Source organism: Lepisosteus platostomus, chromosome 15 (assembly GCF_059453375.1).
Source record: "Lepisosteus platostomus isolate fLepPlt1 chromosome 15, fLepPlt1.hap1, whole genome shotgun sequence".
Taxonomy (NCBI): domain Eukaryota; kingdom Metazoa; phylum Chordata; class Actinopteri; order Semionotiformes; family Lepisosteidae; genus Lepisosteus; species Lepisosteus platostomus.
In genome coordinates, this window is record NC_142625.1 from 24188837 (window position 1) to 24253819 (window position 64983).

General features: G+C 41.8%; 1 long non-coding RNA gene and 1 other non-coding gene across 2 annotated transcripts; one reads left to right on the top strand and one right to left on the bottom strand.

Annotated features, from left to right (window-relative positions):
- Positions 1-10168: 10168 nt before the first annotated feature.
- Positions 10169-10255, bottom strand: trnay-gua (transfer RNA tyrosine (anticodon GUA)). Its single transcript is given in 2 exon segments — positions 10169-10204; positions 10219-10255. It is a non-coding gene; the product is annotated as a tRNA-Tyr (tRNA).
- A 10202-nt stretch (positions 10256-20457) lies between these two features.
- Positions 20458-38116, top strand: LOC148648303 (uncharacterized). Its single transcript, XR_015926727.1, has 2 exons — positions 20458-21578; positions 37439-38116. It is a non-coding gene; the product is annotated as an uncharacterized LOC148648303 (long non-coding RNA).
- Positions 38117-64983: the final 26867 nt, after the last annotated feature.

Consider the following 64983-nt stretch of genomic DNA (forward strand, 5'->3'; position numbering starts at 1 on the left):
AAACACATTTCAAACATAGCTTATTTTTAACTCAAGCAACTTTAATATCTAAATATCTAAAATATTGACTTAAGTGAGGTGCAGAAACGTTTTCTGTTAAAGGCATCGATGTTCAGTTTGGGCTGTGATCGTAACCTGTTTAATGTGAAGTTCATTTCTGATGAGAACGAGAAGTAAAAAAAAGTAGACGTTTTGGTGATGTTAATTATTAAGTAGATGTCTGACTGGTACAGTGGCTGTATTTGGTCTTTGATAGAAAGGTCAGCATTTTTGTTGTTTTTCTTATGAGAGCAGATTTATGTTATTCATAATACATTATATTAATATGCCAAACATATTTTTAAGTCATCTTTTAAGAAAGCCCAATCATTTTCTTTTTTATGAAAGCACTGTGCAAGCTCACATCAAGCATTGCGATATATAGTATTTTTAATGGTACAGTATGTATTATTCATGGTGTGTATTTCAGCTGTAAATATCCTTAGTGAAATACTTTGACATGCATATGTGTAAGTCCTTTTTTCACTTTGAAGCCTCTCTTATAGCATGTAAATCTAGGACAAACCCACAAGCACATTTTTAAGTGCCAGTATCCCTCTAGGTTCATTTTTGTGCCTTATTGCCTTAAACATTTTCAATCATTTGTGCATGCAGTGTAAAAGGATAATAACTGCATTTACAATCAAAACCTTGCACTGAGGCCTGATGATTTTCAAGAGAATGAATTTAAAAAGCTACACATATCCAAGGTCAGTTTAACACTGTTTTTACGAGCCAATAATGACATTAAAATAGAATATACAATACAAAATACTAAGTAATATGATAATATATAGAACAACACATTCTTTTTATCTCCCAGAAGATCCACAATTCTAGTCAGTTACTGTAGTTTGCGTAGAGGTACAGACATACCATAATGGCTGCATTTAAAACATGTAATTACATACATTGAAAAAACATCTTAAGCTTCACACTTGAACCTTCATATGTATTTACATATGATTTGTGGTGTTTTTGAAACCAGTCGTCATGCATATTGTATTCTGTTTTAGCACTTAAAATAAGTACTTTATAACAAAGCAAGGAGCTGAACTTTGACAAATGCACCTTCTGTCCTCTTAAGAGAAATGAAATGAAACTGAAATGCAATGTATGAAGCATTGTGGCAAAAGGTATAAAGAATAATCATCATAGCACTGTTTGTCTCAAGGCACTTTACACATAGGAAACAGCCCTCTATTGAAGTGCTGAACCCATCTGTGTCACAGCAGAGCAGGCCAGGACGGGAGACAGTGCTTCAGCAGCTGAATTTAATGGAAACCTTTAGGGGGGCCAGGTTATACAAGACCAGAGCTGAATTTAGCAAAGACCCTCGCGATAACATCCCTCCTCCCTCCCCTTACTCTTACTTTTGATTTAACATCTCAACTGTTAAGTTGAATCTTGCAATGAATCTTACAGCTCAGCGTCCCCATTTACCACACCTGAGCTCCGATGAGGAAATTCTGATAAAAGCACCACCTCATGGGCCGCAACAACCTGTAGCCTAACCTGGCTGTCCTTTGAGGCCTCTCATTGCATTGCTGACCTGGTCCAGACCTCTTCTTTCCTGAGGTCTGACAAGATCAGGCTACAGGGGAGCAATGGTGCCCAATTCCACTTGACATCAGAACCATCAAGGTAGTCCCAGCAAGAGTGTCTTGAAGAAAAGTCAAGGAGGTCACAGCAAAGGGCCAATGTTCACTTCACAGAAAGGACCCCTTCCCCCCCCCCCCCCCAAACGCAAGCTGTTAAAATTATCCCCCAATTGGATCTACAGCCTATTCTATTTTGGTGAACCTGCCCTGACACCCAGCTCTCTGAATTATGACAGGATATACATCGTCTTTGCCCACTGCCTCTCATAACCTGACAATGAAAAATGAATGCTTTGGCACCAGGGGAGTCGTTTGTTACCTCTGCTTTCGCTCCTAATTAATGAAAACATGAAGTGCTTGAAACAATAACTGGGCTTCAACACTCCAAGCCTGATATCCATTGCTGAGCAAAGAACACTGCATCTCTGGTGCGGTATGTTTGTTGCTAGAAAAAGAAAAAGGCTTGGTCAGTAGAAGATAAACTTTTAAACCTATGAAATACTGTGCAATTCTGCCTGTTTAATACCACAGAAAAGTGGAAAATACATTGTTTAAATGAAAACATCTGAAACACTGCCATTCTATTTGTCTACTGGAGTATTCTTCAACCTAGACATCAACATCTTCCTGGAGTATCTTCCTATTTGTCTACGGTATTTCATGTTACTCAGGGCGCAAGTTAGATCTAGTGTTCCATTTTGCTGCAATGGGATTCCCAATCTTGTTATCCTGTGATAACAGGACACTGCACAGAATCAATACTCCCTGAATTGTGGGCTATAGACAGCTCAAAAAAGCCCTCAGCCTAACACACAAGGAGTAAAAATGAAACACTGACAGATAGGCGCACTTCCAATCAACCTTAAAGGACAATTTATATTTGTTCTAAAGACTCAAATAAAATACATCAATGAGTAATTTAATTAACACTGTCTGAATAAAATGTCAACATCTAAAAGAATGCTTGCCATCCAATTTAATTTGCTTGCATCTTTTTGATGTTTGAGATTGGCATGTTTTTACACTTACAGAAACGAGTCTCCTACATTATTCCACAGAACAGAAATTACTTCTATCTGTAAAAGAAAAGAAATAGAACCTAAATTAATAAATACCAACAACCTGGAGAGTGAGAGAATCATGTTTGGGTGTGTAACGATAAATCATATTGCTGGAACAGTTACTTGCTTCCTGCAGTTATTGTGTTTCTGGTGAGTTTCGCCATTTTTCTCTTTGCACTCTGCCCAAAACTTGGGACAGAAATCAATAGCCCTCGCCCAGGTCCCATCCATCTTCAAGCAGTAGGTGAAATGGGAAGAGCAATTCGCAAGTTATACTCCATGGCTGCTGGTTCCCACTGTAAATAACCCACTCGGAGGAGATTGCTGTTTGCTGGATTGAATCTGCTGCTCCAGGACCAGATTTGTCCAGTAAAACACTTTTTTTTTCCCCTAGCGTACAGATAAGCATCAGTGCCTCGCCACCCTTTCTCATACTGTTTTTATTTTTAAATGTATACATGTTTAAGCTTGAAATGCAGGTTCCAGTTTGAGTTTAATACATCGGCTTTCCACAAAATGTCAGTAAATAACAGGGCTACTCAACCTGTGGCTCCCCCTTCCACTCCATTCCGCAATTTGTCACATCCTGTTCCTTAACTATTCAACTGATAATTAACCGGATCAATACAGGAGCTAAGCTGTTGGGGGTGACATCCTGGAATGGATTGTAAGGGCCGCAAATTGAGTAGCTCTGTTTCAGAACATGGGAGAATACACCCACCCCAGGCTGTGACAAGGAAGCATTCTGTCTGACTTGAAAGTTGAATACATCATTTAAATAGAAATAAAATCGCCAGGAGAGGACAGGTGTTTCCTTGCAAAACATCACAACAACACAAAGTCTTTTAAATGATAAAGCAATAGTAACATCTCAGTGAAGGTACTGTACTTTGCCTTATTCTTCCGTAGATATTCCTACACATTAAATCATTTTCACTTGCGTGGCACATTCTGCACAATTTTCAATTCTCCAGAAAAAGAAATAAAGGTCAGTCACTTACCACGTATATCTCAATTCATGTGTGTGTATTATCATTGATTATGTCACACAAGTAGCCACACATTAACATACTCAACGATCTTCAGAAATCTAAGAGAATGAGTAGGGATCTTCACCCACATCAGTAAGAGTTTGCCGTGTTCTGGAGACATCCGTTATAAATCTTGCAAATGGTCCCTGTATTTGTATCCCTGAGGGACAACGCTTGCTGCATATATACAGTGTGTATCACATATCTGTGCATCATGGGGAGGAAATGATCATAAAAAGAGCAACTTCACAGGCTATGTTCAGAAAGTATTTTCTGCCAATGATTTGAAATTCCTCTTTTTGCAGTCAAGTGTCTCCATTGCTTATGACACATAAAAGAGTGAAAAATGAAATCACAGGACACGTAGAGCTAAAAAAAGATTGCCCACAGACTACCCAGAATCTGCAAGTCTCCAAACCTACCTAGTTTTTTTTTTCCTTCCTGTACCCGCATTTCACTAATTTCTAGACCTTGAATAAAATGTTAGTTATAAATCAAACCTGTCACACAAAAACACACACAGATCCATCACTGGATTAGCAAACGTTTTATTCATTTTTCTTACCCCTTCGTCCCGTTTTAACCAGTTCGTAGACTTCGCAGGCTGTCCTTTCTGAAAGCAGGGCAGCGGCGGGGGGGGTTGGGGGGGGGGGGGGATTTGTCCTTCAGACGGGGGCTTGTCATGCAGTGGTTGCCATTAGCTCGCAAGTCACAGTTAGCGGCACGCTGACTCCTCAGGCATTATCTGATGTCTTTCACAGTTTCTAATGTAAATTTGCAGAAGTGTCTCAAAAGGTCCCCAAGTCCATTTATATATTTCAGAAACCGTTATCCGCTAAAAGCCCCTCGATGCTCCCACTTGTTCCCCGTGACACTCGCATTTACCATCCAGGCTCGCTGTAATTGCTGCACTCCCCCCCCACTGCATGTGAAATTAAGAGATAAACAAATGGAAAAGAGCTGTGGCTGCCAGCCCCCTACGTCCACAACGCTTGGGTTCTGGGGGGAGTCTGGGAGAAATCAGCTCCCAGCAGCCTCGGGCCGCCACCATGTTGCCACCCGCCAGACTCTTGGTTCAAACCTCCGGAGCAGAAGAAATGGAAACTCTCGCAAGAAGGGTTTATTTAAAACACTACAGAAGTCATCAGCGCTACATTCTGGGGTTCTTACGGTATAACACGGATTCACCACCCCACACTGTGAGACACAAGGCCTACTGTCACTTTGTTATACAAAGAATAATAATTACATGTATCGCCGTTGTATACTAAATCAATTCAAAGCTATAGATGAGGAGGACACATGGCTCAGCAAGCCAGTTTGGTACAATGTTTCCATAATCCCATATTTTGTACTCCTGGGTATGAAATTCCTTTAACCTGTTAGAGGAGCCAATTAAACATACTGTCTGCTTTGTGGCTTTAGGAGGAGGGAGCAACAGAGCACACAGGAAAAAAAAAGGATCTCCACTCCCTAAGCTGGAATTTGGATCCAGGATCTTGACGGGTATGCCGCCCATCACAAATTCTTCAGACAAAGGACTGGTGGTTTGTTTTTGGTAAAAGGAAGATGATCGCAGATCAAAAAAGAAATGCCTAACTAACGGAAAAGGAAATCAGTTTAGCGTCTCTGTATTGAGTTCAGACAGGACAGTCACTTGAAGATGAGTGGCGTGAAACCATGAGTAGGTTATTGGGATTGAGGGGGTGACCACACTGATATCCATAGCTCCCCAGTCCTTCCCGTGTAACAGGCGTTGTGTAACAGCGTGGCAAGAGCAGGAAGCATAGTTTACAACCAAAACATCCCAGAAGAGCCCAGGTAAAAGGCAGGAGTATTGAAGACATAAATTCACAGAACAAAGGCATGGGTATTGCCCACAGCTGGCCTACTGAATCCTCTGCGGTTACTATTTAAAAAAAACAAAAACAATGGATGGTTTCATTCATTGTATAAAAACAACACAAGGACATTTGGGCGACTTTCAGAATAAATGGGTAAACATCCAGCCCGAACATTTAATTGTTATTGGAAATTTCATGTATGACTGCATATCTGCGAAAATAAAATGTCACCGGCTGAAAGATATTTGGATTTATTGTTACTGTTAATTGCAACTGCTGAAATCAATCTAAAAATATCTCAATGAATTTCTGAGTCCTCAATGCTACATTAGGGAAAATTGAAAGTGAAGTGGCCTCTTTTTTTGGGTGCTGACAGCACTCTGACTCTACACATCCCCCTGCTTACCAAGCGAGTGAACTGGAGGGGACCGACCATCAATTCAGAATCAACAGACAATCAAACTCTGAAGATTAGCTCACTGTTTTTGACTCCCCAACACGGCAGACATTTCTAGTGCAGTGCTGGTTTCCTCTGTTATAGCTCTTTAATACCACTGAGCTGCTGCTGGATCCTAACCGTTCTAGACTGAGATCCTACTCTGCTGCTGGGTACCCTTTCCGAACAAGAAGACGATATCCTCCCTCATTTCTTTTCCCTCTCATGTCCTCAGCGGCTATGAAAATGATCATGGTAGTGAGCAAAAAAATCCATCAAAGTGTCATTTTCATGTTACTTCACCCTCGAATAAATAATTCCCCTTAGGCCAATAATACAACATTTGCTTATAAAAAAAAACATTGGTGTTCAAAAGTCGTGCTTTGGGGAACTACATTTTTAAAGAGAGGAGCTTTTGAAAACTGAAGGCTTTTAGGGCTGAACTGATTTGTATTCAAATTGGCTTTTTTAAATTGGTTGGAAAAGTCTCCGTCCTGATTTTGGATGTACGGATCTAAATTCTGTCTTCTTGAATTAATGCCTTGAATCAAATGTCATACGTTTTAACTCTCTACGGCAGGAAACCATGAAGAAAACATTCTTTGCAAATCTGACTTGTAAGTGAGGCAGAAAAATAATGATGATGAGTGGGACCAGTTGTGCAACGAGGATATAATTTCCTTTAGCTATTTGTTTCCACTATGAGATGAAACATCAGAGAACTCCTAACTGCAAATCGGTTTCACATTTGTGCTATCGAAATATGTTTATCTTGCTCTCGTTCCTGTGCTTCACACATCACTGAAACCTGCTTATTTGGTATAACGTTTTTTCATTGTTGTGGAAAGCAGTACATACATAAAGTAAGAATAAATGCTTACTAAGGCATCTCAGTCCTTTATCCAGATTGCAGGAAGTTTACTTCCTGTTTAGATGAGGTTACAGCTGATGCTAATGAATAAGAACTACATATTTATTACTACAAACTTGCGTCTCACTTTGAAGAAAGATGTCATCATAAATGTGGCGATGATGGAAGGGTACAACAGACCAGCGAGGATGAATCCAGAGAGAGTTTGTTTTTTAAACGATTTCTTTGGCAGCGAGCACTGCAATGCCATTCTTGCAAATCAAACTGGAACCTCCTGATGTCAGGCTTTACAAAAATACTTTCCAGGAGAGACAGCAACATTGTGCCCTGTGCTACAAATTATTTCGCAGGCTGGCACCTAGACATCCTCTGCTGCCTCCAGGATAATAGGATAGGGCAGGGTTACACGCGTGGTATTAGAATGTAATCTGAGAAGAGAAATGCTTGCAACAGCTTCAAGGCCGAAGCAAGTCACGGAGTATTTAATATACACTGCTGTCTGCAGTCACAGCTGTCAGATCCCCCAGCAAACTGGAGACTGTAGCAATTGCTGGTTAGAGCACTGGTTCACCAGTATTTCTCTTGTCCCATAGGTCAGTGGTTCTCCTTCCTGATCCTGGTTTGCTGGTTTTAGGTCCAACTGAGCCCTTAATCAGTAGCACTAATTTGTGCCTGTAACAGATCTGTTTGCTGGTTTGGACTTTTCTTGCATTCAATCTTTGGTCTCAAACCTACCTCAGATAAAGTGCATTTTTTCCAACAATGTCAGCACATAGAGCATCATGCAGTCTCTCCTCTACTTGCTAATTAGGAATTTGCTCCTTTATTTCCGACTGAACAGCTCTTAATGGGTAATCAGCTGATGCCGGACAGACACAGGTGGGAATGACACCATCAGACACACCCACTGTAAGTCCATGTTTTTCTTCCTGTTCAAGTCCAGTCGGTTTCATTTGAGGCTGCAGTCCTGAAACTCACTTATTAATGCAGCAAGCATTCATACCCACTGCCAATCTCATTTAGCTTTTTTAGAGCTAAAAGCAACATTTTTAAAAGGATCTTAAAAGGAAAATTGAAATAAATTCGCAAAGACAAGAACTTGCCAATTCGAATGTAGTTTAGCTGATAATTTGTGTATCAGGATTTCACATCCTGTTGCCCTCTCTATTCAGTGGAATGCTTTAGCCCTAGAACCCAAGAGTCTGTGCTAATCCTCCTTTCCCTCTTTCTAACCAGATGCCTTCCTGTGATTAAATAGAGGGAGCTCAGTTGCTGTACCCCTAGATGACATGATCAGACTACAGCTGGCCTTGTGAGATGCCAGCTCAGTTGGGGTGACTGGCACTTTTTTGTGAGCTGAATTTTCTTTTGGCCAACCAGCTGATTTTCTGACCAATATAAGCCACAAAAGCAATGACATCCTGCTGAAACCCAGGCTATCAACAAAACAGTCTAGCCAGGCAGCCAGAAAGTGGCAACGCCCTCTATTCCACCTTGCTGTAGTTGAGTGACTCCACACTCCCTCTCCGAGACCTTCCTGATAGATTTGAATTTCTATCTGAGGATACAGACAATAATTAGATAGAAAATTAAATAGAAAATAAACCCTTATGCCATCCCGGAAAAGGAAATTGAAACATTGCATTTATTTATATATAAGTTATATGAATGTGTTCCTCTCTGTAAACACTGCATTAACTATGACCTAAAAAAATGTAGAAAAAGCATTTTGCTCTGCACCTCTGATCCTCACGCGCACATGAAGCGATGCCACAGCGGGGAGACATTTGCTTTCATGTGATCAGCGAATCTGGACAGATCATTAGGATAATCAAGCCCAGCTCCTTCTGTGTGGGAATGAGAGGCCAAGCATATCAAGAGATCGTTTCTGTACCTCGGATTTCTGCTGAACATCACAGAGGAAGATTAGCACATTGGGAAGAACACCTAGGCTGAGAAGGATTCTGTTTTCTTCCCGTGAAATATGAACCCGGGCCGAGGCTTAGCAATTGTCACAAGAAAAATAGCTTTTGCACAAATGTCTTCTTGAGTCAAGCTGCTGCAGGATACACTGGGTACTAATGCACAATGGGGAGTTTTTTTCTGAAGTCACCTTCAAAAATGACCTTGCAATTTTTTAAAAAAAATATATTAATTCAATTAATCTGGTTATCCTCCTGTTATCGTGTTAATAACTTGACTTTTGGGTGCTTACTAAATTCATCACCTTAACAACATACATCTGTGCACAGTGATGTTTGTGACAGATGTCCCTGGTGACAATTGTGAGAATCAGGTTTAAATTCCTCCAGCAATTTACACACCCTTCACTGTTCCTGGCTAGGCAATGCAGTCGTACAACTTAATACAATCTGCTAGTAGCTGCTTTACAGGTTTATATATTGCTATCATGCAAACATGACCTGTGTACAGAGCTGCAAAGCTCTGTCAAAGATTAATAGGGTAATAAACAATATTACCCGGCAAAGGGCAGAAGGGGGAAATGTTTTGGTATGTGTTCTGGTAATGGATGAAGAACATGGAAAGCAATATTTATATGGAATGATTAATTGTAGGTTTGTAAATGATATAATAACCCCCACACTTCAAGCCATTTACAAAAGGTTGGACGTTCCCAGTGCTGCTTAAACTTTAATGCAAAGTCTCCGGCTCTCTGCAGAGCAGCCAGACCATCCAGAGACATGGATCACTGCAGTGTCCCGACTGCACATCAAGCTACCTCGCACTCACAGATGAGCTCCTGCTGGCCATGCTCTGGGTAACAACTCTCACTGTTAGACAAGGAACTAGCCCCAACAACTGCTCTTGGAAGTCAAAGTGTCACTGGTCTTCACTGAAGGCTTGGCTCAAAGTTGGTCTTTTCAGTGGAAAAGCTGGGTTTTGAGATTAGCAATTGGGTCCAGTCCAAACGCTTTGCCCTTTTGGCTGTGCTGTGCAGGCCTTCTGTGTTGCAGTTTATTTCAATTTTCTTTCTGTGGCACTCTGCCGATCTCCCTGTGTTTGGTTCATGTTTTTTTAAGAAAATAAATTACCCATGTCTTCAGGCAATCAGGAAATCAAAGGAATGTTTTAAAAAGAACGTTCTGTACGGGGTTTTATTTTACATTGTTCTACACCAACAATAGCTGGATGTAACAAAGTTAGTCCTTTTGGGAATACAAAAGCAAGAATGGCACTCTCTGGGAATTCTTTGGTAAAATAAAAGCAGTAGATAGATAGATAATACTTTATTAATCCCATAGGGAAACTGATGAAAGAAATCCCTCCTTCGAGCCGGATTCGAACCAGCGACCTAAGGATGCCTGATATAAGCGCTACAGTCCCCTGCTCTACCAACTGAGCTATCGAAGGCAGGAGACATGGTTCTCCTGCATCCATATCTGAGACCGGACAGCCTTCCCTAGATCACGTGAGTGCCGAAAGGGACAAGCGTCTTTAGGAAAAGATTAGCTATGCCTAGGAAAAAACCTAACATGCACATCTCAAGTTAAGCAGAATAAAAATCACCCTTGCTTTTAATTCATGATAAAACCTGGTGATCTGCAATTTATTAACTCAAGACACCACAGCCTGTATCACATTTCCACTATAAGGACAGAATATCTTACCACCATAGAATAATCTATTCAGTATGTAATGCTGAATAAATATATTTATACTGCAGTGATGTGCACATTCATCACTAGAAGAGGTGCATTTTTCTTTGTAATATGTATAATTACTGGGTAATAATAGCATATCTAATTTGTCCTTGTATGATCTGTCCAGATCTGAGACAGTGGCTTCCCAATCTTTCGCTTTGAATAAAGCAAATGTGGTCTTAAGCAATGCAATTAGGTAGAGGTTTCAATAAAACAACAAACATGCCTTTCTGTCTCTCATCAATTATGACTGAGACACCATTTACATTTCGACAATTTTCTGCCTAATGCGATTTCACCAAAACCAGGGCTTCTGCCCAGCCAATCTGCTACAGCAATCAAGAATTTCACTCTGAGACAGCCTTATTGGACTGCAATGCATAGAAACGAATTTTCGCCACACGATACCTACTTAATTTTAGGTTTCTTATTGATTCAAAACAGAAATAATGTGATCACTATCTGGGTGCAATAATTCAGATTCATTTTTGGAGATTGCCTAAATTGATATTGGCATTAAATCATTACTCAGACATTAACAAATAACACTGGGGTTAATATAGTATAGAATGCTTAATGATCATTGCCTGCGTTTTTAAGAAACGAGTAAAAATGTTTTCAAGTGCAACTATGTACCGGAGACTTTATTAATTATAGAGGAAGTGATCTCATGATGGTTGAAAAAAAGGAAGGTGTTTCACTGATTTTTGTTTTGTTTGAGGGGAGTATGATTCTTTACAAGAATCCTAGAATATTGACGTTTGCTGTTGAATCGTGAATACTAGTTGCAGACATACAGTACATGTAACTTGTAACATACATACATGTAACTATTTGTTTAATTTCTCTAAAAGTGAGTAGCTAACTCTGTTCATAAGTTTCTTGATTTAAAAAAAAACAGACATTAGACCAACCACTCTGACAGAAAAGGAGTATCAGCACCTTTAAATCACTTGTAAATGAAATCCCCACTCAGGTTATACAAAACCCATACTGAGAAAGTTCTGTGCCCTTAAGTATGAATATACTTCTTATGAAGATTGCAAGTACTTGATGGAAATGGATGATGCCAATAGTGACAGCAGAGCTGATCTGCAGTTTGGAAAAGAAGTTGAGTACCAGGCTCCTCCTGAAATTCCACTGATAAATGACACACTAAAGTGGCAATTTTGCGATGCAGGATACTATGAAACAGGGGGGCAAACTGGACTATTCCCAATTTTAATGGGGTAGATTTCATACAGAGGTAAAGAACTGGAAAATGAGTGCTAGTGTATTAGTCCCCTTATCCTGCTGTACTGGACCAAGCTCTCTAGAGAAGCTATCTGGTTTTCAATTATTTTGTGCCAACTGTAATCCAATATCTGACAAGCTGTAGTTAAAGTGAGCGTTTAATTAAATACTTGCAAAATGCATAAAATGCTTTGGCCTGCAAGAAGCCTTTAAGTGCTGCTAAAGTTGTATGTCTGCAACTTACTAATAATGCACAGTAAAATATTCTGTCATGAAATTATTGATTTGGACTTTACTTCTCGAAGATGTTTTTGCTCAGAAAGAGTCTTTCTGGTAAACCATGGGAATAAGGTAGTAACTCATTTTCAGATTGCAAAGGCATAAGGTCAGCTTTCGCAGTTTACATTCTGCTTTCTTTTTCACGATGCATAGAGACGATTTCTTTTTTTGGAGTAACGTTCCACAAAAAAAACTGCATCCTCCGCACGAAGCGCTTTTTCCTGCTCTCGGGGAACAGGCGGTGTGTCCCCAAGCTGCATTCCAGCTGCGGCAGCACTAAACCTGCGACGGCCTGAACAAGCTGTTTACAGCCGAACTTGTCTGTAAAGAGGCCACCCCTGGGAACAGGGCTAGCCGGCCTTTCAGACAGGTGGGAGCGTTTATTCACGGCAGATGAATCCCATTGTTAAAACAAGGCAGAGCCCATTTAGACAACAGACAGTTAGTGCTGCAGAGCTGTCCGATGTTCCAAACCAAGCACAGTATGCACTGCTTATACATCCACCCAAAGTCACCAGGCTGCAGGAACAAAAGAACTGTGCTGCAGCACAAGAAGGAAGGTCCTCTTAGTTGACCTCACAATTGCCATAGTCACTTGTGACCCGTGTTCAAGTGCTTTTGTAGTGTGAAGTGCATCAAGGACTCATCAAGGAGTGATGTGTTGCCGAGGGTAAATCAGGTGACACGCGGTTTGAAGTGATGCCTGTCACCTGTGAGAATACAGTAAAAAAGAGTGGCCAGGCGTTAGAGGGGACCCCAGGCGTGGTGTGACCGAGCCAGGGCAGCTGGCCAGAACTCCTGCTTTCCCTTATTTGGGGGTTCCTTGCTGTTTGAGGTTCCAGGGAGAACCTTGCACTGCGAGAAGGTCCACTGCTCCAGGACAGGAGACTGTGAGCCGAGCATGTCGCAAGGACTGAAGGAGGAAGCTGGGAAAGGGACAGCGTCTCTTCTGAGCCCCATATCGCGGCGCATGGCACTCTTGAGACACTTAAGAGTAAAATCAATACTCATGTTAGCTCACTTGCATAGAGAGGATCAGTCTTTGGGCCAAACGGATACCTATATAATTTTCTACATACAAGCCTTACTCTCTTGCCTGAAATGAGTCTCGAGGAAAGGGTAGGTTTTACCTCTCCCTGGGAGGTGTCTGTCTCCAGTATCTGGTCACATATCAGCTTTGACCCTGTCTGTTCTTCATCTCCCTACACCCCCCTCCGTGTCCCATGAGACCTGCACGGCTCCTCCAGTGAGTCCTTCAGTAGATTAGTGTTCAATGGAGCAGGGCTAAGGAACCTGATGGGAGCATACTGTGTGCACTGCTTCAGCCTGTCTCCCTGACACTACGCTGTAATTGACCACAATTATAACAAGTGCTTTCTTTATTGTTTGTCACTGCACAGTGGGATATTATTAGCTGTTAGGAGGTGGCTCAGTCACCCACTCAGATAAGGATTCACACTTGTATTTGTCAACCTGCAGTCTCCATTGAAGAGTTCCTTTTTTTCCCCACTTAGCCAAATGTAAATATATGCATTGCAGAAGGAACAGAAAGAGAAACAGGACTACTTTTCTGTTAAATCAATGACAGCAATCCCAGCTGCATATTTGTTACTAAAAACCTTGATTCATTTTTTTCAGATCTCCCTGGTACTGAGCTGCTTACTCTCTTAAAAAGACATAAAAAATAATTTGAAGAAGAAAAATGTCTATTCTTCCATAAAAGCAGTTTTACCACCAGGTGATGAAACTCATTAAGGTTACTCAAACGTACGTGCTTGTAAGGCATATCTGCCTTAATAAAGTTTGAAAGATTGAGAAATAAGGCTTTTCTCATTTTCAGCTCCTTTCTATGGACCAAGACTATCACTGGGAAAATATATTCTAATGACACCGGCAAAATTCATTTCCAAAGTTCAGAAGTTTTACTCACAAATAGTGTGTAAAACTACAATTGCATTGCAATGAAAACATGCAATTTGGTAAAAAATAAAACTCACAACACAGCAATATTCATAGCCATGCTCACAAAGACATGCACACACACTCAGTCATATACTCTAGGGATGCACACTGCTGAAAAGGCACATACATTGTGGAAATTTAATACACTGCTCATAAGGCGTAACATACAAGAGAGGAAGGAAGAGGCTGATTGTAAACTGTGATTCTGTCTGTATAGCCAGTGTGACGTCTTCCTTCAGCAACCAGATGTGCACCTTCTTTAAGTCTTCAGACACCTGGCATGATACCGAAACGTCTTGACGACCATCTCTGCAATAATAATTCCCCCTCAAGCGGTCTGTTTTCAGGTCATGTTTAAAGTATGTGCCTCCCCCGTTTTCATTCCTTCCGTTTCCACAAACCCCCCCCGACCTGAAGAACTGCACCAGCACTCTGAGGATGCAGGTTTATCAGCACATACATGTCCCCTTTAAAAAAACATATCTGTTCGTAAATCTGAATTTCAAGGCATGTACTGTGCATGGTGTTCAGAAAACAGAACAGAACTTCTATTATTATTTAACAGAAAATGATCTCACATTTCCGCTCCATCTAACCGTTTTCTAAGCCCTTTATCCATTTCAGGGCTGAGGGGACCCTATCCCTGCAAGAGGTGTACACCCTGGACAGGACGCCCGTCCATCGCCGTGCACACACACAGACATGCAGACACTCACACCAGGGCCAGTTTCCCCAGGAGCCAATTAATCTACCAGCATTGGATTGTGGGAGAAAACTGGAGCACCCAGAAGAAATCCACATGAACACAGGATGAACATATAAACTCTGTGCAGACAGCACCCCAGGAACTGAACCCAGGGCTCCAGCGCTGTAAGGTAGAAATCGCACAATCGCTAAACACCGCGACACCTTGCTGCCCCACTTCTGCTTTCCAACGTATAAGCACTCCCTGGTTGCCCACAACTCTGCATGAAGCTCTTCCAGCTCCCCTCCCTACACCCCAACTGCACCCTTGCAACTGCCTCCCTGACTCATTCCTCTTCTGTGAGAAGGGCTGTAACAGCACTGATATTCCACTGATATGCCACAGTATTAAGCGCTCTGTCCTTTTTATATCCATTGGCTCATTTTGTCGTTATTATAATCTGACTGAACTACTAAAATGTTTCTTGTGGGCGAGGTGGTCATTAGCAAATTGCACACTTTACAGTCCAATAAATTAGAAAGGAAGTGTAGACGTTTGGGAAAGAAAAAAAAAAGGAAATGCCCTGACCAAGTTTTCATTGACCAAAATAACATAAAATAATCAAGTACCCCTGAACCATCCTCAAGAAGTTACCCTTCCTTCTCCCCTTTACAACTTCTGCCTCTGGGTAGTTGTCACACAGAATGTCAGCCTGATAGAACCTGCTTGCTTTACAGACTCTTGCAATAGAGAGATCAGCATCAAGAAAATACAGGGCCCAATTACGCCAGGACACGAAATAAGGAGGCCATCTTTTATCAGCAGTAATGCCAGCTAGCACTAGCGAGGAATATTATTCCCTAGAAGAATAAATAATATTGAAGTATCCTACTCCTAGACTCCTAGACTACAGTCTTCTGAACACTCATGCATCGCGTGATAAAAGGAAATAACTCAGAGTAGTCAAGTAAGTTCTGGGGATAAAATCAAAAGGAGTCATCTGACGGTCGGGGTTTTCAGAGGACAACTTCAGATTATTCCACACAGTATTCCAGGAAAACCCACTGAGAAGTGCGTCTCTGTCCCAGATAGCACTGGTGGTTCACATGAGGATTTCAACAGGTGACGACAGAGCAGAGAGACCAGTCATGTTGCTCTGCCTATAACTTTCAGTGTTTTATACAAGGTATGAAAAAGCAGCTCTGTGCCCCAGGGAACTCCATAAGCATGCATTGCTCAACAAAGAGATAGTTAAGAACCGAGCACTGCACCCGGTAAGCTACACATGGACATTCCTGAATTCCTGGGTCTCTCGTGTTATCTGTCACAGTGTGCTACTTGTATATTTTTCACATAAAAATTATCTTCTGACCTAGGCTCTTTCCATTGTTATAAATTCTTGATTTCTGAATATTGGAATTAAATAGAGATTTCGGAATTAAGGCTTTAAAATTGGAAATGAGGCTCAAAGTCAGAAATACATGACTCGAAAACACCAAACGTGTTACCAACACATTAAAATAAAAAATGAGTAACTGGTGGCTTATACGAAACCTGTTACATTTCCTATTATTGTTTATTCAGTATGTTAATATTTGTTTTTAATTTGAGGCTGCACGTGCATTCAAGTTACAAATTTAATTTTAATCAGCGGAACACAAAAAATGGTCAAGGGTCAAGTAAAAAATCTTAACTGTGATTTTAAATCAAACTCATTCTCTTTGTTTCTGTTGCTCCCTGTAAAAAAATGCTCCGCAGTTATTTTAGTTTCGACGCAATCAGTTCTTGTCCTCCGTAGAATTCCTAAAGACAGGGTATTCCAAACCTTTAAGAAACAGTCCAGGCACCTACAACTTCTGCATTTACCAAACACCTCTTGGAAACAGATACACAAACTCAGCAGCCTCAGAGGAGACTGGAGCCTAGAGAGAGCTGGGAAAGATGTTACTGAGATACAGTATTTAAAGGGTTTTAATGGCTGTTCCGCCGCTATTAAATGATACAGTGCTCTTGTGCTATGTGACCCCACCGTGGAAAAGGTCCTTGCGTCAGAGACAGACGGTCCAGCTGTTGGGAAAGAAAAGTTACCCTGCTCATCATTATGACAACCTTGCGGAGATTGCCTCTTTAAGGTAAAAATCAATATTTCTTTTCCCTCAACTCCCCCCACTTCTCTTTCAAGATACGTTCCCTCTGTGAAAAGGTTTCCACCAGATCACAGCAGATATTGCTGCCTGCTTCCCAGCATCCGAGTGGACTCTTACCATACATAGCCGGGGCCTGCCTGACACTGTATCTGCGCTGCAGTAGCAGGGGGGTAAGACGGGACACCTCTTTATTTGGATTTGCTAAAAATAGCCGGGAGTGAAGTGGGTGGTGGATGGGTGGGGGGGCAGGGGTCATTGTCAGGACCTTGCAGAACAGAGTAGTCAATGGACTGAAACAGTGATCTGAACTCTACGTACTCTCTGCTCGGCAATCTACAGTTGACAGGCTATTTTTTGCCACGGTTGACTAAATATGGTCAGTGAGGGATCAGCTGGGGCGGGGGGGTGGAGGGGGGGCCTGTGGGGGTTGAGAGGGGAGTGTATTTGGTGGGGGTGGCCCACTGGCAGCTCGCAAGCATGGGAGTACATGCTTCTCATGCTTGGCTGGGTATATAAGCACTGGGAAGGTGGGCTTTTATTCCGATTAACAGTGCAAAGTTTGTTTGGGGTTTTTTTATTCACGTTGTTTTTCCATCCTCCTTTCTTCCTCGGCAAAAAAAAAACAAAAAAAGAGAAAAAGATCCGTCTTCTGCGTGCACATTTGAAAACGCTGGTCTCTCCCTCACAGAATGGTCTCTCGGTCTTTTTTTTCAGTCTTTTCTCTGTGCGTGTGGTTGACCTTTACCTTGACGTGACCTCTGAATGGAGTCGGGGTGGTGGAGGAGGGGGGGGCGCTGGGGTGTGAGCTCAGGGGGATTCGGGGATGGAGCCCGTGTGTTGCTCCGGCGTGCTCCCAGGCACTAAGGCGCGTGGCTTCCCCAGAGCGCGAGACAGCCAGCCTTTCCTCTCTCCGGGAGCTTTGTCCTTCAGCGCCACACACCTTCCCTGCATATTCTCCCCTTCGATTTTTAGGTAGAGCTTTATTGCAAGCAGCAGTAAAAGGCTGCCCTGCTTTAATGCGTTTAAAACGCACGTGTTTTTGTGCTAGTTTTAATGTGGGGTTTCGTCTTTTTTTTTTTCTTTTGTGGACTACTAAGACCCCCTTTTGGGAAAAAAAAATTTTTTGAGGGCCTTTTCCTTCTTTTTCTTCTCCCCTCTTTCTACCTCCCCGCATAAGAGATTGGTTAAGGGAGATGTCTGACGGCAGCAGTCTGAAGCGCGTTACTACCTTGTGATTCGGTGACCCTCCTCTCTGCATCCCTAACTCTCAAAAGCTGATTCAGCTTCCAGTGAGCGCTCGGGTAACTGTTCCACTGCTGCTGCCTCTGGATTCTCTGCACTGGTACGTCTCTCTGTGTCTCCTTGTGCGTGCATGTGTGTATGTGTGTGTGTGCGTGTGGGAACGCGTGAGGCTCCATGTGAACCTCTTGCTTTTCCCTGTCTTTCTTTCTCATCTTTAACTAGCTCTGCTCAATTCTGACACTTTACAAGACAGGAACACAGAAGGTCTGCAGCCTGATATTCCTTTCTGTTAAAGTTGCTGTAGCTAAAAAGCCAGGGCAGATGAGCCACACTGTACTGTACAGAATTGTATAGGGTAAGGCAGCATTATTGTGTTTTGGGAGAGGTGGGGGTGGGAGAGGTTGGGGGGGGGTGGGGGGGGGTGGTGGCTTTTGTGTACATGGATATACATATGCCGATTGCCAATTCCTTTTATCGTTTTTAAAATATGTGGGTGCCTATGCATGCAAGAGGTTTTGTTCATTTCTGCCTCACTACGCATTTAAGAGAAAAAAAATGCAGCGCTAGCAGTCCACTGGAATGATCTACATTGAAACATTAGACCTTTGACACGCGATCACTTTGCAGGGTTAGAAAGCCTCTTAATGGCTCGTGCTGAAACTATGGGCTAGTTAATGGCTGCTGACTAAATAATGAGCTTTGCCAAAAAAACTCATAAAGTGGCCTGTTCTTGTTAGGGCATTACTGGAGCCTGAAATTGGGAGGAAGTTAGTCCAAGTTATTGATGTTGCCTTCACTTGACATTAACCATTCAAAATCCATCATTGATTTTCATCCTGTACAGATGTTTAAAAAATTTCACCCAGGAATGAAGTGCTGGGTTAAAAAAAATGTTTACGGTGTTATTTTGCGTAATTGTCGTTATGACAATAATGCAGAGCATTTGTCGCATAAATAGGTTTGTGACAAACCAAAATGTTTAAGGCTTGCACCAACTATACATTGCAAGTTTTTTTTTAAAGTAAAATTCAAAATCTTGAAACATCTCTCATTTGAGCAGGATAACCTGTGTATTACACCACCGCTCCCACTGAGGAATTAAGTGACTATTGAAAAGGAGAGATCGGCAGGGATTGTTTTATAGATGTCAGTTCTGAAATGATTTTGCGTCTGCTGCTTTTGAACGAAGGAGGCGTCTGTTGCTTTTAACTGCCTTGCTAAAGTTTAGTCCCAGGAGCTATGTCTATCTATAGATTGCTGAAATGCATGCACTCCATGTAAAATGTAAAGACATTCTAAGAGAAGGCAAGAGAGGGTTACAGAGGCTTGTGAAGATGGGGTGATGGTTACCGGCTGTGAATATGTTCTGTCCTTCATCACCTGAATTTGGAGAAAGCAGCATTCTCAGATGATCAGTCTGTCTCTCTACAATAATATGGCTCCCTCATTTGTCAGGCAGCTCTAGATTTTTAAGGATTCCTCCTTAACCAGATCTTTGAAAATTGATGGGAGAGAGTAGCTTGTTAATAAATTTAGGTTTCTTTAGGGTGTGGACTGAGGTGCATTTGAATGACTTTATAGATCAGAGGGATGGACGTTGGTAGCAATGCTCAGTGAAAAAATGACCCTCTTTTATCCTCGAGTAGAAAATGTATTTATATTACAAGGTATAAAATAAAGCAAGACAACAACCAGAATCCTAGGAAGACCAGATGAAGACTGTTTTAATTTCACACATTTTTTATTTTAATTACTGCATACTTGGGGCATGGGGGGGTGAAGGTGTATTGCGAGTTATCATTTTCTTCATGATTTATACGAATGGGCTTTCATAAGAGGGACAAAGAAGGAATGAAATAAGTTAGATTTATGAGCTAGACTTTTAGTTTAATTACTCTCAAGTCAAGAGTATTTTTTCCAGCTCAATGTACTTTGCAACATGCACTGAATGATATATGTACAGTAGCATTTGGTTGCTTAGTTTGAAGGGCAGATACTTCTCTAGAAAACACATGAAGGTTTTTGCTTTCGTTATTTTATAAAATGTGCTTTCTGCAGTTATGTTGTTTGTGCAGCTCGTGTTCACAGCTTATTACACGTTCTGGGAAGGATGGACAGTATATCTTGGCAAAACAAAAATGTCCATTTTGTTCATATTTTCAGCTACTTTAAATTCTATGCTCAATGCACTAAACTTTTGTATTTGAACAAATTGGTAAAATCGTTCAAAATTCAGGCTTTGAACGATATTAATTTTGAAACAAATAATTTTCCTTCTTTCAAGAAATTTGTAAAAGAAAGATGACAAGTGTTTTGTCACATTCCTGCTCAATTCTGTTTTAAGAAGCGAAAAGTGATTTTATAACCACGATAATGTATCTCAATTTCTTCTAGAATACTGTTAGGATATAGTGCTTAAATGCACACATTATATACAGTACAGTAGTAATATAAAATGATGCAATATTATGACTGCAGTTGCACATTTCTACAGTTATATTCAGCTTGAGTACACATGTATATAGTTGTATAGTGTACTCTGCACAGTGAAGGCTGGAGCTTTAATCCACTTTAATTGTATTAGAAACAGACTATCAGAAGAACACTTCATCTAGGAAACTGCTATAAATTCAGACAAGTGCAGCTGGCAGAGTTGACCTTAAAATGTGTTGAGCTACCATTATTCTTGAGCACTTGTTTTCCACTTGTTAGGTTTACTTAAACCTCCTCTAACGTATTCATTAAAGGAATGTGAGAAATGGTAAAATTCATTAACACCAGCAGCAGCCATTCTACATTAGCCTGCAAATTGGTATTGATCTATTGGTGGAGAGGAAGTTGAGGAAGGGGAGGTGGTAGGAGCTGGAGGGGGGGGGGGGGGCGAGATGACAGCGACCAAACCGGAGTTCAGGTGAGCGGACCAGAGAAGCGCCGGTCGTTACAGTGCTGAACGAGCACAAAGCGCACTGGGTGACCCCAAGTGTGCACCCGATTGCTAAATCTGCCCATTATAGCCTCCCATTCAGTACAATCATCAGTTTCTGCAGTGCCGCCTGGTCCACATTGTTACCAGAGCTTTAAAGCTCAGAGGGGGGAGAGAGAGAGACAGAGAGAGAGAGGGAGGGAGGCAACGAAAGAAAGAGAGAGTATGAGAGAGAAAGTGACAGAAGCAGAGCAAGATACAGAGACAGAGACTGGAGGGGAGGAGAGGTAGACTCTGGTGGGAGCAAATTATCCTGAGTCTCGCATCTCCAGCCCAATCTATCTATCAGCGGCAACCTTCAAATTTCTCTGAAGGCCTGCGGCACATGAGGCGAATGCGTCTTCTCTGGACTACATCTTGGCCAAAGTTTTTGGAGGGAGACACTGAAAGACAGCATCTGATAACCGAACCGAAAAATGGGGGTTTCCTTTTCCATGATGCTTCTTCTCTCTGGCTGGGGGAGTGAGTTAACTTGATAGCCTTGGACTCACTTAGCCAGTAGGTAAGCTCCTACCTTCCCTTCTCCTGCTTTTACCTTTGGCATTGTATTCAAGGTGAAGTCTTTTTCATGCTGCGTAGGTTGCACAGAAATGTTCTTATCACTATGACATATGGATTAATGTTATTTTTTTTAGCTGTAAACTGTGGTATATAGCAAAAAAAAAATACTTGGAAAATTGCTTAGTTTTGAAAACTGCAGTGTGTGGAGCAGAATAGGGCCCAGAACTGAGGTAATGCGCACAACGGACAGTAAATACCCTCTTACTCTTTTTAAAAAAAGAGTTTTAATTAGCGCTGTTTCAGCAGCGGTTCTAGCACTAAATTGTAAAAAGAATTAGTTATCTGAAAACATAAATCTAACTGTTCTATAGGAAAATGACATTACAGTGGAAGGATTTGATGGGATGTAGTGAAATACCACAATAACATAAAATCCCTTAAATGTGACCATTTGCTAAATTATTACTCGTTTATGACTCTGGCCGTGCAAAAATTCTTTGATTAATCTGAGCACCCCAATAATGAGGTAAAGCTCTGAAGTAATTGCTGTTACGCTAAATATAGATTAATCAATGAAGAACGGAGCAGAGGAGGGGAAAAAGGGGACATTACAGGCTTCGACAGATCTCCAGCTCTCTTGGGGGCTGAAATCCTGAATCAGCACTTATTTCAAGCATGATTATATGCGCATATTGAAACTACCTGCTTGGGGGACATACTTCTTTATATGCCCATATGAACAAGACCAGCTATGGAATGTAAAGAAGTATGTATCTCAGGTGGGAGACTCCCCGCGCATGGAGGAAGACAGACAGACAGACAGGTAGCCAGCTGTAAAGAACAGGTGAGCTTTGCAGAGATGTGGCAAACCCGAAAGACCAGAAAAAGAGAGGCGAGTAAGGACGTGACAGATGGGCTTGCACCTGCCCAGTCAAGCAGCAAAAAGTTATTTTGAAAATGAAAACCCAGCACACCGTATGCGAGTGTCAGGATTCTCAGTGCCGTTGGTGAAAACTGTTCCCGTAGAGTAAATACACAAGAGTCGCAAGCCAACAAAACTGTCTCATACTGCGAACCTGTACTCTCTCTTTTGTAACTAGCACAATGTTAGGAACACTGAAATATAAGACAAAGACTACAGTTTCCAGCTAATTTTTTAATTTATAATAGCCTATAATTCTGGGCATCCTCTGCCTTAAAATTATTGTATGATAGACAATAAGATCCCCTCATTATTTGACAATATCGCAAAAGTGGCAGGGAAGATGTTCTGAGGAACTGACTCATTTAAGACACAGGGTGTCTTAATTTAAATATGAGTGGTGGCCACTATATCCCAACACACGCAAAACACAAAGGACAGATGCCAGGGCTACAAAACACATTCCATTGTCTGCGTGCATTTACCAGGAGCAGAAGCACATAGCAGGAGATGGCCGAGATGTTAACAAATGTGAGTGGATGTATATATATAAAAAATAGGTATTAAGAGAGGCTTCACTGTTGTGCGCATAATGCACACAAATCAAATTGTTGTTGCAAATAGGGTTCATATATGTTGTGTAGATGTGAGCTATATGCAACATGCATTTCCATGCAGAGCTGTTGCAGTTCCATTTGCATGCAGAACGGTATTTATAGCCCGTAGAGTGCACGTGGTGTCTGCGAGCGTGTCCGACGCACAATCTGGAACCCGAGGCTCTGTGAGCCCTGTCCTGCCCCCTTCCCTTGCTGCTGAAGAGCACGAGTGCGGAGTCGATTGATGATCTTGTTCCAGAGGGGTGTATTGTTCTGTCACTTTGCCTGTGTCAGCAGGTGGAAGTGCTCATCAGGACATTAAATATGCAATAATGCTGACTGCGGCAGGGGCTTTGAAAGGCAATGCCACAAGACAAGATCTGGCTGGGTCCACTTTGTGTAGCCTGATGAGTGCTGGCTGTGCATGAGCAGCTCAGAGCAGATGGGGAGACTTCTCTCTTTTATCTCCTACCAGGACATGAGGTGGCTTTGGGTGTCAAGAGTATTTTTGTATTACTGAATCAGACAATATCTGACGCCTTTATAACATCCGCTTATTGGTTATAAGAAAACCGCTCTTCCTCGTTTCTGTATCCTGGAAACATAGGGCGCAAGGCACCACTAATATCATGTGACAGCTCTCGCCCTGAACAGGATGCCATTCCATAACACAGGTACAGAGAAAGAGACGATGTAGAACAGCCCCAGTCAAACCTACTCTGCTTGTCTTTTGGCAAAGGGAGGTAACCGCAGCACCTGGGGGAAACCCATTTCACTTTGGGAAGTACATGCGAACTCCACCCCAAAGGGTGCTCCAGCCCAGAACTGAACCCCAGACCCAGGAGCTGTGAGACAACAGTGTTAACAGTCACCCGGTTGTGCCAGTCCCTTTGTAACATTACACTTTAAGACTTCGGGTGTAATTTTCATTCTTAAGCTTTAGAATTTAAACAGTAGCGGTCAATAATTGGAAGAAAAAATAATTAGTAGCGGAATAATTGCCATTTATAAAACAGAATAACAAAAAATCACTTCAGTGGCGTTTGCCCTTACCATATTTAAAGCTCCCTTATTTGGCATGCGTATTTTCAAGCAGGAGCTGTATTGAGCATTCAGACGCAGTGCTATCGACATCATGACGCAAGCCTTACAATGGGAGAATGGTGGATATATTATTACCGACAGACAACGAGCCCAGAAACTCCACTTAACAGTCAAGAAGGGTAACTCTGATCTACATAATGATATTTATGTTTCAAAGGATATCTGCTGGAGTATAATGCCAGATAACATGCCACTAGCTTCCACTCTGAAAACATGCAGGCCGAAGTTTAGAATTATTTTCCTTTAAAGATGTATGACCACGAAATGTAAATGGACCAGATTTTGTTTACAGTGAAAATAGCGTGGGCTCCATTAATCTTTGAATTTTCTGAAATCAAAACCAACATCTTGCCTAGAATTTAAGGTATTGTAGTATTTTTGGAAAAGTACTGTTATTTAAAATAAAAAGATTTCACATATAGGTCTACAAAGGCTCATTCCTTCCTATATCTTTCTGGCAGCCTGTAAAACAAGGATTTAAAGGCATAATACGCAATTTCACCTTCTTTATTTCTGATAAGAAGCCTTAAGAAGTCAGGACATTCAGAAAGAAAAAAAATTGACAAACTTGAATCTTAAAATTAAGGCTTAACCTCAAAAAGTTCAGTTTTGAAGGAGGAGATCTCAAACAATAAATTGAAGAGGGCTCCACTTGGCAGCACTCATTAAAAGAAGTAGTCTTATAAGCTGTTTCATGATCTGAATTAGTCCTCAGATAATGTAAGGAGAATGGAATCTGCTCATCTCTGCCGCTGCAGTCTTCGATACACAGAGGCAACAGACACGATTTTCTCACCCATTTGCTGTATGTCTGTTATCACCGAAAATCATTTAATTACACGTCCGACCAGCAGTGACAGTAAAATCGGAGACAAAATGGAAATCTTTAATTTCAAACACGTATACGCTTCTGAACGCCCAAAAAGTGGGTTTTACTCACGTTAGGATCTACACACCACCATTCACCTGTGACCCAAAGGCCTGCACTGCCACTTTACAGCAAAACACACGGGAGGAATTGTGTTCCTGTGCTCTGTTCAGAGAACACAAATCCTCCGGTCCTCGTCTTAACCTCATACAACACGTCTAAACATTCAAACTGTTAAAATAAAAACAAGAGCGGTAGTAGTATTATCCACCTCTGCACTGAGAAAAATCATTAAATGAATAAATATTACAGCAGGGAGCCATGTGAAGAGGTACTGAATCCAGAAACAAGTCATTTCTTATCTGTAAGTAGCCCTGCTGCAGATCCAGCTTAGGCTCTGGTCCAGTCTGGGGGGTTTATTTGGACAAAACTGGTCCTCTAGTTCAGAGCTGGGCTAAAGGAGGAACCAGGCCAGAGCCCTCAGCTGCAATGCAGCTCTTACAGGGACCAGGGGCTGAAACTAGCACAGCCCCTCCAGTGGGGGTGTCAGGCCCGATACCATCAGCGGGCGGGTAGGCCGAGGGAGGGACACGAGAGGCTGGGCCCGGGAGAGGCACAGATCCATGCCGTCGGCACGGCCTCCAAGTGTGCCGTCCGCCTCTCTCAGAGGAGGAAAAAAAATAAATCCGGGATCAATTTGTTCAATCAGTGGAAGAAATGTCTGTTTGGGTTTCAATCCAATAATCGTGCAGCAGCAGCAACAAGTACAGCAATAGGGGAACAGGGAAAGAAAATGAGAACCATAAACATGGAGGATTTACTACCGAACTGAGGTGCAGAGTCCATCCCCAGGACTTGATCGCTGGTGCCCATTGATTAGATACTGGTGGATAACTTGCAAGAGGGAGAGTGTCAAGGATTTATATCACACATGGGCCTCAGACTGACCCGGCCTTTTCCGAAGCAAAACCACAGTCTCGTTTGTTTCTCAACTGGGGGTATTTCTTCCAGTGTTGCCAAAATGATTAATCTTTTCAGTAGTGAAAGCACAGCTGAATTTTTTATTATTCACACCACATCAATAAAGCACGGGTTTATCCATTAAATAAATCTGCTTTCAATTTTACTACTGAGTTGCTCAAAAAATGGACATACTAAAACAAAAAAAAAGAAGTGAGATCTTAATCTATTGGAAATTATTGCATTCATTCAAGAGTCTGCATTGCGCTAAAAAGGGCAAATAATATTTAACATTCTTAGAGTTTTAGCAAACTGCTTTGTGTGCTCTATTATTAAGTTCTGAATTGCTTTCCTTGAACTCCTAACTAAAACAGAATTTGAATCTCCAAGCCTACATTTCCAGTGCAATAATGAAATGAAACATGTGTATTTAATATCCTTATCATCATATATCATATCATCATCTGTTCTCTCACAAAGGTCATACCATTAAGCTATGTAAAAAACATTTTAAAAAGGTTACCAAGGAAAAGGGATTTTCTATTGCTTACAATGTATTTATAGATCATAGTAAGCGTTTAACTTAATTACCATTTGAAGTTCTTTGAATCTAGTTCTATAAAGTAGGAAACTTCAGGGTTATGGTGTATTAGCTTCACCTCTCTGATGAGTCCTACTAAACAAAACAGCTGTCTGTGCCTGCTAACCTTATATTTATATGAGTGAAGCTTATATAAATTATGGAAGGCTTTACATAAAGTCTCAAAAGTATGTTTAGACAGGTCTGCTTTTCAGCACTGAGAAATGGCCAGGGCCGATTAATATTAACATTACTATAATTCATATTCTTCTATTACTCAGACACGGGCAAAAATCTCATAACGTATGTACACTATGGGTCAAAAGGCCAGTTTTCGAAACTTGCTTATAAAATAACACAAGATGCTCTTTTTCATCTTTTCCTTGTGGATTCAAAGTCTACCAGCTGGGGATGTCAGGGACTATGAGTTTGTAGGTGTCTGTAATCTGTGCAGAAAGACAGACGTGTGTTTGGGTTTGAGAGATGAGAGGACAGTTAGGGTTCGTGGATTAATCTAGGGAACGTGCGACTTCTGGAATAAATTTAATTCTAGAATACTTAAATTATCCTCTAATTTAAGTGGATGGGAACCTAAAATTAATCATCCAACATTTTAAAATTCAGGGGAACTGTCAGCCATTAGGAGGTAATTAAAATGAAAAAAGCCACCCAGTCACTTTTTAGCTAACATTTGCAAAATGACAGACCACTGAATGAAGATATTTGAATTAAAATGATTTGTATTATTATTATTTTGAAAATACAAAGTTCACCCCATTAACAAGTCCAGTTACTCAGAGCCTAGAACAGAACAAATTTTTTTTTAAAAAACTTTTAACAGGAAAAAAAGATCATATAGTGGTCAGAATTCTTTGAAGCACAATAATGCCACATACTTTGTATCCAGAGAGTGTTTTATGGCATATACTCATATAGTGCAATACTGTAAGCCGAGTTTAATTGAAAATTGTATTGTTATGTAGATTGATGTCTTAACAGTTCACTAAGTAGGAAGATGATGCCCTGGACTGCATCACCAATCAGATATCTTCCTTAAAGTGCATATTTCAAGAATGCAGTGACAGTGAGCACCTAGTTAGCATTCTACAACGGCGGAGAATTCAGCTAAAAGCCAGAGAGAGCTATAAGAAAACATTATTTGAACCAGTTATTGAAGAAAGAAACAATCACTCAAATGCATTTGAAGAAAGATGCGTCTAAACGTCCTCTTGAGGCTATTGCCCATTTTCTTCTCTATTCATTATTACTCTTATTATAACAGAGTTTAAACGCCATTAGCCTAGCTTGCTTATTTTCAAGTGACATACCAGCAGAAAAGCAGCGTACATATTAGAAAAGGCTGTTAAAATGTCCTTGGAACTGTGTCGCTTTAACGTTCTTTCCACCTTGTAGTTTTTAAAATAAAAAGGCATAAATGCCACTGTCTATAAATACAGACCAAACGCCGTGATGAATGCATTGCACCATAAATGCAGATACGGTATTTAAGATTATGTCAGGAATCACAGCAGCACATTTGCAGAGCAGATGACACTTGAAATGGTTCTGATGTTGCAAAACAAGGGAGGTTTCTTGAGGTACAAGGAAGACAGATAGCCAGACAACTGGCATTGCTGGTGTATTTTCTCATCAATAGAGGCTTCTACTCGTGATCAATGGAATCTCTCCTGGGGCAGAGCAAAACTATGGAGGCTGTGCCGTTGAAACTGTGCACTGCACTGTGACCGAGGTACTGCTTTTTTCGGGTATGTTTCTAATGGAGCGGAGTCCACCATGCAGTTCGCAATGTTAGGAAACAAACCTACACTGTATGAATTTCTCAGACAAGGGTGCACAGTTCAACGAGTCAGATGCCTAAAGCTGTGAGCCAACCTACTAAACTGTCCCTACTCTTCAGCAGGAGAGGATATTCCACTGTTAAAAAAGTGGAATTTCTAGTTGTGAAAAATCAGACAATCACTGGCTGCTTAGAAATTAGTGGGTGTTTTTAAGATTGAGAAAAACGTAGTGCAAAAGATGTATTCAAACCATTTCTTGGTTCATATGCTATAATTTGAATAAGGTGGGGAAATGAACTTGGCTTTTAAAATGAGTGTCAATTCAACTGCTGCAAAAGTGTTGCTTCATAGTTTCGTATTCAGTAGAGAGGATGGCTGTTGCTGGTGAATTTTGGCCGTGTTCACTTTGCAAAGATCGTCTTTTTTTTCTCCTAAATTACGAGAATACCAAATCAAGAAAAGATGAGAGAGACTGCAGAAAGGCACTCAAACTGGAGAGAAAAAGGAACACAAAACAAATGGAACTAAAGGCTGCATGTTGTGTAGCTTGCTGTTCTGTTAAAGATAGTCAGACAGTGTATGAGCAACCAGGCAGTGCAGTGAGTGGAGCTGTCCAGACTCCTGTCACAGGCTGGAGCAGAAAGCCTTCGCTAGAGACACCGGGACTTGCCGACGCTGACAGGAGACAGGCCTCTGGTGTGAGACAGACTGAAAGCGGGAATGTCGGACTGGGGACAGGAATGCCCTTCGGTGTGAGCGACAGCCCCGATAATGTATCAGCAAACGCCACTTCAAACAGATAAGCAAGACGTCTGGGCCTGTCACCCGGTCAGGAAATTTAGCCACTGGTTGAAAAATGGCTGCCAAGTTTACAGCAGCTTCTCTCTATGAGGACACAGCAAGCTGATTAAGCTCTTGACAGTATGAAGTCTAGTAGATGCTTCTCCCCCCAAGTTTCAGCAACAACCGCGTTGTTTTCCATTCTTTCCTGATCAAATGTTTCAAGTTGGCCAGATCGTACAGAACGGATGAGAACTGGGGCATCCACACACCAGCCACATCACCGCCAGTGCCGTAACATGACAGATAAGTGCTCGAGTGATTTCACTCTGTGCAGTATTATATTTTCATGCCAACTTTAAAATACATTTTTAGTTGTAAAGTACATCAAAACACTGCACATATCTGGTCTATGTATAAATGCATAATTAAGAGAGATTTATTGACTTTTTCCAGAGTAAATCTACAATATTTGCTAGAAGATAACCCTTGTGTAACCTAAGAACGGGATGCTAATTCTCTGTCTGAAGGTGCTTGAGAATGGCTTTGGCCCCACAGTGTTTATGATAATGAAGACATGGTTAAAATACCAATAAAAGTTAACTAGGACTCACTGAGCTGGACTGCGGCAGCACACGCGAAGTTTGAAAACCGTCCAAGGCAGAGAATGAAACGAATGACTTCTGAGAAACAATTTTTATTGGGGGGGGGGGGATAGTTAAAATAACATCAGGGCTTTTCTTAATTAATAAATAAGGGAAACTCTCTGCTTTTCTTGCTCTCCTGTCTGTCTTCACTGCAGTAGAGGCTACCTGTGAAACCCTTTGCAGTACAACCTCCTGTGTACAGTAATTACACCTTCCTCCTCATTTTGAAGCTTTGCCGTGAACGTTAACTGTAAAATTAATTAAGCCTAGTCCAATGGCGAAAAAGCAGTCCAGTAAATCTGGGTGTCCAGAAAGAAACTGATGGGGATGGTTAGCGATCCAAATTTAATAGAGCTCTCATCTGGAGCTGTAGAGCATTTTATTGCACAAGTATTTAAAAGCATAGGCTGTCCCTGGTAAAAGCATTAGTGAAGGAGCGCATCAGCAATCTCATTTGAAACTGTCGTCCTAACAAGAAAAATGTGGTGTTGAAGAGTAAACCGCTATTAAGCAAGATTACATTGACCCACAGGACAGATATTTTAGCTGCTGCAGAAGCAGCTGGTCGATCAAAAAAACCTGCTTTGGCGATGAAGTTTGTTTCAAAGAAAGAAGAATTAAAAAGTGATACGAAGAAACCGAGGCGGAGTGCAAACCACAGTGCTGTTGAGGGTAAAGGTGATGGGAAAAGTGGAACGGAAAAAAGGAGGGTGGACCGTACCGAAAACGTTAAAAAAGTACATTTTCAAAAATGAGCACGGCTAGGAATGTAATGGGCGGTCCTGACAAAACACTTAAAAAAATCTCAATTACTGTTACCGTTAGGGGAGGCTGACGTTGTCTCTCCTTTAGCATAAATTGCAAGTATCCTGCTCGGATCAACCAATCAAAAGAGGAATTGTGCTGACTCAGGCTGGGGTGCTGCGCACGTCCGATTGCAGGGGATGAGAAAGCAGCACTGCACTGCAGTAGCTCTCCCTTCCCTGACACTGGCCTGGGCCAGGGACAGGTGCTGGGCTGCGAATCCCAGGCCTCTTGGCACAGGCCTCACCAAAGAGTCTCTCCCCGGCCAGCCTGGGTTACCACGACTATTTCAACAACAACAACAACAAAAACAACAAAAGAAAAAACGTTCAGTGAATCCTGGGCTTGGCAAGGAAACGTCATTAAACTTTATAGTCGGATCAAAGGTCAACTTGCTATTGCACCGAGTCTAAAACAACCTAATTAGCTGGCTAATTAAAATTTATAGAGGCCTGTACCATAATATTGCATCTGCCGCTGAGAGTCACTGTTTATTTGAAGGCAAGGCCAAGTAATTCTTACAACAACATGGCATAAAATAATAAAAGCTCTTAAAACAGGGCCATTCTTCTGTAGGAGTTCACTAGCTCAATCTGTTGTTGTGCAATGCTGTGCTAAATGTATTTATAATGTAATTTTACCCATGTTGAGACAAACGTCTGTCTGTCTGCTACAGTAGATGCACTGCTGCTAATGTTCTCTGGCAAACGCAAAATTATTTTACACTAACTCTTCACTCATCTTATTACATATTGAATTCTAAAATATCTAATTATCGTACAAATTTAAGAATTAGTGAATTCTCCGAAGCATCAGTAATACCTTAAAAATCCTATTTTTGAGCAGAGTGGTTAACTGCATGCCTTCAAGACACTGAAGACAAATGCTTTACTTTGAACACTGGTCTTACAGAAACTGAACACGTCGCTTTCAATTCATTCACAGTAGCCAGTAAAGCTTCGAACGCATTTGCACGTCCAATCTGAAGTCGTCCCGTGATTTTCCTGTTATCGGGATCACGTTAGTGGGGTGGGGAGGTACGCAACACGACTTGACTGATGCCAGAGAACAGATGTCCCTTTTTTTAGACATGGCTCTTAAAAAGCTGGATATCTGGGCCTTGAGAGCATGTGCTGCTGTGCCCAGATAAGGCAAAGGCCTGAGTGCACCCTGCTTGTTATAAAGGCCACTGGTGAGGGCCAACGAGGAGCAGGTTTTTTTGGTGGTGGGGGGGGTCACAACTGTCTGACAGGCAGGATGACTCTCCAGAACAGCTGATATTAATAGCTGCCATTCCCAGCTGCCATTGCCACTGAAAAACCAGCCTTAAAATGGCACCTTTAGCTCTGTGGGGCACAGTCTTTGCCCTCCTCTTATCCAAAAGCAATGACACTTGTGAAAGAGGACCAGAACCCAGCTGTCCCCATGCAGACAGACACTCAAGTCACCATCTAAGACTAACGCACAGACGTGCGAGGTGGAAAATATACTTTATATACAATATGTATCCATAACAACCGCCTACACTTACAACAGCAGAGAGCAATGCTAGGATAATTGAATATTCATCTCAATCTTCATATCTTAAAAAACACAACAGGCTTACATCAATCATACTGTATATTTTGATTTACCTAAGGATGTGATCATTTTTTCCCCAAGCACCAATCAGGATTTAGAGACCGAAAAAAAAAGATAGTAGCTGTGCTTCCCAAAACAAACTACACCCAGAAAAACATCAGACCGTTCCAGTGAGCTTTAGTGGGTTAATGAAAAGTCTGTACTGGTTTAACACAAAGAGGTTCGGAGTTCACAGCTCATTGGGCCATTTCAGAGCTCAACTATTAAAGAACGTGAGAGCGAATGAACCGGAGGGTTAAGGAAAATGGCACTGAGAGGTCAGTCACATGGCGACTACAAGAGCACAACTTCAGACACAAGTTATCAAGACACTCATCTGTTTCCACGTAGAAGAGAAGCATTCTGAATCCTACAGACTGCTTTCAGGACAATATATTCTCTTATCAGGGTCTGGAATTAAAAAAATCACATGGAAATTGGATTTACTGCAAAGGACATAACCTCTCCCACTACAGATTCAGTTCCAGTCTTTTATTAGTGCTGTTATTATCATTTTAACTCTATAATTAAACTAGTTTTTGTTACATACCGGCCTTGTCTGTGCTGTAATAAGACACAAAAATCTATTTTGCAGTTTTGCAAAGGACAGCAAAAAACAGGCAGGCAGCCTCTGTCTTCTCCTCTGCATTCATTTAGTCCACTCGAAATTGAATTTATGTCTTTGGAAGACCCTCATCAATTTGTTATTGCTCTTTGATGACAAGTTTATTAAAAAAAAGAGAAAGGGGGTGAAAAAAAGCGGGGGTTTTTTGTTTAAAAAAAATCTACTTTTTGAATGGCGCCAAGCGTTACCACGAGATAACAAAAATGCTTTCCCTTTACCGGCTGCGCTGTCCTGCTGAGCTGTCCAAACGGCAGAGCTTGAATTTGGCTGTTGCTCGTGTTTTTGCATTGAGACAATCAGATACCGTACTGGAGAACCGCTGGTTAAAGATAAAACAAAACGGTAAAATTGTAATCCTGGAATACGACTGTGCAGATCATACTAAAGCCGAAAGTGTATGGATAATTACAGCAAATGCTAAGTTTGCAGGGTGTGTGAATTTAGCTTGGGAGAAGTGCTCAGATGTCTTTTACAGGATCCATGTACTGTATGTCTCTGGCAGGTTCAGTGGCTCTGCTCGGGCTGCTTAGGGGCTTCAGGGCTGCAGGGCTGGTGTTAGACTTGTGTCAGAAGCAAATGTTAAACACTGGCAAAATAAGTAGAATTGTAGGCGCCTTAGAAATAATATGAAAATAAAATGGATTTTCATTTTCATTTAAATGCGAATGAATTCAGTGAATGATCAATGCAACTATTTTTTAACGATGTGAAAGTGTAGATAAGCAGGGGTCCATTTGAACTAAAACTGGAGTATTGGAGTTGGCAACATTAACCCCCGGAGCCGATAGTATATCTGTTTCTTACACACTTTCTAGAATGCAACAGCATTGTAACAATAACCATCCGAGACCCACGCACACTCGCAGAGTTTATACACAGTTACATTATATCGCAAGTTAAGAATAATCAAGAAATCAAAGACAGCTCAGGTCAGCTCGGCAGTAGTACAGTGAATTAAAATCTAAGCCAAATTGACCACTATCTAGTGTGGGTCTCCAGGAATGCGAGTATCTCACTTCGGTCTAAAAATGTGTGTCGGTGCTAAATTTTCCTTTTTTTTTATTGAGCAGCTTAAATTAACGTCATTTGCTTCATTCATTCCTGTTTCTCAGCAATTGTCAAGTGCTACAATTAGCAGATTTCCACTCTAGCTGAAGTAAAAAAAAAAAACATCCTGCTCTGCAAGACCCGATAGCCAACTTCACGGAATGTTCTATTTTAATAAAATTTTAATAAGTAAAAAGCAATGATCAATAATTTCAGTAGTATTTAAGACGCCCCAACTCATTCCTGATGTGTGAATATTATGGTGCATTTCATTTGAAATAAATAGATATGCCACTAAGCATTTATGAATTAATGGAGTATTATCCTTCTGCAGCAGCCCTAATGCCTCTGGAATGCAAAGTGTAGGGTGTTTCTCCTTCCACTAGGAACAGGCTCCGCTGTCAGCTGCAGTGTCTTCAGTTCGCAGGGCTTTAGTTTACATGAAATATTTCGTAAAGAAAAGTTCAAAACAAAAAGGTGAGAGAAAAAAAGATCTACCATTTCTAAGGGAACGGGTGGCTACAACCGCCCCACTCTCTCCTCATTTTGAAGATGTGCCGAAATGAACTCTGCAAAAGTGTATTTATCTGTGAGAGCGTGTGAGAAAGAAAGCAAGAGAAAAAAAAAACATTACTAGGTCATTAGCCAGGCGAGCGTTCACTTCATTAAGATAACGCCAGAAAAGACGAATCAATGGTCTCAATTGTTTTGTTCCACAGTTTAATGTTTCGTTCGCTGACAAATTGCTCGCGCGGTTAATTCGAAATCTGATTTGCGTATTTTGAGGAGAAAGGATCGCCTCGTAGCACCTGGGGGTTGAAGGTTGATACACCTGCTGCGTGCGACGGGGGCACCGACGCTCGGAGCTCCTGCTTGCCAAGCGTCCCACAACACTGCGCGCTGCGGGCTCAGCGAGCGAGGGGCGAGGGGCGAGGGGCGGAGGGCGGAGGGCGGAGGGCGGAGGCCGAGGGAGAAGTGAGAAGCGAGGCAGAGGGAGACGGAGAGAGAATGAGAATGAGGAATAGCGAAGGAGCAAGAACGACAGAGGGGTCAATTTAAGTTTATTTTCTGCTGTGTGCTGGATCTTGCTGCTTCATTAGCAATATTGACATGCCCATGATAAATTCTTTGTTTTTAGAAGCCAGTCCTGCGCGATCATTTATTAGAAGAGCCTATTAGCAGTTAGAAACCCCCCTAAGTGCAATTCATTGAGATAAAGTTTATGGAGCACCCTGTGGTGACAGCTGTACCCTGGCTCTGAAGAGCGACTGACACAGCACACTGACCTGCCCTGCTTCATAGCCCAAAACACACTTTTCACCACTGACATGACTGGGAAGAAATCTATGGCAGAAAGGCTGTATGCACAACTCATGTATTTACTGGAGATTCACTGCGCCCTACTCCACTTCGTTTCACGCTTTAAAGGGAAACTGGCACTTAGCTTCCCACATTTTCTACACTTCACCTACAGTACTGTATCTCCAGGTGCGCTTGACATTGATAACCCAGTGGTCACTGGCGTTAGCCTTACCTCCTGACCACTTCCGTCTTTGTCTCCCTTTTCTGTTTCTCTAGACATCAGCAGCAAGCCGTTTTGATAAAAGCACATCAGGAAATCGTTCTATTATCAGGTCGGCTGTTTGTGTCAAGACTGTTAAAAGGGCCATGCGACAAGCAGTTTGCCCAAGCTGCTCAGTTTCCACAGCTCTCTGCCGGGGGCTCACACAGGCCCCACTCTAATCGGACAGGCACTGGGGCTCTCAGCAGAGACCGGCTGGCTTGCTGGTGACCTGGTGCTGGTTACACCTTCCGCATGAGCACGGAAGTGGACAGGCATGTCTTACCCCACATACTGCAGGACTACTTCATTATCTCTACCTGCAGCAAAGACAATGACTTTGACCATCTACCTCTTGCAGTGGCTTGCTTTGTTAAGCGCCTTGGGGCAACCTTGTTCTGAAAGGCGCTATATAAAAATAAACGGAATTGAATTGAGAGCACCATGCTTCTACCTCTAAATTCTTTAGAGTACTTTCTTTTTCTTCAGTCATTATATTCACAAATAAAGACAAATGCCATTCTGTTAAGGTACTGTAGTAGTAGAAAAAAACTTTTTTGTTAAATGATGTTTTATGATTGATTTTTGCACTTTTCACACAGTACTGTAGCTCGCCTGTCTTTACTGTGTAAAAGCAATAGTGCAGCAAATTTTCAGGAATCTTACTTGTCCTCCTATCCTGTCCACATGGCGATTTGCTATCCGTCAGTAGATGTACAGAACCGTTCCATAAAAATCAAACGCTCATTAACATGCCATTATAAATTACTGCAATTTTTAACTGTTCTCGGAATAAATGGAAACCTTTTATGTACAGCTTCTGTCCTCTACTATAAATACTTTGTCAAGATGTGACATCTTTTTTATGGTTATGTGGTTGCTGGTGACAGTCTGGCAGTGTATTTTGTACAAAGCACATTGAAAATGTTGCTTTTGGTATTTAATTGTACTCGATATACAGCAGGGCCGGTGCATGGGTGAGTTAATATTGGAATGGGCTGAATGTCTGCTAACTGATCTTGCTGACAGCAGTTCAGATGAAGAGCAATTTGCAGTCCTGGCAATTATCAATGATAAGGAAGAAAAAGATTGGATGGCTGTCATTTTTCATGTGGCTTTTCGAACTGCCAGGATCCAACCCGAGTAAATAAACGAAATCACGGCGCAGCTACAGTATGTCAGTTCAGCAGTTGTTTTCAGTGCTGGGAGAGTTGGTGCGATTTTTAAGTAATACCTGCTGCTCTTCACCGTGCACGACCATCTGCTGCACAAACACATCCGCGGCCTCCCTTCTGAGCCGCTGAGTGAGCGTGCGCGCTGCTCTAGTCGTTACAGTTTGCCCTCTGAGAGCCGGCGAACTTCGTCGGCTCTCCTTGGGGACTCAGTCACTGTCAAGCCCGAGTCTAGACAGAGAGAGACTCTGCTCTACGGCCACAACGCCACTACTTACTCAAGTATTATCAATCAGACGACACCACCAGAACATATTTTATGTTGCCGTTGTTGTTCTGGCTGTCGGCAACATCTCTTTTAATGTGTCTTAAACACATAAAACACCTTTAAAAGGTTTATTAAATCAGATGCCCACCCATACACAACTCACTGAGACGATCATCTTTACCAAAAATATATATAGTGCATCACACACATGGGGTACAGTTTGTGTATTTAAAGAATTCTAATCCAGTACCTCAAAACAATCATTTATTTTTACTGCAATTCCTCCACTACACCAAATATAAAGTCGGAACCCCTGAAGATAAGATACCATCCGCAGCCTGCTGGTGAATAAGTTTGGGTGTACCATTACCAGTGATAAATACTGCTGTATATATTTCACTCTTGATTTATAACCTCCGATGTGTTTTTTGTCACAGTGTGGGATTATTGCTGTTCTTGCGCTGTTGTGTTGGTAGAAAGAGTTGATGAGGTTTCTCTCCTTTCCCAGGGCCTGCTCACCCCCTTCCCTGCAACAACCAGCACCGATCCCCCAAAATGCTTTGCTAAAGCTGGTAAAATGGAACCAAATCAACTGTTCAATGGATTTGGTCCCCTTCAACCAGCTGTAGCTGTGCATTGATCGCCCCCACACCCAGCGGCCAGCAGGGCTCCCGGGACGCAGGGCCGCGCAGCTCTGCCCCGACCAGACGGCAGGCTGAAGACAAACAGCCTGCGAGACGCTGTCGATGGGGAAATGATGATGGCTGATCTCCACAGATCCATCACGCCTGCACTGAACTGGTGGGCTGAGCCCGAGCCATTACGTGCTCTAGCCCCGGTCAATGCCGTGAAAAAGCGATAGCGGTAATCTTCATCTCGCTACTTGACCGCTCCCGAGTCTCCATACGGCGTTGTGTACCCTAACAGGAGGATCAGCAGCTGTGCATATGCAAACACATACAGTAGGTGCGTGTCTGGTGAGCGTTCACACGCATGCACACGTGATCAAGGTGGGTATTTATATTACGAGGCATTTTACATATTTTCATTTGCCTTCATCGATTTTGTGGAGATGCATGTAAGAGGTGGGGGGTGGGGGAAGACTGCCTTTGTATAAACAAACTGTCATTCCTTTCTTGATTTTCATGTGCAGGTTTAAATCAATAAATTTAATTCAATTCATAAACTGCTGAAGTCTGCTCCGCTTTATTTGCTGTGATCTGGAAGGTTAATGCGAACCAGGGGCTTACAGCTTGCACGCTGACTGTGGATCACAGTAAGTAGTGTGTAACCCTCTTATTGAATTGTTAAACCCACATTTAACGTTCACTGGGATGATCCTTTATGTCTCCAAAAGCGCCGGCATAAACAAAAATTGAGTTTTTGCTGTAGGGGCTCATCACTTCAAGCCACAAGTAGGTCGCTCCGTATCTTTATCATTACTTGTCCCTGGCCAGAGAGGCGCTGGAGTCGCGCCACCTGGGCAGCGAATGAGGAGCAGCGAGCAGGTCAGATCCTTTCCTCACCAGATCCAGACAGCGAGGGAAAGCCAGACCGACTTTATCAGAACACTGGTCAAACCTCCTGACCCTATCGCCTCCTGTAGCACGATGAGGAAAGATGAAGGTCTATCCACTAGGACACACGAGAGTACAGGACAGCCTCAGAATTTCTAAATCAGCCCAGGCATGGATTAAAGTCCATTTTCTCACCTGGTTTCAGCAAGTCCCATGACTTCCATGAAAAATAAGGCTAGGTGCAAAAAAACACAACACAGCTTTCTGCAGAGTCGACGATGAAGGGTCTTAGCAGCGAATTAAAGGGGGAAGAGGATGTAGCTGCTCCCTGCCTCCGAGTCCAGCTGAGTCCTGCTCTCTGCCTATGACAGGCACCTGAGCTGTTGATCATTTATGCTCTTTTATTTGCTTTCGTAAAGAGGATGGGGGCTTGGATTTGTCAGTGCCATATAACGGGACACGGGGCACTCACCCCTTTCAGAAGACAGTCTCAGCCCTTGCGATGCTGGAGGTCCCCAATTCATCCGGCTCAACCTCGTTTTCCACATCACCTGTGCAGCAGCACCCAAGTGAGCATCAGTACTCTGTGTGCTTGCAAGAGAAACTTCCAAACCACTGTCTACGTACAAATACCCCACCGGATTTACCAACAACAAAACATTAATACGGAGCTGACAGCTTTCACATGGAGTAGCCCGGGGTGTCTGGTGCTACAGCTGCCGCTGTTGTTTTGTGTGTTTTTTATTTTGTCGGACAAGACGTACTTGTAGTAACCACTGGTGCTGTGCATTTTAGGGGTCAGGAGTGGGCACGAGGTTTTGCAATGCAGTCTGGGATTTGGCAGGCTGTAAAGATAAACACACAGCTGCTTACTACAGGCTGGTATGGAAAATAGCAAACGTGCAGTGACAATCAGGATGTGTTGTATGTAAAAGTTTCAAATTCATAAGTGGAAGGACAAAAAAAAAAAAAGTAAAACTAAGACCTGCCAGTGTCCAATTCAGTAGATCTCCTGAGCTGGATAGGACACCTGTCCTGAAAAAATGATCCCTGGTTATATACCAGTTAGTTCCTATTAAAGCTAGGAGCCTCAGCTGCTCTGCTCTTGACACAAGGGTACAGGATATAAACGCTCACCTTTTACAACCATTGAGAAACTGACACTTGTGCAGCCGTTAACTGGCATCTGACTTTGTACTGCAGAGAACATCCAACAACTGAAATAAAGATAATAATTTCAATATTTCAACGATGGTATCAGTTTATAACTTAGTGTTTTTTTTTGTTTTTTTTTGGTGGAATCAAAAAAGCTGAATTCTTGAGAATGAGTGTGCTGCATTAGAATGCGTCCCACCCTCCTTTCTGGTCCAGTGCTGTTGAAATGATAATACCTAAACGCATAATTCTCAGAGAGTCTGCGGCGAACAGGCTCTGATGCATAACAAAATACATTGTCTGACCATCAAAATGTGAGAACAATCCACGCTCGGGGGTTTCATCACTCGGCATCAATTCACTCATTACTTGGCCAGGCCAAGATTAGCTACTGTAAAATACTGCATTGGGCTATAAGGCCAAATGGAACTGGCTTAGCCTTCAAGACTGTTTTATCTTGACCTACCATCTACATTTCAAAATTCTATCGCACCTATGGGGCCTTCTTAAAAGCAGGTAAGTTCAAAGCAAACACAAGTTAAGCAGCTTCACAATGCACTGTATGCATTTGCACTGTACTTCCAAGTTCTTAACAGGCTGCGTTTTAACGAGCAATATAAAACCCAACAGAAACGTCCCCACCCCCAGAGGCTCTTCCACTCTGGAACGATGGCTGGGCAACCTGCTGATTAGCAGTTCAATTAAAAAGAAATTCAACAGTTGCTGCGCGTTAAATATTGCTGCTTCCACACAACGTTCCCTCTGTAAAACAGGCCCTTTAATTACGGCACGGGTTTCGCGCAATTCCAAAGGAAGACATTAACCATGCAAATTAAAACTCGATGAAATGACTTGTAATCTGGAGCGATCTCTTTAAGTAGGCGGGACAGATGTCTGCTCTTTGAAAAGGAGGGAGGCCTGTGACACCCAGGTTGGAACGGATAGTGATAAACACACATGAAGGGAGGGAACTACTGAACAGCTTAAGGGAGGCAGATTGTGTTTCCCAATTCGTACAAGGCTGCAGCATTGTCCACTACACTGTCCAAGGCACATCAGGCAGTGTATAGTATATGCTCAGTATACAGTATATATAGTCAATATAGTAGTCAATACAAAGTCAATAATAGGCTCCTTGGAGCTTATTCTTAACTCCCCTTATTCTGAACTCACAAAGCAGTCCAACTGCCAGCCTCAGCTTCATGATTACTAAAGTGTCCCCAAACAAAGATATAGTATCATACTCTCAGAATGTATTAGTTGTTCATGAGCAATCCAGGCCACAGGTCGTGTATATGATCATCTGTATCAAAGGTGATCAAAACCAAAAAAAAAAAAAACGTGGTAGAGTGTTGCAAAAGGTCAAATGACTATGTACAGTGAGTATGTTAACAAAAATAACTGAATACACCTGTAATACAGTATCATCTCGAAACAAATTAAGTTCTCGCATGTCATTGCAGAAGGAAGAGCTCAAGGTGGCTGAACCTTTAATTGGCAGCTAGAGCCGCCTTTGTGAGTGGTTGGCAAATGAAAGTTTTCCACTCCTTCCTCGTGCAAGATAGATGAATACAAAGGCAGAGTTGCCCGTTGGCTCATGCGATTCCCCGAGTCTTCCAGTAATGAGAATTGATGCAGCAGTAATGAGTTAAAGGAAATCACTGGGGTTTTTCCATGTACCAATGATTAGTTTAAAAGTAAACCTGGTGTCATCTTCTTATAACTTTACATCAGATCTATAGACAAGCAAACATGAACACTACACGTTCTCGCATTGGAGATGCACACTGTGGAACCACTGGGTCCATTTCTAAATGATCTCTTTCGGATAAACCTATTAACTGGAGGGACAGATTATAGAACCTCAGCAAACGAACAAGAATGCAGATTTTCTCCAAAACCCGTGTTTTAATATTTCAGCATGCTCTGGATTAAGTTAAGTTACAGTTAGATTCAAAACACGCTCGTCTTGATCTTATTATCATATTATAATCTTATTATTTTTTTCCAAGAAGCATTTTTGAAAAACAATAGCATATTATTATTAACAAGACATATCCAGTACCATAGAAATTAGTGACTGCAGAACTGACATTTCTGTCAAAAGCTCACACTTCCCATGTGAAACAGTGTCGGTGCTGTTAAGGCTGTTTCACAATCACTGTCATTGAGATATTCCTTTCAGCTAAATATTAAACATTTTTTACTTGGTTTTTCCAGAACACAGGGCAAAAGGTCTTCCATTCATTCTTTTGTTTGCCTTAATAATTTTTCTTTGTGTCAATATCAAACCAGGAGCGCGCTGTGCTGGAGACTGGTGTGTGGTAATACATGCCGACCTAAGCAAAAATCTATGGAGAAAAAAAACGACTGTGTTGGAGAGGCTTTGTTCAAAAGCAGTGCATACTCTGGTGATAGCAGTGTGAGAATCTAATTGCAGTGCAGGACAGTGATTATACACTGCTGAGGATGTCATTACTCAGCTCTTGGCAATCATAAACCAAAGTCACAAATGCAATAAATTTTTCTGTAGGGGTCTTAAAAAGGATTGTTATAATGCCAGTTCACAGTAAGAAGCAAAACAGTTGGATCTCTCAACAGAAATATTGAGATTATTATTAATAAAAAAAATGTTTGAGGGCCATTCATTTTTCTTGTAGTCTGAAAGCTACACAAGCTGCATATTTTACTTTCTACCAAATTTTTTCAGTAGATGGACAAAAAAGGTTTTTGTCAAAGAGCCAACTGGCTCACAGCAAAACACAACCTGTTATTCAGCAGCAGTCACCACCTGAAAACGGCTCTGCTTAATTCAAACTGTTCTCCTTGTTTCTACCTTACTGGCGAGAGAGCAGAGGGAAACTACTGAAGGATTCAGTCCAATTTAATGTAACAAAAGAAGTGGAAAAACTTAATTACTTGACATCAAGGTCTCCTATAATTAAATAAATCAATTAGTTAGTGCCTAGTCTCCGGCACCAATGAGCAGGAAAAGTTTTTAATATCAAAATGCCTAATGGCTGTACATAAACTAATTGATTCTTCATGAGCTCAGCTTAGCGAGAATCAAAGACAAAGACCTCATACTATTTCTCTGTAATAGTTCCTGCTTGTTTCAAATATAAAATGTTTTCTTTACAGTACAGACACATCCCATTTGTGAAGGAAACTAGGTCATTTGGCTTTTGAAACCATGCAAATGAATATATTATTGTCAGGCGTCATCACACCAGTCATTAAACCCCTGTACTGCTGTGAACTGGAAATAAAAAACAGAGTAATTAATCTGACACACAGGGTACATTTTTCGGAAAACGCACTGAAAACCGTCAAGCATTTAATCGTCACAGGTGCCACTTTATTTCACGGTGTGGAGCCACGTTTGCACAGCAGCTCAAACAAAATTCTAAACATACACCATATATTTTTAAAGAGGGTCACATTTCTCTCATCTTCAAAGTTCGAATCCCTCCCTTTCCTGCCTTATTTCCCTTTTCTTTACAGCTACCATTTTTGTTTCTCCCTGAAGTATTTTGTTCTTCGTCTTGTTCTGCTTTTAACAAAACGTGCAGAGCAGTTAAGGGAGGACCCCACACCAGAAGACACGCGAACCGTGCCTGTGACACGCTCGTGAGACAGACTTCCTGCTGGCAGGTCATATTATTTTGCCAAGTTTCGGTTTTCTAGTGTTTCCCCAGCCTATCAAAACCGGCATAGAAATACATTTTTCAAGGTAAATCCTCTAGTCCCTTATGCAGCAGACACATTATTTTAGAAAAAGACAAAAATGAATTATGTGAACTGCTGCCTTCCACCTCCTCTAAAGATCTTAACCCCCTGAGGCCAAAGGATTCAAAGACCTCCGTCTCTATTCCTACATTAACACATTTTAAAGATAAATGAAATCATAGGGAACACAGATCCCTCTTTCTTACTGGGTTCCACTGACATCCCCTTGATAAAAATTACCAATAAATATAATGGGCTGGCTGCATCTTTCTTTTCCTGTGAAATATGGCCCCAGAGGGCAAATCTGTCATTGAGCTCGATGATTTCGCCGATCATACAAGTGATATGTTTCCTTGCGCCGCGCTGTGCTGCGCTGCGCTCCTCCTGCCTGGCAGCCTGCCACTGTAGGCCCTCTGCCACCGAAACCATTATAACGCCACTCCTGCTCTGTAGCCGGTGCCACTCGGGGGCAGAATTAACCCTCCAGAGAACCCTCCACAGAATACAGCCCAGCCAACTCCACTTATTCCTTCTGCATCCCCTTAAACATGTCAAAACCAGTGAAACCAACCCAAATGACAGCTCATTTTGAATAAAACTTGAATCTGTAGATAGCCCTTTCTAAAACGCCTCAGAAAGCTGGTGGCTCTTATCTATATTGTACACTGCAGGCCCAAGTAATTTACAAATGCTGATTATTTTTCAGAGGGTTTCTTCAATTCATACATAAATCATCTTTTTGAAAGAATTTGAAAGTCACTTGTTCTGTTTTTTCCCCGCCCTCATAAAGATCCAATTTAGAATCTGCAGTTGTTAATCATCTCAGTACCGGTGGCAGCACAACAGAGGGGAGACTGGGGAGGTGAGGACAGCGCACACTCTCACCCTGAAACATGCAACGTGCAGAGCCCTTCTCCGTTTTACGCGCTGCGAGACACCAGCTGGGCAAATGAAGACCCCAGTGCGTCGGAGCAGGTGTAGTTGTGTGGAATCCCATTTGAATACCATTTTGTTCTTAAGACAAAGATCTCCCACATGCAGAGCTCTTGACCTGTCAGCAACAGTTTTGTGGCTCTTGACTTCTTAATGCTCTTCCAAAATATCCACTGGATTCCACCCAGCACATGGGTGGAATCTACAGTAGGTGCATTTAAAACTGAGAACAAGAGGCACTTCTCTACTCTAAGGGTTGTGAGACTGGAACAAGCTACCCAGGCATGCTGTTGTAGCCGATACCCTAGCTTCTTTCAGGAAAGAGCTGGGTGAGATCCCAGGATCAAGTAACTGTTAACAAAACAGGCTATATGGGCTAAACAGCTTCCTCTTGATTGTGCAAGAACTTTTCTTATGTTCTTACCTGATTTAGAGATGTCATGCAATATTGTCACTCTGAAAAATATTTTATATTATTATTATTCCTTTAAAGGGATGTTTGCATTGTAATAGATATAGAAGGGAGTGCACATGCATTAAATTAATAGCATATCATTTTAAGATGCACAGATATCACCAGTACACTTTTAGTTCAAACCAAGGTGTTTATCCTAAACACAAAATATATTTTGCAATGCTACATACAGTATGATCCACCAAATGAGAGCACCATTACTCATTAACTAATATATTTTTACGGACTCCTCATACTATAGGAAAACTGGTCCTTCTGTGCAAGTCACTGACAAAAATAAAGCTTGCAATGATAGAGGGGCTTCTGAGATTGAGTTTACAGCAACATAATTATTATCTCCCTAAATAATAGGTTTTAATTAATATCTCTAATGCATTTTACTTTAAGTTATATTAATTATTAATTAACCTCAATTAGCCCTCTGCAGCTTTCACATGTGGAAGTGTATGATTGTGAAGCATACTTATTGCAATGCTGAAGTTTAGATGTGAGGCTGTAATTGACTGTTAATTTAATTTCATAACAATTAATTAAGCATTAGTGAACTAAAAATAATTTGATGATAACATAAAATATCACAGCAGCGCTAAGGTAACTTTCCAATGACACTTGAGGGAAGTGTTGTGCAATTCAGAGCATTTTGGAGTAAAGGTGATCTTATGCTCTGATGTAGGTTATGAGACCAGTTTTGGATGCACAGTTATTTCTTAAAATTTGAACTAGATTTCTGATGTGTGTTTTACAAACTGGTCACTGAATAGAGACGCGACTGATATATTGGCAGTCAGTCCTTATTTTTTCATTGGTCTCTGCAACATAACTGTCCATCTGAATTCTGGGAGAATTATTTGAGAAAACTGTTGTATTGCGGTCAAGCTGAAGAAAGCGGCTCTCTATGCTGTGGTGATGCATTTTTCAAAGTGAAAATGAAATCGGGAAGAATGTAGATGGAGTGTGGAAGGGGTAAAATGTGTCTTCTTTTGTTTTGGAGGTTGAAATTTAAGACATTGTTGTCGAGTTTATGGCACAGCATAATACACAACTGCATGCTGGCCGCAGAGACAGGCTGTATATAATCTGCTTCTAATAATACCAGATGTCTCCTGAAGCGACGTCAGCTGGGCTCAAAATAGAATACGCCAATGACAAAAAATTAAAACTACACCACAAAAAAAGCAAAACAAATATTTCGTTTGCCGTACATGGTTATGTATCTAGACGTTTTTTTAGATCCAGAAGAAGAGGCAGGTAAAACACTTTTTCTTCTGTCTTGCTAAATATAAACATACTTCCTCCAAACCCAGGATTAGCAAGTCATATTTTAAACTTCCAGTAAATCCCTCTAGATTTCCGATAATAAATTGCATTATCCAGCAGCAGGACTGTATGAAAACCCTATTCACAGCATGAAAGTTGAGTCTCAGGTTATTTCTTGAAGTTTAGATATCCAGAAATAAAAGCCCAAACATTTGACTTGCAAAACTATTTAAACGTTACTATTTTTTACCCATATTGTACCCATGGCTCTCTAAGACCAAGATTGCAGATCCCAGCTTTGATTTATTAAAAAAAACAGCAACAATAACACTCATTAATTCAACCTTATTTGTTCCATAATGATTCAGTGTACCTTCAAATTTGAGAAAAGCATTAACTTTCTATCAGGATTGCAAAAGACTGAGATTAGGCTATTTTGGGGGAAAAGAACCAAAAACTATCATTAATTAAATACATTTTTGAGATTTAAGTCCACTCATAGTGGGCTGGTGGTTCGTTAGAACCGCCCCAGACAAAAATTAAACCACTGGATCCACACAGATGCACTGTGTATATGGTTCAGTCACCCAGAAGCATGGTTAGAGACTGACGGACATCTAGTCCGACAGACAAAACAGACTTGGAGGACAGGCACAGAGAAATATAGGCCGACCCAGAACTGTAAACTACCAAGAGAGTACTAATCTAGCATCACCCTAACATTCATAAACGGGCTGTTAATGGAACTTCACACAGTCCAACCAGGCTGAAACCTCAATTCAACTCCCGCAATTTGAGTCTGAAAGGCCGCCGTGTGCTTCTCAACCCCCTCAGACAGATGCACACAGGCAGATCCTGAGTGTTTGGCTTGTCCTTGAGCTGCTCGAGGTAACCTCTCTCTAGAGAAATGTGACCGGGAATGATATGAATAGCACAAAGAGAGACGCTTTTACACATTCTATATTCCACTCCGATGACCTGCAGCGCCGTGAATAAAATTAGACCTCAACAAGCTGCCCTTAAATGTCAGGTAGGCCAATCAAACAGAAAGGAAGGGGTCAGTATGCTTTTATTAAGAAACTCCTTGTTCTATACCATATCGGTTTTGAGAAGGCAGGGATGGCTTGTTAATATACAACATCACAAATGTTTCTTTGGTGTATATAATTATACACAGCACACCTATGAAGCAGTTCATTGGTCATATCTTTAGCAGATCAAAGGGATCAAAGTTAAATGCTTTCCAGTGAATTTCATCACTCAGTTTTGTCACAGGTGTCCAACGAAAGCTGAGCTCTTTAATTCCCAGATGAAAATGTAATACTGTACATGAGAAGCAAAGCCTTACAAAAGACAGCGGCTTCTTGTAGGAGAGTGTGAATGGATTTGCAAGTTAGGAATGCTCATTTTTATCCCTCTCCATCTGGAGAGACGTCAGATGTTCTTTTAACAGCAAAGAGAGTAATAGAAAAAGTAAAAATAAAAGGTTCACTTTAGTCTACCATACTGCATGCCAGAACACTGCAAACAGATTTAAACATCAGAAGCACGGCTCCGACATGCATTTATTTTATGACACATTTATTCACATAAATACATCTCAATAAAAAGAGACATCTTGTGTGTGGAGATCCAGGCTGAGCAGGGTGGTAGCTGGATGACGAAACGTGTAATTAAAATACTTTATGGCTTGTCTTTTCGAACACTTTAACTTTTTATCTTTGTGCCACACAAGAGTGTTCCCCAGGCAGAGCTCTGTGAGTTACAATCAAGATCCGAGAATCAATTCCGTGGAAACCAGGCAGCCATCGCGAAAGACTGCAACGTCAGGGCAATGCAAAGGCACAAATGTGGAGCGAGTTGCACCCGCCGCCACAGGCCCAAGGAAAAGCCAGCCAGCGGCAGGGCCTTACTACTTGCCCACTTTCTCGCAACAAATCGAGAACTGTCCCTGGAGAGAAGATGGCTGGTAAGCAGACTGCTCCTTACTCTGTGATTTCTGGGCTTGAATCAATTCTAAACATCAAAGATTGTGGAAAGAACCAGCCGAGCTCCTTGTCATTTAAAAGGGACGCCCCTACACTACTGAGCGCACATGACTGCAGCGAGTGCTTATCTTGTTCACATGTGAACGCACGCGTTCTCTTGCATCTTTCATGTGGTTGAGTGCAGTCCCCTCCCTGCATTCTGGGAGACTACCTAAATCCTAGGCAAGAAAAAAAAGCACAGGACACAGCTGTACATGGAGGAAATCGCCTTTGAATCAACTGTGGCTAAAAAGGTTCTTAACTGCTATCTGGTACTTAACATTAAGGGGCATGTGTCCAAGAGAGCACCATGCTGTCTGCATGTAAACTACAGCAGCCTCCCTCCCTGGACCTCTCTATGCGGCTGACGGACTTCACTCTTGAAGGGACAGCACGCCAAGACTGCTCACAGCAGTTCGCGGCTCAGCTTCTGCACCAAAGACGCAACGACCAAATCAAGGGAGCCCGTTGGCAGTATCACATCCCCTCTCCTCCTTTGAGACTCCACAGGCCCTCTGAGATCCCTCGGCCGAACGGAGTGTGAGATTCTGGGCTCAACACTGCTCCTGCAAGCAGAGGAAGGAAGGTCTTGCTTCACACACACACACGAAGTGCTTACTCTAGATCAGGAATTAAAACAATTGTGGCAGACAAAGCATCTTGTCTTGAGAGGGTCTATGAAATGTGTAACTAGGACACCGGGAGGGAAATTAACACCAGGGTGAATGGACTCTCCCACCCATTGTGTATATAGAATTCAGTATACAGTCCTGGGAAGTCTGGGTTTATTGCACACACAGAAACATACCTTTACCATCAAGAATGACAAGGAAATGACACCATTTCAGACAAAACCTTTGAAAAGTTTTACAGTTCTGTACGCTTTTTGAATATTAAGGGTCTTTGGATAAAGGCTTCAGTTAGTAACAGACAAACCGAAGTCATGCATAAGCGACAAATCCTCTAACTGCTTTACAGAGTAGTGGGGGAGATGGAGCTTATCCCAGCAACTGATGCACACAAGGCAGGAGAAACCCAGGACTAGACACCAGCCAATCACTAGATATACAACGACAAAAAAAATACTGTAAGTCATTCTGTTTGGAAAGAACCTGTAATTCTATAGAATTCTGTTTTGGAATGTAGGTGTTGTAATACTTTACAGAATGTTACAGAGGCTTACAGTTATAGTTTATTAACTTTCTAATTTTCCAGTTAAGTGCATGAGTACTGTATTTTAAAGCTGGATTACTGAGCGAGAGAGTAATAATCCAGAACCAACACTGGGTATAGGAATGAAGAAAAACAGCTAAAGCAGGCAACCAAGCAACAAACTAGGAAGACATTGTTATCAGAGCCTTTATTAACCCAGTTAATATTTAAGTAGCCAGGGGCTACTGAGATTCTAAAGCCTCTACTTTTTCTATATATATATATTAATGCCACCCAAGAATAGAAAAGAAAAAAATCTTGTCGCAGAACGATAATGACTCTTACCACTCCAAAAGGATAATGCACCTTCAAATTAGCACTCAGAGCTAAGAGGGAAATCAATTAAGCTCTTTTTTATGCCAAATGTGCGAATATAGCACTCATTGATACATCTAGAGTTTAAACGTAAATTATTCCAAATGTGAGTGAATACATGAACTGCAGTCATTGCTCACTGACAGCCATTTCTGCCCCAGAGATAAGCTGTATAAGAATGAGCTATCTCAGTGAGTGTCTCTCTTTGGTGAAAGTCTCCCAAAGACCACTACACTGACAATTAAAGTTGTAAATAAACTTAATGTACATGTCTAGCATCTTTATTGAGGCGGTGTAATTAACAACAGTGTTTCATACAGCTATTGCCAGAGAAAAAGGAGATATGAGGTCTTTTGGTCTCTAATGACCCTGAATGTGGCAGTTCTTACAAAGCTTTGCCTCAGCTGTCTGTCTGCAGAAAGAAAGGAAACACAATAAGGGACAAACTAGTTACTTAACAAGTAACATTATAAAGAAGTGGAAATTACCATACTTTTCTTTCTTTTTTTTTTACCAGAAGTGCATATTTTATTTTTGGAAAACTTCAATGAGGTCATCAGGCTTTGAGAATCATTCATGCCTGGAGTTTTAAATTCTTGAATTTCAAGTATCCATAAAGTAAAATAAATAAATAAGAACATAGTATTAATTTTTAATTACTACCATCACTACTACTACTAGCTGTACTATTCCTGGTCGATTACTTTGAATATCTATATTGGCATTGTTTATTCCATCTATAAAATCAATCTGCTGTGTTATTATGAGGTTTTCAAATTGCAGCTCACTCATGTATTCGATTATGTTTGTCCAAACCCAATCTTTTCATTATTTTATAGAAAGGGAAATCTCAAGGGTGTTTCACAGAACCCTTTATGGTGCACTACAGAACACTCTTTACAAACCCCATGTGAAGTTGTGTTACTTGCAAAAGAAATTCTCCTTCAAATGGAGGTCTACAGTATGTAGGGCTACAAAGCCTTACCCTTAACCACATCTGGATCTCAGTGAAGCCCAGGCTGGAACAGAGATGAATGACTGAACTGAACTGAATGGTACTGTACGGGGCTGATTGGACCCAGGTTTGTCTCAAGAGCAATTCTGATGGCATTACCAGTCAAGAGCTCAGAGGAGACCCAATACACTTGTTCAATTAGAGCCTCATGCAAGGTTTTGAAGTTCCTCTTTCCAAAACAGAGATGCCGGGCAAGTGATAACATGCACAGGTCAGCCAAGCTTTGCTTAAATAGAGACGATAGCTTGAACATTGCTGTGCTGTGTGCTCCGAGCGAGGCCGCCCCAGAGAAAGCAAACAGAGGAAAATCAATAAAGAGCTAAAGTGAAAATCACTGCACATTTCTTCCCTTCCCTTTTCAATTCCTGGGTACCACAGCTGCTTCAAAGCCCATAAGTCTCCAGTTACCGCATGCTGTTTCCAGTCCATTGGAAGCACGACAGGTTTAAGTAATTCTCTGTGTCGCACAATCAAACTTCTTGTCAATCTTTTCATAAATACAATAAACTGTTTTATCGTGGTCCCCAGGAACTAACAATTTCCTTCCCCTCTAAACTGTCCCTCTGGCACAAAACAAAACAAAAAAGAAAAAAAAAATCCCCCACACAATAAATGAGCCCAGGATCACGGGCCTGTTTTACACAGCTAAGAATCAGATGTCCAATTTAACCTTGATGGAGTAAAATCATTATTCTCTCCCTCTGGGCTTCTCTGCTAGGAAGTAAGGGGTGATGGGCTTTGAATCTATTATGCCTTCTGTTGTCTGCTGCTGGGAGTAAAGGCTGTCTGCTGTACCGTACCTGCAGACAGAGACCCAGCTGATTGCTATCGAAGGTAACCGAGATACTGTTACTGTACCATACAGGATGAACTGGAAGACAACAAAGCAACAATCTAGTTCACGTCTGAGGCCACATAAATACTGTGTTCCTTCCCTGCTAATGTAAAAAAAAAAATGTACATCTGTCAAATCCTTAGAGAGTGAAACAAGAGAAAAGTTTACCTCTGCCCAGGCTGGATCTTACATCTGTTACCGTTTGACCTGAAGAGGCAGTTTCATAAAAGTTGCATGACACTGTTGAACGTGGCGTGTGAACACAGAGCGGTACAAGAAAAGGCTCAGATGCGTGGAACGGTGCGTTGTCATACATGACTTCTGCTCAGATAGAGATTGCGACGAGTAAAGAAAAGGTCACACGTGCATTGGAAAGCTCAGCATCTTTATATCAGCAAGAACACACGGTGTAAGCACATGTGCAGTGTATGACGGATATTTAGGAAAAGCCACAATAACAGACAGGACAGAGAGACGCTTGCTTTCCTCACCCCAGCTCAATGCATCAACCCACACAGACATGTGATGATATAATGTTACTAAACATTTCACTCTAGCTTCAGAACTCAAAACTGCATTCCCACAGTTGGTTAAACCTCTCCCTCCTGCCATGCAAATGAAGTGAAAAATCTCATTTAAGGTCCTAGATTAATATCTGTATATAGTATATTGTATATATGTATATCTGAAACCGATCCCAACTTTTCATTGGGGGCTCTCGCTGCGTGATAATTTGTATTCACGAAACTTATTATCTTTGCACATTACTGTTTGTTCTGCTACAGCGTATAAATCATTTTATTGACTAAGCCCAACTAATGCCTTGGTGAAACAGTTTGTTTAGGTTCTCATTTGATCTTAATTACTGCTTTGTCACTTCAGCCTGCAGCAGGGATCTGTTGCTTTCCCCACTCCTGTCTGACTCCAGCTTGGGACTGTACACTATTTCAGACAGAAATAACAACAACAACAACAACACTTCCCATTAAGAATATCTATCAGTTATTCAGGGCAGGGCAGACAAACCTACCCATTTTTCTCAGAAGCTGATTAGCCTACCGGTACAGTATGTCTTTGGGCTGGGAGGAAACCCACACAAACAAGGGGAGAATATACAAACTCCTCGCAGACAGCAACCAAGGTGCAGAACTGAAACCAGGTTAGCAGTGCTAACCAATGTGCCACCATAGTTATTACTGTAATAAGACATTTTTTCAAATCCAAGTTCTAATACATCACATATTGTGCTGCGATTGGCCGGTATGTTCTGTGATGGATATCAATGATTCACATGAGACTGCTACTCTTCAGACTCCCACAGCTTATGGGCTGGAGGGGAACACTCTGTGCTGATTTCCTGCTGTTGAAATAAACTGTCCTTGGATACACAGTAACAGATGCTTTACTGTTGCTTTAGGCTACGTGCTTTCACTGAAACAGGTGTGTTGTTACACTTGTTCTGCATTTTGTTGCTTTGGTATTGAGGAAGTAGAAATGCCACTAAGAATACAGATCTCTTTACAGTTTCTTCTGAATTCCTGTTTGTCACATATAAATATTTCTTAAATCCAGCTTCTAGCAGATAATGTGATTCACCAATTTCGTCGCTAAATAAACCCCTGAAAGAGCCTAAATTGAAATTGTTTTAATGTGCCAAACATCTTCCTCTCCATACTAGTCTACATTTGCCTTCAGACTGGATTTTCAGTCCTGACGTGTGCTGAGAGGGGGTTTAGCTGACAGAGTGTTTAAAATGGAGACGATTCCTGTCTGAGTCATTAGGAACAGAGGTCCAGACATTTAGCTATGATTCAGAGTAAATGACTGCTGGAAAACTAAGCTTGCCTTATGTCCAAGAGAGAATGGCACTTCAGTTAAGAGGCAATAAGAAAAGTTCAGCCTAAATAATGACACAGACCTGCACCACTCACCAACTATCTGCTTTTACAGCCCTGGCAATGGTCACTCTGTTGTACTGTGCCTGTAGCGCTTGGCTAAAATCCATAATTTCTAAATCGTGACTTACAGTACGAGATGAAAGCAGAGTTCTGATACAGTTACAATAGGTTGTTCCTGTATAAATCCTGGCACAGTATTCCTAGACTTGAAAGTGCCCCAGGAGTCAAAAGCAAAGACCCACATTTCGGCCATGGTGGCATGTTTTCAGCAGAAGTTTTAAATGCCAGATCTGAGTGTGCACAGTTTATTCATCTCACTCACAGAAATCTCCTCACCCCTCCAATGGCATGCACGAACGAGCATCTTCTACAGCTAGAATCTTCCCTTCCTGAATAGCGCAGGTTTCTGCGGCCAAAACATTCCCCAATCAAAGAAAAGATTCTTGTAAACTCTGGTATTGATTACCATCGGCGATTAATAATTAAACCATCTCTGACCAGAGGATTACAGCGGCAGCATGCCAAGGTCCTGCTCAGTGGTTTTGACTCAGCAGTATTTAAAGTGGTTGTCACCGTGCCACATTGGCAGCGGTTTCCCTGCAGCTCGACGCCCCCGGTATCCCCTCACACCTCGAGCCATGTGCTGCTCAGTACAGCAGAAACTACCGCGGGGCATAAGCAATGAACAGGACAGAGTCCAGAAAACCTAAAGAGTCCGTTAGGCAGGATCTAAGTCTTCTCTGACTAAACTAAAAACAAAAGCAAAAACAAATAACCTCACTTGCCACCAACCCCTTTCATTTTCAGCGCATGCATACTTTTGTTCTCTCCTGGTTTGGGGTCAAATGGTTCTGGAAATAACCCAAACCAGTGGTGTTTCTCCAGCTGGCACTTTCTCTGGGAATATCTCGTTTGTTGCTGGCTGTAAACACAGCACAACCAGTCATTGTCGCATGGTTTTGAGAAGAGGGGGAAGAAAAAAGAAAAGAAAAATGCCATCTCAAGCACTAGTTACACAACTTGGTCTAAACCACTGGGATATTTGCCAGTTTACAGTATTTCCCATTGCCGTTGTGGCTGTGATTGAGATTTGAAGCTGACAGTCTGTCACAAATCACGGGAGAGTTCTGGGGACTGCCCGGGTGGCCCAATCATCACAGGAGACGGAGAGGGAGGACTGAAAGGCATCCGATTCCGAGATTAAGGAGGTCTGAAGAACAAGGAAGAGAGGGAAAATGTCTCTGCCTGCTGGTTTAATTAAGTTTCCCCACTGATGCACTGTAGATCACTCAGACCGGTCGGCAACAGCAGCCATGAGCCAATACTGTACAACATTACTGAAGGAAAACCCAGACCCAGAGGGATCGGGGTGGCCGTCTTCCGAGACCCCTCCAAGATGAGCGGTAGGAGAACCGACACTGTCCAGTCTCTCGATACTCTCGATACAGCACATGGGTGTCACGGTGGGTGGGTGTGTGCTTTCACCTCAGCTGCTCTAACTTGGAACCACTTCCCCTAGAATTAGAAACAAAAACCATCTTTTTACTTCGCGTTCGTCTTTTGCTCCCGTCCTCCAATGCTTTTGCGCCTGTGCAGCTGCAGGATCCTGGGGTCACACCTCACTCCACACGGCGATCCCAGGCTCCCCGTCCTGTGGCCAGGAAGCTGGCCCTTAGCCAAGCGGGCTGACCCGAATCCTCCCATGGAGCCTCTTGACACTCAAGCGCTTTCACTACACTTCATGAAACCCCACTTGGCCTCCTGGCACAGCTTGCTCACTGTACTGTATATGTTCTGAAAACCTAATTGCTTTCTCCATCAGACCCCTGCGAAACAGCAGTGAAGGACTTTGTCGCATCACACGGGCAACAGTGGCCCAGATACAATAGGTGTCCTGTGTTAAACAGTATTTGTACATGTCATGGATGGCCGTTAGCAAATTGGCTTTTGAACCTGCTCAGATTTTTTTTTTAAAAAAAGGACGCATAAGCTGTGGTAAATTTCAAGTCAAGTGGAGCTCATTGAACTGTGAGCAATCTCACAAATTGTTTTTAATTGACAAGGACAGGAATGCACGTTCAGGTATGATATGATCTAACGAGCTGCCCAGACAAGCTGACCCCTTCCAGAGTCCAGCTAGTTAAAAAGAAATTCCTTAAAAGATGTTGCGTTTGGGAACATCCCCTCATTGATACATTCAGACTTCCAAGGAAAACAAAGAAACCTCCACAGAATAATCCAAACACTGCGACTTCCCCTGTGGTCCTGGGTGTGAAGACACCATAGCGACTGTGGTCCACTCCTTAGACTCTTTGAACGTGGTGGTCTTTACTCACTTCATTCAATAAAATAACACACTGCCACTCCAACAGCGAATGGATCTGCCCCGTTCAGCACCGGCTGTAATGAGTTTGAGAATCCTGTCTCTCACCCCCAGGCCACGGGGTCTAACCGGAGACAGGACGGGTCTGTCCCAGTCCCATTCCTCCCACCGCCTCGCCCCCCCAGTTCCAGTCCCATTCCTCCCACCCACTCGTTCCCGAGGTTCCGCCGTGCTCGCGAACACTCGGGGGAGGAAGGAAAAAAAAAATCACGCTCTCAACGAAAGAAATTAAATCAAATTAAATTAAATAAATTAGCCTACATTTGGAAACGCCACGGCGCTGAATGAATCAAGGCAACGCGGAAAAATCAATAATCACTTTACAGAGTGGTTTTTATCCCTTCCGCAGCTATAAAAAGTTAGTGTCCGATTTACATGCGGCCCAAGTCACTTTTAGGACAGCTGGTTCTCCCCAGAAGAGGGGATACGAGGCGTGCGGTATTCCTGATACCACTTTGGTACCCTTCCGCAAGTCTGAAACATCACGGGGGGCAGGAAGCGATTTTTCAACGTTTTACTGTTTTTCCTTAGGAGCGCCCTCCAAATGCAGTTTATTCCTACATCGTTGGCGGACAAAAAAAAATAACGCTCTTAACTAAGACAACAGTACCGCCCCCGCAGCTGCTACTAGGGCCAAAACGACTAAGGCAAAATAATAAAACGATAAAAGTGTAGTTGAACTGTTCTTCAGTTTATCCCCCCACCAGACCTGCGTGCGCACGTGTACTGCAATGCGCCACAATGAAGACCTTTACGCCAGGGGGAAGGCGAAAGGTATCTTTACAAATCACTTGCACGAATAAAGAAAGACTGTAACACTGTCGGGAGAATATATATATATATGTCTTACCAGCCCTGGTCCCCGAGAACCGCTTCTCCTTTTAATCAGCAGTTTCAAAACAACTTTTGTTTCAGCCTCTTGCTGTAAGCAGGCAGTGCGTTTTAATTATTTTAGGGAATCGTTTGAAATAAGAACACCAACACCCCGTAGCTCACAAAGACCAGAGGTGGCCATTTCAGAATTAATTTGAACCAATTAACTTACTAAATTGACCAAAAAGCCACGTGTGTTCACGTGTGTTTCACGAACTGCGAGACTGCGACTCTACAGAACGAGGGTTGTATTAAAGGACGCATTTCGGAGGGATCTATCGGTTATTTTAGCATCACTCTGCGCTGATTTAAATTGAAATGTAATATTAAAGTAAACACATTTCAATTTAAATCACTAACAGCTATAAAGAGATTTGCATCTTGAAGTGTTCATTATTTCCCTTCTACAACAAATTAGGTCTCTGTGAGGAGAGGGTGATTGGGAGGGAGAAGTAATTCAAAGTGTCTTTCATGTCACATTTCTGTCCAGTCAGATGAGCTGTGTCAAATTAAAACTTTAATGCTGACACAGAAGTGCTTTTTCATTGAGCCTTTATTTGAATCTTGAGGTCTATTTTTTTTTTAAATGCCAGTGGATACATTCATTGTACAGGTCTAATTGCTGCAGAGTAATTCATCAAAGCTAATGGGAGATTTGGAGGCAGACTGAATGGTGAAACTGAAACAGGGATTCTCAACACATTGACCTTTCCCTGAGACAGGATTCTTTTTTTTTCCCCTCCACCTAAAGCAGTGGCTCCCAGTCCTGGTTCTGGTGACCCACCTACCTACCAATCGAGCCCTCAGTTTCACAATCAAACCCTTAATTGACTTAATAATAATTAGACTGAGTGGAACTGTTTGTTCCCAGGTCTTTGGTACGTTGGAGCCTTAACTGTTGTTGTATTTTGTTAGTGAGACGAAATCCCAAACTTGCGACTGGAAACACAATGCAAACAACTCCTTAGATCGATTAAGACAGCAATTATCTGAGAAGGAGGGGATGGACTGAAAACCGGCAGGGGTGTGGGGCACTGGGGCCAGGGCTGCGAGCCTCTGCAGTCCAGAGATCTCCCAGTAGAACAGCTGTAAGCAATTGAACGGTGTGCGCTGCTGTCCAGTGAGAGCACTGGGCTGTCCTCGCCCAGCCAGGACCTGCTGGGCCTGACCTGGGAACAATGTGGAATCTGAATCTTCAAACCCTGCTCCCTTCCCTGGAGTCTGCTGTGCATCCCCCAGCTGCTCTCTCGCCACCGCGGAAGCACAGGTGATTGCTAAACGCCCTGTGAGGCCTGCATCGAGGAATGTGATCAAAGAGATGACAGCACCAGCCTTCCCCAAGACAGCTCGTGAATAATGCGTAAACACACCACAGGGTGCCTTATTTGGGAGAGCCTCGGCGTCAGAACATTTTTTTTGTGTGGTTAGCACGGTTTCTTATTTCAGGATCATGCGTTATTTCTTCATTCAATTTAACAGCAAAGGAAAAGAGGCAAGGCATTTTACAGCTAAGAAGCTGCCGTTAATTAAGAATAAAACTGATTCTTTGCACTTGAGTAAAATCAGTACTTAAGACTGGTTTTAGTCAAGTGTAAAGAATCAGTTTTATTCTTAATTAATTGCAGCCTCTTAGCTGTAAAAAGCAGTGATAGCAGTGATCATCATTTGGATAATGATGATCACTGCTGTCGATGTCTTCAGCTAATCGCAATGAGCAGAGATGTTTAACACACAAAACAACAGTCAGCATTAAGGTATGAGCGATTGTGAATCATACTTAGATTTTGAAGACAAAAAGTACAACTCACTGTGGCTGTATAGCTTGTTTCTAACCTGGATTTAATGTCAATCCTTCTGCTGAATTCCTGTTCCTGGGTCACACAGCACAAGTAGGCCCCAGTCTCTCCGACACCGATAAACCCCGGCTTCATCGAAGGGCTGACAAGATGTTTCTGGTTTTTAAATAGATTAGCTTTGCATCTGAACTGAAGAAATAAATCTCACATTCATTCTACAAATTGAAGTGTAATACAGTGTTTTGCACTGAAATGTACTATCTACAATTATTCCCGCAGAATACCCCTGTCCTGTCTTTATATAAAACAAGAGTTTTTCTTGAAGTTCGGTTTTATTTAAAACTGCCCTCCACCAAGTGTTCAGTCACCTTTAGTCTGATTGGTCCAGCTCACTCTCAAACTCTCACATTACATGTTTCAATTACTTTTTACAAACGGTTATGTATGGTATACTTCACACAGTCTTATATCTGTATATTTTTATATACCCCGTGTTTTTAGTTAATGCTTCTGTGGCTGCTTCTTAATATAGATATATCTGTATTAACAAGCCATCGCATTTACTAGACGTGTAAACTGTATGAGTGCAGAACTCCTCTGGCTGTCAAGGGACAGGTGGAAGTTCATTTCACTCTGAAGATTAGAAAGAACAATCACAACATTTGGACTGTTGAACCTCTTCAGGGGTCTGTGCTGCACTACAGTACATACTGTACTATGAGCACACAAGGCTCTTCATCCGAGACAAAAAGTAATTTCTGGGGAGACAACCAAGGTTTGTAACAGTAGTATAAAGTCCAGCACACTTGATTTCCAACCAGTGAAATAAATGAATTTTAAATGAATGTGAATTACACATTAATAATAATAATACAAACTATGTGAACTCATTTTATTGTCTTCTCAACACCTGGTCAGTCTACACCTACAACCGCAGGCTGTGTAACCACCACGGTGAGCACTACACTACGCAGAAATGATCTCTGACCGCACCGTCCCAGGCCCTGTTGAGACAAGTTTCTTAGAGCCTACAAAAGAAACAGCATGGCGCCCTCCTGTGGTAAAATAAAAAGTGCATGACAGCAGGCTATAAAAAAGGACATACTCATGTGCTCACTGGCCATAACAACACCATCTGCTGGTGGTAATTTTAGAGGTAAAACTGCTGAACCAAAATGTCACAATAAATCAACTGATTATTAAATATCCTCATACACCAGGAAGTTGTAGAAGCAATAAAAGATTATTTCCCCCAGATTAATCATCATTATTGTAATAAGCTTTCATTTTAAAAAAATCCTACATTATAGGTTATTCTTGAAATTAATTATTGCCGTTTGATTGTATCACAGCCTCGGCTCGTTATAAGAATAATGGTGATCAAATTAAACAGTGGCTGCAGTGTGCAGGGTTGCTCCTAATTGGAAGGTTGTGGGTCCAAACTGTGGAAGGAGAGCTGTTGTTGTGCCCTTGTGCAGAGTGCATTCACATTGCTCCAATAAAAGAGCAATGCTCTGCTGTAGAAGTGCAAAGCAAATATAAATTGCGTGGGATTAAAGTATCAGCCAAACTAATTCAGCTATCCTAATTTTTCCTGAGATTTCTGAACTCTGACAAAGACCGCTTTAGGGCTCCGCTCCTGGGGAAGACTGCAGTCCCAGCTATGGCGGGCTAGCACCCCATGCACTCTGCCTTCCATGTTTTACAATGGTAATTATCTCTCCGATCAATCCTCCTGGATAATCAAAGATTCAGTTTCTCCTTAATTAAAACAGCCTGGAGCTGAACGGCCAAACGAGCTGACTTCTAAAACAGATTCAGTTCTGTCCAGCCACAAACAATCCACATATCTTCTACTGCACAAACCCCAAACTGACACCCCACTAAGAATAAACACCTCTCAAATGCAAGGCTTAAAACTGTTATGCTTCAGGGGGTGCAAAAAAAGTATTTATTGTTTCAATGTGTTTACTTTTTGCATTTAATCCAGCAATTGTGTAAGGACTGCAAAAATTGGGATATGTCACAATATAATAGCCCAATTAAGACCCAAAGCATTGCTGCTACTGTATTTCACAGTTGTCCAGCCCCAGCCGACGATGACGTGGGTCCAAACAGCTTGTAACGCCTTTCGGAAACATACAGCAGTACTATGTGAAGACCTTCAGATTTTGTTCACAAAGAAAAGGCTCTCTATAACATATGTGAGTGAAATGATGCAACCATAATTTTGTCAGCAGTTACACGCCAGATTTATTATCTTGTATCTGGTTTGTGCTCACACTGAATCTCTAGAGGGATTAAAGCTACAATGTACTGCATATTTGATGGTTTGAAACCTGTAAAAATCTAATTTAATGTTGCTACTAAAAGCATAGACGTGATAGATCCTAGCTTCCAGGTACTGGCTATTTCACGCAGCTGTCATGATGTACCGGTGAATTAAAACCTTAGCTATGCATAAACGATGGGGTACTTTTAAATACTTGTGATCATAGTGAGTGTACAGTCTGCTATTCCTCCCATTTTGATTGTTATCAAGCTCTTTGACCTTTTTAAGGTGAATTGAAACCCCGAGGCCTAACATAAAAAATAGCCAGGTCATTAATCCCGGCTGCCACCCAATTCTCCAGTAAGACTCTATTACCAGCAAGGCTGACTTGACTGCTGACTAAACCCTTTTCTATGCACATTGATTTTCTGCACAGAATTCACTTTGTATTGAATCATTTTAAAATCATAATGCAACACTGATGAATACTAACTCGACAGGCTGCATGCTTGATTAATGAAGATGTAATTTCAACTTCCTACACACCCTCCTGGCTACAGCTCTGCTAACTAGCGGTAGAGGCATTAATCAATTCAAAATTGGGCTGTCCGCACACCTCGGCCTTCTTCAGTGAGACACCACGCAATTTTCAAAAGCCATTGTCTGAAATGCACCGGATGAAATGCACAAGTCATTTTTTTTTCAAACCACAGGCTCCCTGCCAAGCACGCTCTCTTAATTACCCTGCATTGAGACACAGAAGACGTCATCAGAGTATTTTACCTATACTCCGTTTCCCCCCTACAAATGACTGCCTTTTTACATTACAGATAACACTTAGAGGAGTAGGAAACAATCCTGTTTAATGATACCTAATATCTAAACAATCCTAAGGGAGACAGCTTGATTAAAGTAAAATCAGTCTGTTAAAATAGCCCTTTGTTTTTAGGTCAGGCATTCTTAAAAGACCTTACAAGGCTGAATAAAACACCTAGAAAACTTTCAATGTTCACACGCTCTCTGTCTCTCTTTACGGATCTCTGTTTTCCTGCTCCACTATATATATTTTTTAAATTCCATTATGTTTGGTTTCTTTAATACATAGATGAGCAAATCAGTGCTTCTGCACCAGTTTCACTTCCAGCTGGACCTCAGCCAGAGATCACCCATTCATGTGAACACTTTGGACAGCAGCCAGGGCCAGCTTTGCACTGTTCCACAGACGCCTAAGCTACGGTGTCAAGCACTCCTCTCGAGCCGGAGACACAAAAGATCTCAAACCTCAGCTCACTGCGGCTCAGTTGGGGTTTTGGGGTGTCACAGCGGTGTGGTGGGCGGCATCCCTGCCCCTCTGCGCTGCGGCCCGGAGTCCAATTCCTGGGGTGCTGTCTGTGTGGGGTTCACATGGGTTTCCTCTGGGTGCTCCAGTTGTCTCCTACAGTTCAAAGACACGCTGGTGGGTAATTGGTTTCTGGGGAAACTGGTACTGGCATGTGTGTGTGTGTGTGTGTGTGTGTGTGTCTGTGTTGCTCCTGCACTGGACTGACATCCTGTCCAGGGTGTATCCTTCCTTGCACCTGTTGTTCACCAGCACAGGCTCCAGCTCCCCCCAAATGGAAGGATAGATTTTAGTTCATTAAAAAAAAAAACAGCCTACTGCTGGACAGAGCTGCCTCTGTTCAAAACCTAATGATATTAAGAAACTGAAATTTCTTTTGCCTTTTGAAAATCCCTTAAAATCAACGGAACAACGTCAAAGAGATATGTCTTTTAAAAAGATGCTTCAGAGCCTTTCAGCCAAATAATTTATTAACCATTTTTGTGTAAGGACGCCCTCTAGCGGTAGATATTAAAACTGGCTTGTGAACGGGTCGCAATGCTTTCCTGACACTATAAAAAAACAACATACGCTTCCAATATCAGCTTATAAACATAAGAAAATATTCTACGGAGAGTTGTTTTTTTTTTAAAGGCAAGATAACTGACACAAAAGCTCCAGTAAGCAGAACAGCTAAAAATGCTCAAAAGTGGAAAGTACCGCACGCAGGTGTGGAGCTCCCTAATAAAGTATCTAGATCGTGTGCTGCAACCTAAGCCGCAGGAATGAATGAATATACCCGCGGGAAACAATACCGCGTTGTGCATGAGCCAGTAAAGATGACCTTTGATTTTTTTTTTATCATTCATGTGGGAAAAAAATAAGCACCTGTTATTTCTGTAAACCGCTTTTGTTACTGTAAAACACGGTGTAGTGTCTGAAAAGACACCAGGGATCAATGAACACTTCCGCGCTGACAGGGCAAAGCACGTCAATAATATCGCTCAGAGAGCTTCAGAACAATTCAAATATCAACACATTGAACAAGGGCAAAGTACGCTGTGGAAAAATAAAAACAGAAAAAGAAAAACAAAGGTTGCCGTGGAGTCCAATACTAAATCAGTCACAAACACGGAAAAACAGAGACAGGCTGTTACATACGATTTTGTACCAATACAATAATTGGATTCCATTATTATAATTGGATCCAAAAATTGGATATCCTAGAAACAACATCTTATTTCCCGGCTTAAGTCACCGTGCGTGTTGACTAACACTGCTTTTCGCGATTTTAGGATTAATAGTATGACAGAATTATATTAGGTTAAAGGAACTTATGAAAAGTGGTGGTAACACTCATAGTCTTCTGGTTTCTGCTATTTTGTGATCTGGTGGGTAATAGGACACAGGCATTATATGTCTAGGAAAAGAATGCTTGAAGTATAAACATTTTTTCTTCGACATTTTGGAAAAAATCAACAAATAATGCGGTTATTAAATTACAGCGCGATACTTAAAACATTAGATCAGCAACACATATCAGAAAACAGATGCAAAACATTAAATTTGTAAAAGTCTTTAGAGCGAACATTTGGAAAGCGTAGTGAGCTCTTAGCTCAACAGCCAAAAAACATCACAGGGATTTTCAAATCTGGGCAATTTATTAAACTCGGGACTCAAAATCCCTTTAAAGGGAAACAAACATTAATCTTTTCAAGAGCAACAATCTCGGCAGATTTTCCAAACGGTACTGTTTAATAATAATTGCATCTATTTATTAACAGACAGATATATTCCAGGCTCCTCAACAAATCGTTCCGTAGAGTAATGGTTTCCGTTGAATTAAATGTTGTTTTATTTGTTCTGTTTCATCTCATTCTAAAACCTAGATATCCAGAAGCCAACACGCAACCCCATTAGAGAAACTACCAGAGGGGCAGTGTGTGCAACAGACTTTTTGATGAGTTTCCTCATCGGACTGCTCAGAGACCCCTGTCTCTTCCTGTCTTAACTGCAGACAGCTTAGCCACGGCCTGGATTGAACTAGCCGCTTCCTGAAGCAGATCCTTTTCATTAAATAATAATAATAATAATAATAATAATAATAATAATAATAATAATAATAATAATAATAATAATAATAATAATTTCGTATAATTTCCTTGAGTGGAGTGTCCTTTCCTGGACACTCCACTCAAAGCGCTTTACAGGTAATGGGGATCCCCTCCAGCACCACCAGTGTGCAGCCCCACCTGGATGATGCGACGGCAGCCATAGTGCGCCAGTCCTCTCCCCACACACCAGCTCTCAGTGGGGAGGAGAGCAGAGTAATGTAGCCAGTTCAGAGATGGGGATTATTAGGAGGCCATAATAGGCCAATGGGAAATTTGGCCAGGACGCCGGGGTTACACCCCTACTCTTCTCGAGAAACGCCCTGGGATTTTTAAGGACCACAGAGAGTCAGGACCTCGGTTTTACGTCTCATCCGGAAGATGGCGCCTTTTTATTTTAACTTGGTTTCAAGTCTAAGATTTCAAGCTGCCTATGAAATTTTAAGGGAAACTTAAAATTTATCTACAGATAGATTTAAAAAAACGTAATTGAGAAAATGATTAGATGGGTGCGTGTTTGGTATTATTTCTTTTTCACCTGTCTGTGGTCGTCTTTGCTGCTGTTTTGGATCAGTACGAGGTGAGTCCTCTCTGTACAGTTTTCTCCCTGTCCACCCCTGTATTTCCTGTTAACAAAACGTATTCAGGTCAGAGCCGTCTCTCATGGAAGAGTATTTAGCTGTTGTTGTGACTGAATGAAGTGGAAAAAAAATAATTTTCCATTTTGTCCTTCCGGTATCGAAAACAAAGAAGCTGCAGTTCCAGCAATGACCCCAATGGTAAAATAGCGCCCCCTGGCGGTTACACTGTACTGGTCAGCTTCGCAAAATGTATTCATTGCGACAAAAAAGAATTAAAATCTACACTAGAATATTGTTTTTATAGATACAGTATTAAAGAACATCTAAGTAACACCATACCCTCATATTAAA